Raw genomic sequence first — 72,089 nt, forward strand, 5'->3', positions numbered from 1 at the left:
CAAATTCAATCCATGTAATTGCTAATATTATTTGTTTGTGAACGGATAGCCCTGTTCCTAGTTAGTAATTTTTAATTCGTTCCCTTTAAAGAACGTAAAATTTTCCGACGTGACTTCTCCATTTCCTTCTCATCTAACTTCCTGATATCCCACTAGGTCCATCCTCTATTTCTAAACTCATTCCTTACAAATTTTAACGCCGGTGCCCTACAGAGACTTTTTATATTCCATGTTCCAAATCTCATGCCGATTTTACTTTACTGAGTTCGAGCCAAATAATCAGTTCTAATCCGAGGATTCTGCGAATATACAGTATCTAAACAAGTATTTTTTTTTTTTTTTTTTTTTGCTGGATGAGGCCCCACACCAAATCCCCAAGCTGGAGGATCACCCATGTCGTATGTTCGCGACTGCTTATTCAGTATATTCGCAGCTAACCTCTATATATAGAGGCCTTCTCCTCGATCCACAACCTGAGGACGCGCATGCTGTGGTGACAGGAAGACCACATTTCACTGAAATTAATATAGCTATATCTTAGAAATACAATAGGTACTGATTATCCGAACACTGTTTTAAAACACACAGGAACAATCAATATGCTCGGATATATGGATGTATATTAAGACTGTGCAAGCTTAAATGCCGTAAAAATCGTAAATTAGAGACTAGTGTCAGTGTAGTATTTCATGAATGCATCGTACGTTTGACTATCCGAACTATTCTTGATGTATCACATTGTTTCGCTTTGTAACTACATAACTTTATAATATTTTGTAAGTGATCATATTCTTTATCTGTGCTCTGCCAATAGCAACTGTATGAATTTATAATACAAAACTGAATTATAGAAAAATATATTTAAAAAATAATAATAATAATAATGTGATATTTCGCAGGGCATCTTATGTAATGGGCGCCTTATATCCTTCATAGGTTCTTTATTAACAGTCACTATTTGAATTTATTAAAAAAAACTGGTATATAGGATAGGCTAACTAAAACCACTTATCTATAATGTGATGTTTCGTAGGGCGCCTTATGTAAAAGGAGCACTGTATCTTTCACGGGTTCTTTACCAATAGTAACTGTATGTGTGTATTGTACAGGACTGTAGTATACAGAAGAGTGAATAAAATCGTCCATCTTTGATGTGGTCTTGCAACGGCGTCTAATGTAAAGGGCGCACTGCGCCGTTCACGGGTTCTTTACCAATAAAACTGTAAGAATTTCTGTGTATTGTAGACTACAGGATTGTGGTATACAAAGGAGTGAATAAAATCGTCCATCTTTGATGCAGTCTGGCAAGGGCGTCTAATGTAAAGGGCGCACTGCGCCTTTCATGAGTTCTTTACCAATAAAACTAAAAACTTGTACCTTTATTTATTCTGAGATGTTTCGGAGGGCGCACCTGGACACGTCCCGGTGTCCCGGTGGGCCAGCACGGGCCTGGGCGTACAAGAAAATGTTTGATTGAATTAAATATATTGGATTTTTTAGATCAGGGGCCACAACATTTTTGAACGGCCCCTAAATCGAGTTTTCGTTGTTTTTTTTAATACTGAGTTTAGTGCAGGGATGCAAATAATCAACCGTTCACTTGCCAGGGGCGAGTAGTTTATCGGTGCGGGTGAGTATTTAATATCATTCCGAAGGTAAGTAAATAATTTCTATTGTGGGATGTGGGCTAGTAGCTTCTTTCTTGAGCTAGTAAAATTCTGTTGCTTATTTCCATCCCTGGTTTAGTGATAGTTTTGGTTTGGCTATCTCCAGATATAAGGCCTACAAGAAAATTTTTGCCTGAATCATATTGGATCTTTTGATCTAAAAATAAGAAGTATTTAGAACCCTAATTTAACCTAAGGTTTCTTTCATTTTTTTCATGATTTTATCGGAAATGTTAATTACTTTTATCTACTGACAAACACAATGTTATATTAGCACAGGTGGGTTTTAAATATTTGCAAACACCTTGCTCCTGTTTCCAATGATTCAGATTACAAATCCTATCCTTCTGATTTAAAAATAACGTCATGCGTGTACAAAATTTAAGATATTACAAAGGTCTTAGTTCAGTTTCAATCAAAGAATTCACTTTATGATTTTCATGAATATAATTAATGATGATTTTTTTCTCATTCATAGTTCGTAATTTCATTAACGATCCAATTAACACTATAAGAACTTAATAAACGGAAGAGCATTAATGATTTTAATAGAAAAAATATCCATACATTTTTGTTATGAAAATAAGTAAAGCTTAAAATTATTTATTAAAAATTGAGCTCTTAAATTTACTTTTGTTTTTTCTTTCTTATAGCTTTAGACTTCTGTATTCATACGATAATTTCATCCTCATATGCAATTCAAAAGAAAGAAAGAAAGAAAATACTGTCTGTATATCTAGTATAAAGGTAACCAAGTTTTGTATTTTTTGTAGAAGTCTGTGTTCAATTAGCCCTCACACCGTGAGTTGAATGGGAATGGAGAAAAGGCGAAGGTGAATTGTTGGTGTGAGTATATCCAACATAGTATCTGATTGTGGCAGTTCAGTTACACCGTGTACTTGCACCGTTACACCGCCGTGTTCAAGATAAACTCAAAACTCTGAAGCCAGCACTTCTGAATCGCAAAGGGGTACTCCTGTGACTAGACAACGCTAATCCGAAGTGGGTAGGATGACCCGGGACACCATTCTACGCCTTGGATGGAAAACACTATTGCATACACCATACTCCCCTGACATTGCTCCGACCGATTATCACCGTTGCCACTCCTTAGACAATCACCTTAGAGGACGCCAGTTCAAATTCTAAGTAGAGGTACAAAATGCACTTAATACCTTCTTTGCTTCACGGCCCACCAAGTTCTACCGCGAGAGGATCCATGGCCTTCTGGAACGTTGGCAGAAGATCGTCGATGCTGATGGGGAATATTTTTTATCTTCCAGGTACGTCTTAGATGACATATAGATGTTCGAAGGTGGTGGGTGAAAGAGCAACAGAACTTTCTTAGTTACCATTATATTAAAGACGTAACAATCGTAACAGCTGAACGTCAAATTATTTTATTTTTTTAAAATATGTCATGCGACCCTCTAATAAATCATTTTCAAATTCACCTTTAGTTCCCTGTAGTATTTTCGAACGACGTTAGTATTTTCGAACGAAGTATGATCGTCGTCTAAAATTGGAATAAGATGTTTCAACGGATTTATAGCTCTTACATGTCGCTCCGTCTTGTAAATATTTTCATTTGTCTAGACACCATACCGTTCAACGTATCGTGGACAAATTTTAAACTTGAGGTTTTTATAAGATTTTATAAAGGTATTTTTCGAATCTTCATCCTACCTTAGAGTTGCCAACCGTTCGGTATTTTACCGGACAGTTCGGTTTCTGATCTCCTTGTCCCGTACGACTTCAAAACCGTACGTTAAATGTCCGGTAATTTTTCCTCTTATTAATCACCTCTAAGTAAGTGCTATGCCGAACACGTATTCAGTGTTATGAAAAATCTTTGAGGTGATGAGAAGAATCGTTTGTCGATTAGGTTAAAGCAGGGCTTATAATTCGCTTTGATATCGACCTGATGTGCGTGGAATTTGCTGAAGAGTTGAAGGTAGGAAAATTTATTGAGCTTTTTAAAACTGCTAAAAGTCAAGAAAAGAACATTTTCAAGAGCGCAGCTAGCATTGCTTCATCCTCAGCTACGTCTTCCAATTAAATAATGCATCCAGATTCAGTAAAAGTATAGGTTATGAGACATTACCAGCCCCAGTAAAGCTGGTAAGACTTACTTTTCAAGTTTGTGCATGCTATAATTATATTGTCAATTACTTATGTTTTTCTGTTTGAAATACGATGCACTATTGATGGTAAATTACATAAAAAAAAGTGCTGACTTAACTTGTAAAGCTGGAATATGTAAGTTTAATGAATGCTTCAAAAGTAACTAAAATTATTAAATTCGAATTATTAATAGGTCAATTTTACGTATGTGAAGTAACCACTTTCAGGTTATTCACTTTGTTTGTCAAGAGATCGTGTCACAGTCTTCAGAGTATATGTAATCCAGAAAGGTGTCCGGTAGGCCTATTTCTATTTCCAAAAGTTGGCAACAGTATCCTACCCTAAAAAATAAAGTTAGTTTATTTAAGGCTAAAAATCAAAATTTACTATTTTCTCGTAAACGCAACCCTATACTATGATACATCATTTTTCAAAGAAAGCAACGTAGGGTATTTTAGTCTTAAAGATTTGTTATTTCTGGACGATCTTCACGAAAATGATATAGGATTTTGTATATCAGATAATCTAAAAAGTAGTGAGTCTTCTGCGCACGAGATGGTGCTAGTATTTCACATCTCAGAATATGTGACTTGTAGTGGGTGAAGCACACTTGCCAACCATACGATAATGTATCGTGATATGTGATAATTTAAGCCTTAGTGCCATATAAGATAATATTCTTGCGATAATATGTGAATATACGACAATTTTAGAACTTACTTTTTTTGCATTTTTCGAATGTGTAAATAAATTGTAGATATGCATTAACTAATTATTTTTAAAAAATACTGATATTTTTAACAGTGATTTCCGCTAAAATAAGTTAATAACGATTTGAGAATTGGCAAATGGCTATTCTGCATCCAATTCTTTAAATTAAATTACGTTTAAAGAGAAGGTGGAAATATTGTTGTTTAGAGTAGTTTTACCATTTTAAAAAAATGATGAGAATAGTAACGCCGATTTGGAGTTCGAAATTGAAAAATTGAAATGAAATTTTTCAGTTTACCGTCCCACGATTGTGATAAATCAAATGAAAAATAGGCAACAAGGATCGTTGTTTGTTATTATATTTGATGACAGTTGTACTCTCATGCGCAAAAAAAAATTGCGCGTATACTGTAACTCAAGATTTTTCGCATTTATTCCATTTTCCTTACGTTTATGGGTAAAATTCAGTTATTAGTATGTGGAGATAATAGAAAGCAATCCATCTAAGGAGATATTTCCAAAAAAATATAATAAAATAATAAAAATATAAGCAAAAAACAAAATTATGCTCGGTTTTGTGTATACTGGCAACGATTATTTCTAGGGATTTTTTCAGTAGCAAATCACAATTGCGGAGGGAATTCAGTAGGGGAGTCGAGGAGTTGGATCAAGGAACTGGATAGTGGACTAAAATGTTGTATTTATTGGTTAAAACCTAGTGTGTAGATTGCCTGCCAAATATAAATTAGCTTCTGTAACTAAGATGTCGTACGAAAATATAGAATTAAACAGAAAAACTCGTATCTTAAGGTTCGAAGCGATACGGACCATGGTTATGAAGATTATTTCTTTAAAAAAAGGAGCTAACACCATGTAGCCTCCGTGGTTTGGTGGGTAGTGTGGCAGAGTTGTGGTTATTTTATTATTTTGACACCACATCGAATCCCATCCCATCCCATCTCATTTCTTTTCCTTTTCTTTCTTTTTTTCTTTTTCTTTTTACAAAACATCATAATTTTCATGTTAATAAGAACCGAAGCAATATAATAAGGACAACTTACTGATATTTTGCTGTAATGACGTATTTATCCAGGATTAGAGAACTATTGTTAATAGCTATTGTTTTCTGTTCATGCTGTTGTATAGTTTCTCTCATTCTGTTTTCTTGGGGGAAAAAACAATTTTGTCTCCAACGAAGTGTGAAGGATATATACGGACAGAAAAAGACATCTTAGTACCAAACGTGATTTATCGTGATGTAGTGGACTAGTTTGCCATTATTTAAAAAAATATGAAGCTGGCTTTTCTTTAGGTTTTAGCTAAAAAAAATATTTTTTTCTTTATAGGACTATACTTTATGAGGCAAGGTGTGTGATCATACCCACAAATTTAGCTAGGGAGTGAAAGATAATTGTTTATACAAACATTTTACAGGTTTAGGTGCGTGAAACACCAATACACCATGGTCTCGCTTATCCGACCATCCTTTGTTCCACATACCATATGATCCGATATATCATTGCAAATAGCACCAATCGGCAAGAAGATCTGCAAGTTGTGGTCTTAATCTATTTTTCATGCTGTGGAGTCTATCGCCTAGCGCGCCCGTCTACACCTTGACTCATACGTCTATATCATTCAGTGCAGACACGTATCTAGGTTTTCTATTCGGAGAGGGCCCAACACGAATCCTCGTAAGCACGTAATTCTAATGTTTTTAAATATCTATAATAATAATAATAATAATAATAATAATAATAATAATAATAATAATAATAATAATAATAATAATAATAATAATGCAACAGTTCTGTACCTCTCTTAAACTTTTTCCTACTTTTCATTTATAAACCGGTTTATTCTGGAAACTGCATTATAGCACAAACAAAATGAAACATATTTTCGAGAGAAATGTAACTAAAGAAAACTGTCTGCTACGTATATCACATAACAAAAATAGCAAGAAGGCATGGAGTGTATCGTTCTAATATATTAAAGTTAGAAACAGAACGGAAACGAAATGTTAATCCTATTTAAAACTGTTCTTTAATTCCACCCGGTCAGTGGCGTATTTACGATTTTGTTTCGGGAGGGGCTTTGCTAACTTTCGGGGGGGGCTTTGCCTGGAAATGTGAAAATTCTGCAAGATATTTCATTTACTTTACTATACAAAGATTTCGTGGGGGCTTAAGCCCGGAAGCCAGCCCCCTAAATACGCCACTGCACCTGGTATAATGGCATTATGGTATGCTCTTAGAATTATAACAAGACAACAGCACATTGCCCAAAGTTTGGACACTGACTACTAGTAAACTGATATAAAAGAACCTCAAAAGGGTAAAGGCAAGTTTATTAAAAAGTGCTTGAGTTTCGGAGAGAGACAGCTCTCAGGCCCTCACGCTGGATACGTCCCTGATTCAGTGCAGTGCAGTTATTTGTTATAAAACATTATTATTAGATGCGTAATATGTAAAATTATATCATAAGTTTTACTTTTAATAGGTCTTTTCTTAACACATCCATATTATCCAGCGTTCTACCTGCCTGTTTATGTCGGATAAGCGAAACTCTACTGTATTTCCAAAGCTAGCATATACATGAACTAGAATTGTATCGTCCTAGAACAGACAATAGACTGAAATGCTTATACTAAAAGGCTGGAATAAAAAAGCATAAGTACTGTTTTGGAAGCGTGAGAACAAATTAAAAACAATTCAATATATTTCCTAGGTATCAGATTATCATCTTATTATGTCGATGTGTATTCTTTTTTACACATAGTTTTAAAAGTTATACCATTTGAATATTCCTAAGGAAATCGAAAGAAAAACTCCTTGTGCCTCTTATGGCAAAGCGGCTTAAGTGCATGGTCCGAAACCGATTCCCACGTTAAGGTATAGATAAAGTTCCCGTACTTCAAAAATGCAAATCCGGGACGCTACTAAATTACGAGAATCTTTGAAATGCTTAAAACTGAAAGAAGTGTTGAATACTAATTTGCTTTCCTCCATTAGATAGAGTTGTTCAAGTATTACGTTATCACATTTTTATTCATTTCACTAGATCTTCCAAGGACGCCAATTTCTCTGTAAATTTGGGGGGGAGGCATTCAAATGCAGAAGATATATATATGAGGATTTTAAGACAAATTACATTCAAATAATGCCAAATATTGTATATTCATAAATACAAAGGAGGCCTACATTAGCTTTGAGCGGGCCGGGCCCCCCAGGATCGGCGCCCTTGCCTTCTTCCTAGTTAAGCAAACGTAAGCAGATGATTTACTCCCTCTCCCTGGTAAGCAAAATTGTTTTTTTTTCTTTCCCTCAAGATCTGTTGTGTTTCGTGAAATAACAGCAGGAATTTCCTGATTACTTAACCATCTAAATGAATGTTTTCTCTTAGAGCCATCCCGTCGATTCGCGTTGCCTAGAACTAAAATAAACTAAGGGTCAATAATGAAGATGAGACTTCCATATCAAACATGAAGAGACATGTGGATCGGAGATCTTTCTTTGTTCCAACTTTGATTTTTTCAAATCCATGATGGGAAATTATATTATGAGTACAATTTTCGAAATTAATAGTATACAATCGTAAAAATATCTTACAAAACGATGGTTTATTGCAAAATACTTTGACTCAAAGAATAAATTACAAGAAATAAACTTGTTACTTTTCCTGAAGAGTCTAAGTCTTGAATGAGACGGAAGCTGTCGAGCGTAGTGCTTGGAACGATTGCCTCATTTGTTCTACCTTCCCGTGGTGCAGCCTTGATTCGACTTGATCCTAAACGGATTATTCAGAAGTCGAAGTCGGAAGATGTTTCCCATTTTTCCAAAATACTCTTGGTCGATTACAATCTGCCTCACTCGTGAGGGGACAATCCCATGCCGTAAGCGTCGATGGACCACCGATAGGCAACTAGTGACATGTCCCCAAAAATTGGCGGTCCCGCAGCCAAAAATTGGTCCCACTTCCGTTTTGAAAATTATAAAACCACCGGCAGAGAAGCGACGGAACGCCAACGAACCACAAAATTATTCCCCTAAAATACGTTAAATCGCCTATATGCGTAATTTCTTTGCATCAAGATGAGTCTAAAAACATTTAAAAAAAATAAAACGAAAGTGCCCTGAGCTGGGCGTGAACCATCAACCTTAAGGTTACTAATTGCGTGTTCTTCCGAATTCGTCATGGAGGCGATTATGAAGACACAGCTTGTAGAGTGATAAATCGTTGAAGTCTTTTTAATATTTCTAATCAGAGTGCTTCTTTAACCGTGTATATTTGAAGACAACTGTTCGGAATCAAATCAAATGCACTCGTCATGTAATTTTATAACAAAATGGCAAGCGTCTATTTACTTTTTTCACAGTTCTCCCATATTCACTTGCTAGTGATCGGCGACAGTTGCCAACTAAATTCATACAATTATACGCACCCACCTCAAGATTTTTCACTTCATGATGTAAAGGCAGGAGTTACTCTTGAGCCCCGGAGCTCAAGTATTGTCCTTATAATAACAATTCGTCAGGGAAAAATAATATATAATAATAACCGCATGCACATGACTGGCGATAGTTCATGTTGGTCCCTTTACGATTCTCAGTGGCAAATCAAACGAGCGCGGACCAAAATGAAGTTCTCGTTCTTACGTTGTGGTAACTTCAATACCCCCGATTCTAGATATCTGCTTCGACTCGACGAATCCCTGCCACTAGTGGCACGCTAGCGGCAATCCTTCGACGCGTCGCTATATCGACGATCGCCATTTACCGGCAAGTGAGCCACTAGGAGTTGGCGACGTTTACGGCATGGAGAAGCTAATAAACAAACAAACAAATAATAATAATAATAATAATAATAATAAATCTAAAGCCTTATAAAAAAGTTTTCCGAAAAGTTACATCTAGCAAAATCATTTGTTGGTATTCCAGAACTGTGAATTCACCTTTATTCATAATTTACTTCTATCGTAGTTTTGATATGAGAATGATATGTCTGAAACTGTAACACAGGTCATTAATTTTTTTTCTGGCTTTACTCAGATTTAGCAGTTTTACTTAACAGTCAGTCAATTTGGATCTGTGATATCAGAGTTTTAGAGATTTCCTTAATTTTTTCATTTCTAAAAAAGTTTGCAACTAACACCATTAACGTATCTCTTTCGATATTTCCATATGTAATGGCTTGGTCACTCCCAGTATATTTCAAACAATAAAATATTTACTCCATTAATCTGAACTACATTTTATATCCAACAATTCTGTGCATTTTCCCTTAAATCTGCAAACTTTCTACTAGGTTAAAGCTCAGTATTTTCTATTTTCTTCCTTTCTTGCTAAAACGAAAGTGTTCTTTAGACAACCTGGAATGATGACTCTATACTACATTATGTTGCATAGGGCATTTTATGTAGCATATCATTTGACAGTTGGACACTTTCTTTTTATATTGAAAGCAACAGGGATTAAGTCCTTCTACACTTATATGATAAGTAAACACATTCTTTTTAATTCGTGGAATTGTGCCAATGCACTAGGTCCAGAGAGTTTTTAATTTAAGATAATAATAATAATAATAATAGTTTATTATTATTATTATTATTATTTTATTATTGACTTAGGTTTTCCTGAATATTAAGCAATATTTCACAAAAAGCTGGTATTTTTAAACAAATGTGTTCGATATCAAGTTTTCATAAAAGTAGTCACTCTTTCCTATAAATAATTTCAGAGGGGCCGCGGTGGCTCAGTGATAAAGCGTTTACCTTTGGTGAATGGGATCCTTGGTTCGACCCCAGCTCGCACCAAGTGAATTTTGTGGTGGAGAAACACCATGTGCATGAGTTTTCTCGGGGTTCTCCCGTTTTCTCCCACTTTTTTCATTCCACCATTGCATTCATTTCTCATCATCACCGTGTCCTTTAGCCTAGCCGGTATAACCGTGGGTCGTAAAACTTAAAGATTTGATTTCAAATAATTCCAACCCAAACAGTTGCAGGAAGTATGTCATTTCGAATAAAACAAACTACTCTATAAAATTCTGAGTATTATTATTTTTTATATATACAATTCTAGCGGACCTTATTTCTAAATCGAAGGGTAAGAAGACTAAATTCACTCTCTTATTATTATAAATTCATTTCAATTGAAGCAGTTAAAATAGTTGGGAAAAATTAGAAAGCCATACCCTATATTCCAGTGTACCACAACCGGATAACGTGGCACACTGGCGTGCCCAGCAAAATGAACAGTGTGACGCAAACTTTTACCTATTATTTACAAGAATATTTGTCGAGTTTATTTTATTTATTATTATGAACGATTCTTCCACGGATCAGCTCTCTGTATACAATTAAACAAACAAGTATCACATTGAGGGAATGAGTGTAATTATTTACTTTAATGGTAATAGAAATGTATATATTTTTTTGTTTTTTCTAACCGGGAATAACTGCATCCGGTCTAGAAAGCTGGGACTAACAACAAAGGAACCCGATGTGCTAAACACACACCACCTACGCACTTCAATACACCAACGAAAATGCAGACTATTCATGAATTAAAGTCTCTCACCCAATGTGTTCTCCTAGCATGTCTCCCAGCGATTACAACATTTTTTTGGTATCTCAATCACTTCCTAGTAGGATAGCTTTACCTAGAGACCACTGATTAACCTGGTATTGGATGTTTCACTTTCTTACCTTTGGAGTTAGTCATCGGTTGGACAATCTCACACGCAAATATCTAATATTAACAACGTTTCTTCTATAATTTCGTAATATGTTATTATTTCTTTGTATTATTTATTAGGTTGATTAGGCTTGTTTCAACACTTTTCTCTTTGCACCTACTTATTACCTATACCTTAACGTTGGATAAAAATACACTAGCTCTCACCGGGAATCAAATCCAGAACCAATGGACTTGAACCATTTGGCAACAACAAGGCATATTTAAATAGAAGTTTCGATTTTGTTAGGAAAATTGTGATTAGGTGTAACATTTAAAAATATATTTAAGAATGGGTACGGATGAAACGCACTGAATTTTCTCGCTCGAATTTCTTAAACTGACTCGTGTTAGGCCGCAGCTATTACTGAAACATTTATTTGGGAAATGCGAATAAAATAATGTGTTTTTGGAAAACTTTGTTCGAAGCAACTTATGTCCAAAAGTAAAGTACCCATTGGTCATATTTCTGTTAGAAATAACTTATGCCATATATTAGAATTATTAAGGAAATAATTGTATGTGAACTATGAGCAAAAGCGTCTGAGTACTTTCTGAGAAATCGTTAAAAAAGTCATCCCCAAGAATAAAATATCCCTTGTGTATCTTTTCAGGACAAACGAGTTAGGCTATTTATGAAATACGAACAAAATTGCCAGAGTCATTCTCGACAAAATGGTAGGGTAAAAATTGCCCCGAAAAGTAATATACCACTTCTGGCTTTTTAGGATGATGGAATTATACCAGGGCGCCACGGTGGCTCAGTGGTAGAGCGTTCACCTCTGGCGCTAGGGGTCTCGGGTTCAAACCCTGCTCCCGCCAAGTGAACTTTGTGGTGGACAAACACCGTGTGAGTGGGTTTTCTCGAGGTTCTCCCGTTTCCTCCCACTTTCTTCGTTCCACCATTTCATTCATTATTCATCATCACCGTCTCCTTTAGCCTAACCGGCATAACCGTGGGACATAAAACTTAAAGATTTCATTTTATTTCATGGAATTATACCATATCGTTAGGTTATTTATGTGACATTCATTTATGAAATATGGACAAAATTGCGTCAGGCGTTAATGGGAAAATCGTCGGAGAAGAGTAAGCTTAGAGTAAACTACCTCTTCTGAATGTTTACAGAACGAACGAGTTGTGTCATATTGTTAGGTTATTAATGATACAATTATTTATGAAATGCGATTGAGAAAATTGCTCGAAAAAACGCATCCCATACAGTAAATTACACCTTACGTATTTTTTCAGAGCAATGATTCAAACTATATTTGTAAAAAAATAAGCAAAATCTTTACAGCTATTTTTGAAACAATTTAATTATTTTAAATTTTCATCCTTCAGTAAACTACCCGTATTTTTATGTCGGAGAATATAGAATTCGAAACGATAAAGTGTTATAAAAACTTCATGTCTAGACTTAGGTCCAGATACGTCGAACAGTATGGCTTCTATTTGAATGCATGTAAAAGCGTGACGAACCAACAAACGAACAGATGGACAGACATCAAAATCACTTTTTCGATATGTGGGGGCGTGAAACTTGAATTCATTGAAATCTCGAATTCGATTTTTATCACTATTACTACAATTTCTTCTTTCGTCGCTTGAACGTGAAAAAGAATAGGAATACAACGACACGTAAGGTGATAATTTGTAATTCCCAAAATTTAATGAGTTACGTTTAATGTGTTGCCATGCTAGAAAAAAAGCTTATGTCTGTTTGTTATATCATTTTAATATAAGTTTTTCATGCTACTATATAATGTAGAAATATGGTATGATTATCGTTCATATTCATTCTATATTTGGAAATATTCGTGTTCCGTATACATAGATCTGTATAATTTAGTTACGATCAACGAAAGCATTCTTGCACTTGTGTATATGAAAAGAAAAGAGAGAGAAAGTCAATACTCTAAAAAGCAAAAAACAAGCATACACACACACACATAAACGATTATTTAACATCAGGTCGATGTAACAAGGGGTAAGACTGGACAGACTGTCAAGGTCGCGTATGTTCTTCCTGACACACAAATCCGAAGTGAGTTGTCTGCTGTTCAAGAACGGGAAGTAACATACAAAACTATAAACTGAAAACAATAACTGTTTCCAATAGTACACGTATTCTAATACTGAATAAATACATCGATTAAAGGATACTACCAATAAATTATTTCCTTATTATATTGTTTCGGTTCTTATTAACATCAAAATTATACACTTCCAATAATGTTTTGTAAAAAAAAATGGGATGGGATGGGATAGGATTCGATGTGGTGTCAAAATAACAAAATAACTACGACTCCGCCACTCTATCCACCTAACCACGGAAGCTACGTTGTGTTGATTCTTTTTTTTAAAGAAATAATCTTCATAACCATGGTGCGTATCGCTTCGAACCTTAAGATACGAGTTTTTCTGTTTAATTCTATATTTTCGTACGACATCTTAGTTACAGAAGCTAATTTATATTTGGCAGGCAATCTACACACTAGGTTTTAACCAATAAATACAACATTTTAGTCCACTATCCAGTTCCTTGATCCAACTCCTCGATTACCCAACTGAATTCCCTCCGCAATTGTGATCTGCTACTGAAAAATCCCTAAAAATCACCGTTGCCAGTATACACAAAACCGAGCATAATTTTGTTTTTTGCATATATTTTTATTATTTTATTATATTTTTTGGAAATATCTCCTTAGATGGATTGCTTTCTATTATCTCCACATACTAATAACTGAATTTTACCCATAAACGTAAGGAAAATGGAATAAATGCGAAAAATCTTGAGTTACAGTATACGCGCAATTTTTTTGCGCATGGGAGTACAAGCTCCAAAGGTATCCTTCCATCGGTTGGTGTGTAGTAACTCGTAATGTGTGAGCTTCATTATCTGAAACTATCTACGAGCACAACTGACAATATGTTTGTATATCTTGTAAATGTTATCAAGAGTAACTCCATTCCAGTCTAAAATGTTAATTTCATAAGCAACCTGTACTCACTCACTGAATTTCGAAAACACTGGGCCTAGGATGTTGGAATTGTGCATAAATGTTCTGCTTGAGACGAAGGCCATAAGTAAAATAGGTCTTCGCAAAAAACAAACCCAAAAAGAGAAAAGAGATACTTTAACTATTTTCCATGGTTCATCAAATATTCGAAATTTCAATTGTAGTTGTTCTGTGTAAACCCTTGGAGGATGGTGAAATGTGAAAGCCAATAGAAGAAAAGGGGGAAATACAAATTTTTTTCGACGCTCACCAATCTCCGAAAACGTTAGACCAATGATCGCCAAATCGTCGATCGTGAGCTACTAGTGGCTCACGGGGACATTTTTGATAGATCGCGTTAACGCTTCGGTTGGCTAACCTTGATTCCTCCATTGAGTTGACGCTAACGACAGGGGGCGATGACGACAACAACTGCTCGTTTCTCCCTCGCAACTACCATTGTCAACGTCATCTCATAGTTGATTGTATACGCGTGGGGTCGTGCACTTTGTGTTTTTCGTGTGTATATTAGACATCCGCTAACATGGATAGCTTGATTTCAAATTTATTAGAAATGTAAGTTGGCGATGTAATGGCCAACTTACGTTAGAAATGGCCAACTTATGTAATTAGAAATGTAATGGCAAAAAACAAGTGTAGGATTTTGTTTTAAATGGTAGTTCTTTTGGTTGGTACCTCATAGTAGGATATAGAAACGGTAGGGTAGCTCAGAAGCTCCATAAGTTTGGCGACTACTGCTTTAGACGAAGAAATTCGAAATTTTGTTTACATTTTCTCTTTGAACCCTAGAGAATAAGTCATCCATTGAGAAATGAAAATGCTACTTGAGAAAAGGAAAAGCTTGAGCGTTTCTTTTGAACATTCAGCAAATCTCCGAAACGTTTGGACATACCAATTTGACATTTTATTAAAATCTTCTCATTGAACTGTAGACGGAGGATATTTCCTCTGCCTGTCCGGGAGAGACAAACTCGCAATAAATACTTCATGGGCCACCAAAAATATTTTCCAGGATGTAGAAGGTTAATAGTTAGGAATCGAGTTCGTTAGTGGAGGTAATAGTGAAGTCGGAAGTGGTAGAAATTAACTATTTCCGGTTTGATCACTATAGAGCATGAATAGTAAGAGACAGAGAGAAATATTTTTATGAATTTATTTAGCACTCTCACAAGGTACATTTACCAAGTGTCTCCTCGTGATTCCTGCAGAATTTATTTAAATGCAAAGTTCTCTGCGGGCCAATGTTTATTGTAATAATTTTAGTATCCCATACTGGTAATTTGCATATTTATGGGCCTTCATAAATCCGGAATTCAATCATACAGTACTATAACGCTCGGACACAAAATTGCTTTTAGTTTCTTGAGATATCACTGGACATGAATGTAGGCATATGCGTAACAAATTGGTTCAAGTACTGCTTTTCTGAAACATGTTATCTACCCCAGTGTGGAGTGCCTATGCTAGTGGGCCACTTCGATGTAAAGGCACTATGATGGACACCCACTTCCTTGTGTACGTCCCGCTGATGGGAGTCACATATATTGTGAAAGGTGGTGGAGTGACGAGGGAGTTTGCATACTAATTAAAATATAAATAAAAATTAATTATTAATGCTCTTTATCTTATGCACATCCCTATTTGGAGTTAAAGTTGACCTCCTGTTGGGGCCGCCACTACCAAACTTATGACCTTCATGAGCATGAGAAAACTAAAATAAAACAAATTTACATCTCATGGTTTTAAATTTCATGAATATCTCAGGGTTTTTTAATTTTACCTACAGCTATGGTCTCGGCAGCTACTTGTAAAGGGTATGAAAATTCAATAAGGTTAAAAAAATCACATTCAAATGAACAGGTAGCAGCCTGTTTGTTTACCCTTTACACTCATAGCTGGGTAGTTTGGTTCCATGGGGCGAAGCCTCCCTGAGCCCCAACCAGGGAGGTGGTCAGAGATACTAGAGTAAAAGGAGTTATTGTTTCTTTAACTCTCCATCCTGAAAAGAAAACATCAGAGTTAGCAATTTGGTACTCACCAAGCAGGAAAACAAAAACCCTCTCGCTACTGGTAGGTGATAACATTTATTATCCAGGTTAAAATGCAGGTTTATTCACCGTAACACACACTGAATGCATGTTAACCACAACGCACTTTCTTTCACGATATTTGATAGAGATTACTTTGATATTGGTGCCCCACTGAAGACTCTAGATAAAATAACACACACACACACACACACACACATATATATATATATATATATATATATATATATATATATATATATATATATATATATATATATATCACACGTGGTTTAATTATTTAACACTTGTGATAAATAACAAGTATTGGTAAATTTGGATATTTAAACCGGTAAACACCGGGAACTTCAATGAGCCAACTATTTACAACAATAACACGAAAATAATATTTCTCCTCATTTTTATAGAGTTTATCATCTCTAACAGTTTATAGTGAGGTGAGGAGCTGAGTAAGTGTTAATAAAAAATTTTAAAAATATCTATCAAATCAGGTTTTGACGCACAGTTCCATTCTTCTGACGTGAAGACGAAATATCCACTTCTTTTGAGAGTCTCAGCACACACTCGAAAGGACGTTGAATCGTTGCTTTGATAATATAACCACAATTTCGGGATGCTAATAGTTCATGTTGTCGTCTAATTACGAAACACGAAACAGTTCTGGTAGTAGAAGTAATAGACTCTGGGATGACGTCATAGAGGTCAAACCCTCTACAGAAATGCTGAACAGCCCAACTTAAACATGATCTCCCTTTTTGGTCTCCCTTTTTTAAAGGTTCTGGAGAGCCTTGTCCATTAACTGGGAGAGGCAAATGGCTCTGGTGAGATCTGTTCGTAAAAATGTACGTCATTACAAGACGAGATGAAGCAGTATGTGCGATGCACTATTTGAAAGTTACTTTAACTTTGTGGTACTTCTAATTTCAACTGTTGCATGGCCATTATAGACAAAGTACTTACACATGATGAAAATGACACTATATGTCAAATAATTAATTATGTGAGAACGAATTCAGCGTCGCACAGTTTGTCGTTTTAACTTCTATATATCTCTCACATGATAACTAGATTAGAGTATACCAGCACTTCGTGAATATATATTTCACACACCGAAACCCGGTATATAATATCTTATATACATACGTCACAGGACTCCAGGGAGCCGAACGTGCTTCACCGTCCTGGGTTCTAACAACAACTAACTTGAGCACTGTCACATTTTCCCTCCATAGTTTGGTCGCTTCCTGGAAATCCAGCGACTCGCTCTTCTAAGAACAGTTACAGGAAATGTTTGTAGCCGGAGGCTAAAACTTGGGTGGTCTGTGCAGCCACAAAGACAAGGAACGGAAGAACTGCACAGCCAGTCACCAAACACATGTGACAGGTGCTGCCACCACTGCACTAAGCGGCAGTTTCAAAAGTTCTTGGACAAAACAGTTGTCCAGAGCAGCAACCATGTAAACGACACTTATTTTCGTTGATTATAACTATATACCGCATAGAAAACCATGATTAGATCTACATAAAGATATTATAAGATACACAGAACATGATTCTACATAGATATACAGATGACATACAGTATTTTCAGCGTAGGGGATCTTTTTCCCATGGCGTCCCTATAAGCTTCTGCTAAATTCGGCTGCCATCTTTCCAAGCAAGACAGAGAAGGAACATCTGTTGATGTCAACTAATTTTGAAAATACACACAAGATCTAAATGTCTTGGACGTAGGGAAACACGATAACAAATCAAATTATGAATATTAGCGGACTTTCCAAGAACTTGTGAGCGTAATATGATAGTATTAGTAAATTACACATGAAAATAGTCAAAATAAAATACAAATTTTCAAACAAGCGGTGCATCTCGGGAAAAGTAGAAAAAGGCCCGTCGGGTGACGGTAACCGTCACTGCGTAGAGACGCTACGAGCTCAAGACGTGCGACATTCTTTCAAAAGATGTGAAAAGCACATGTATAGAAATTGAAAAACCATCCTATCGATGCTAAAAATTTTATGACATTTTACACAAAGCATAGAGTACGTCGCTCGCTCACTGTTTCCAGCTAGGGAGTTTTTACAGAGGAAGTTTCCTGCATACTTCCTATGTCATTATTCCATTCCTTCCCTGTTCACTCTAGGCATTTCTTCTTCTTCACAGTAGACAACAATTGTCAACAGACTTTCAGCGCAGAACGCTGTCGCCAGAAAAAAATCTCTGTTCAAGCACTCTCGGCATCGTGAAATCCAAAACTTCATTATACGAAGTAACTAAATATAATACATTTTCCTCTTATATTCTCATATGTAGAATATTTAAATACGATGATTCATGTAGTTTGTTTACATCCTACTTCCCTTAATGAGATGCACGCGAATATCTAGTGACATTAATAAACCTACGAAAAATGTACATACATGAATAAAATTAAATATCAAAAGAATATTAATACCACCGTATTTCGCTCAGTGTTTACCCAATAGTATCATGATTATTATACAATATGCAAATGCAAACTAATTAAAAAGCAATTAATTTATTCATAAAATTAGAATTTTAATAGTGAAATGTGCACTCATCTGCATTTCGATATGCAGATGAAGCAGAGGGCACTCGGCTTCACACACCAGCCACCATCTTCGATTCGCCATATTTGATTCGACTTTCGGTTTTTCAAATGGGAATAGGTGCAAATGATATATCAAATTTATGTACAATTTTCTCGGAAATTCACTTGTGTAGTGAATTTTTATCGTAGCTGGAGGTTGAAAGAAAATGCGTATTGAGAGGAAAATGGAGGCAGAACACTGAAGATTTTGTGTGGGGGATGGAGGTTGAAGAGGATGTACTGTTGAGAGGAGGATGATCCCCGGTCTAGTACCTTGTGATGGACAACATCGTGTCCCTGGATTTTCTCGAGGTATACCCGTTTCCTCCCACAATATCATTCCAACAATTCCTCCATCGTCATTCAATTGTCTTAATCATCAATCTCCCTTAGGCTAATCATCAATCATCAATCTCCAGTTCCTTGTCCAGTACATCTTAGCTTTTGCGTAGTGAATGATAGATAGGGAGAAATGCGGAGAATTATTCAGGGGCAGACAGCGACAGGGAAACTTCCAATGCTGAGCCGTTAAAAGAATTTGAAATTCAATTTTTACGTTGTACATACTGTCACAAACCAAACTTGTTCACGTAGCGTAATTACTGACACTACTGTTTCAAAACAGTTAACACTTGAGTACATCTTGATTTTACAATCGGAATTTCATTTAAAATTCTATCCTAGGAGGGCGGTGGAGGTGTTCAAGATATGACAATAGTAAAGTATCTAAAACATCTCTCAACTTAATGAGATGAAATTCACAGTCAGTATATAAACTACTCGTTAAAAATAATTGGATATGCATGCCAATAATTTCAACAATTCCACTTGTAAAGAAATGTACTGAAAGTTCGCGCTTAACCACCATGCAATATTTTGCTTCATAGAGCCTAATAGCAAAAGACTCGGAACCCTTCACCGTTTTTATTATAAAAATAGTCTCTTTTAAAATTTACAAAGTTCTTGTAAATAATACAAAGTTTATAAGATGGTTTCCATTGTGGAGACAAAACTTCAGCACATGAAAAGTGGCTTCAGATTAAAAAGGTAAAATTTCCTATCCCCCAGAGGCGTCGGACGATGACTCAAAGGATATCTTCCTTACTCATTGCAGTTTTAGGAGATAGTGTAGTTAAGGATCGCCCCTTTGCTTATTGTAGTCTCCATGGTAGATAGTTATAATATTATACATTATATTATGTATAATAAGTGAATTATTACTTAATAGTGCATAAAGTTTTTTTTATTAACATGGAACAGAATGGACAATTAAAATAATATTTTTCAGTGGGAATATTTGGTATGTGGAAGGTGAAAGAATAGTTAAAGCATTTGAAAATAAGAATAACATAAGGCCAAGGTTGTGTAAACTGGAAAATAAACTTTCCCGCAACAAACTATAACATTACACCAAGCTGATCTTGATATGTACATTTATAATCTAATGTATTGTTTAAAAAAAAGTTAAAAACAAAATATTTGGTGATGTTTTGGTGGACAAATACACAGATTTTCCAAACGTGAATAAAAGAATAACCTTTATATTTATATACATAACAACAATATTTACCAAAAAACTTTGGACTTTTCAAGATTCAAAAATATGAAATAGGGTTATTTCCTCAACTGTCTATTTCCCCAACTTTCCAGAAAGGTGTCATTTCCTCAAGTGCTTATCTTTCTTCTTAATCTGATGATCATTTACCAAAAGAAGAAGCACAACTGCTGAAATTCTTAACTAATACAAGGAAGAAGAGGGGTGATATTTCGCTGCTGGATATTTGAGCTGTTGCTGATAACTAGGGTTGCAGGGTGTCAAATAAAATCATACTTTATCGAACAAAATTGCATATAATGATACATGATTTATAATAAATCCAACTAAAAAAGAACGTAAGGTATATCTGTAGAGTGTGAAATGTCTGTTTTACAATGAATTCGTTGAACTGTTTTTTAGAAACAAATCTCAAGGTAGAATCACTACAAGGATTTATTCTTTAAATCCCTTAAATCTAAAAGTGCTTTGTAAGGTATTGTGATATGGAACAATCACACGGACAATGAGAAGTTACATTAATCAATTGCCGAGTTTCTATTGACACTGTTAGAATCATGTTCCTCCAATATTTGTGGAATAAATTATATATTATTATCACTTGTGAAGGAAATGATCTATTTTAATTCAAACTTTAGTTCACTGGTCAAACTTGCTATTGACAGGTAAGCTTACTAGTAGTTATGTATAAGACCAAGTTAAAAGAGTGTAAGGTAAACAGTTTGCGCTGCTCTTTTCAATCGTGAGATCTTGGATTCAAATTTCAAGTCTTTGTATCCTGACTAAGCGGGCTAATTTCCTCATTCTTAACACGATGATACCTTCCTGGCCGGCTTTTCCCCAAATTTTCTTTTACTTGTTAATCTTTCAAACTGAAAAGACATTCCGGATGTATCTGAAACTGAAAGTAAATAAGTTTCCTTGAGCGCTTAAAACCTTGCACTCAGAAGAAACATTATTTCTATTATTAAAATCGCTTATATCTTCGGTGATTTGAAGCTGCAACTGTCGGGAACTTACAGTTGTGTCGTACTCCAAAAGTTCCATAATATCTATTTATTTGTTTAAATTTATTTTTATCATTTGAAAACACGACAAATTCTAATGAGATTAACAGTTTTCTTTTAAAAGCCATTCGACGTAGAATTGATGTTATTCTACATTTTTGAATAAATCTAAAGTACGCAAAAGGCATTATTATGCTTTATAGAACATAGTGATCCAAAACAGTGCTATTCAACCTTTTTTCTCGGGTACCCCTAGACACAATTCGCCATTCAATTGTGCACTCCTGAAGCTGTTTAAAAGAAATTAAATCGAAATGAACTTATTAAACTTAATGCACCTTTTGTTGATTAAAAAGGGGACAAAGAGAGACCCAACAAAATGACAATCAGTGTGCCAATCAAAAGACTATTTACAGGGGGATAAGGTGCACATCCGAAAAAATTAACATGATAAATTTCAAAACATATGGGGGACATCCAGTTCTACTGAGGAGGGTTTTCGCCTCATCCTCTCTGATAATTCGTACACTGAAGACGATGTTAAAAATTCAAAAACTAAAAGTAACTTTAGACCTTGCACTCAGAGATAACTGAGCTTGTTTCCAGAACGCCAACTACTCTATTCTTGGTCGAATCTTCAAGAGTGCGAGTATCAGAGCTGATTTTGGATTCAAGGAATTTCTGTGTTTCGTTTTCATTGATGTTAATGCAGGGAAACACTGTTCACACAAATATGTTGATGGAATGGAAGAAGTGAATTAGCACTGTCACTAATTTCATATTTCTCTTTTCGAGCATAAATACAAAAGTCACAAATTGACAAGTTATCGAATTTCGTTTGCAGTGAACTGTCATCGGACATTTCCACCAGACCAACAGAAGCATCATCACGTACCCCCAGAAATATCTTCGCGTATCCCCGTTAAATAGCACTGATCTAGAACATGAGAAGCACTAACACCCTTGTAAGAAATAGAATAGTAAGAGTTTTGATATGGTATATTTAGGTGCTAAGCATAACACGATAAATTTATGAGGTCATAACATTATTATTAAACATATAATAATAAATAATTTATGGGTAGCAATCCTACAGTTTTATTTACAGAAAATCTATCCTGTATCTCATTCTGTCAACTAGACGAAAAGATCTTGTGATGCATGTACATTATTTGGTCAAAACAATGATAAATGTTTTTAAAAATAATAGTGTGACTCATGTATTACCAGTGTTCGAAATGAAAAAAAGCAGAGGCGGTATGTTTTATTATGATTTTGACTCAACATATCTGTTATTTAAATATTGTCTTGATCACTGAAAAAACAGAGATGGTATGTCCTCATTACTGAAAAAACAGAGACGGTATGACATACCACTGTATACTGTCTCACTTCGACTACTATGCATTACCATATTATTTTGTTTTCAATACTGGAGAATTTACTATAGTTTTCTTCAATACAGCTATTTCGAATTATATTATACACAATCCAAGAAACTAATATAATTTACTGAGGCGATCGTGCGTATAGGACAATTTATTTTAAACAATATCGCCTGTAATTAATATTTATTGAGTGTTTAAAGAAACCTTTTATTTTGAATAGTTCAAATGCAAAGTTTTGCCTTCGTAATTCAAAAATGGGATACTGAAAACGTGGAAATTGCTATGATTGAAAAATGAAAATGAAATCTTTAAGTTTTACGTCCCACGGTTATGCCGGTTAGGCCAAAGGAAACGGCGATGATGAGAGATTAGTGGAATGGTGGAATGAAGAAAGTGGGAGGAAACGGTAGAACCCCGAGGAAACCCACGAGCACGGTGTTTGTCCACCACAAAGTCCACACGGCGCGAGCTGGGATCGAACCAGGGACTCCAAGGACCGGAGGTGAACGCTCTACTACTGAGCCACCGCACCCCCTGCTATGAATGAATTCTAAATTGAACGCTTGTGTAGTCTATATAGTTGAGGAATATTCAGATGTCCTTTGATATAAAAGACCTTCATTCTTAAAATGTAATAGTAAAATTTTATCTAACCAGTGGCAATATTGTATTTATTTTATCACGTATAGAAATCATATCACCCCATTCTGGCTTTTGCCAAGATTTGTATCTCTGTTTTCGATTTCTAGTTCATGATCAATATCGAGATAAGGCACTTGAGGAAATGTCCCACATTTTCTGGGCTTGAGGAAAACGAACTTGAGGAAATAACCCGATACCCAAAAATATAGTGCCAACTAGTTGTAACAAACAAAACATTTACGAGTATAAAATGAGATTTTATAAACCAAGGAAATCATTTGGGATCATTCAACAATTATTTTAACGATCATTTATTCGGCCTCCACTGTTTTGGATTCACTTTGTTTTATTCAGAGCTTCAACATGAAGTCTCTGAGTAACTGTCGTCAAAACATTAAGTATAAACTCATAAAAAAGTATAACTAATGTATGGTATAGTATTACAAGTTAAAATTATCTATTAGCAATTTACATATTTGTATAGTTATTGTATGTTTCTTTCTTTTAGTAATATATTTATATATTGAACTTATACGTAATTGTTTTTTTTAATTTTAAATAATAATTAATAACATTACGCATTCTTCTTATTATTTTTATTCAATCTCCTTTATTCTGCTGTCTGTCACATCTGAATGAAATGTCATGGATCATTTGGATAATGGTCTCCTGCCTGCAGGCAATACACTATAACTATAATCCCACTATACTACCCATTCCATTATTGTGACATATTAATACACTTTATCAATTCAAGCAATCCACTATAACTCTAATCCCACTATACTACCCGTTCCATTATTATGATATACTAATACACTTTACCTATTACACTATTATAAATCAATTTTTTTTTATACGTTAATAGGGATACTCCTTTACTCATGTCCGCTTCAGGAGTTGGAATTTAAAGAAATCTCCGTAACCCAAGGCGGTCTCGGAGATAGTTTAGGAAAGTTTGCGATCAGCACTGAAACTGATGCCTCTGTCCACTTTAATACCCCTCTTATGGGTGTTCTCTGAAGGGGTGGTCCAAGAAGAGATGGTCGGCTATCCTCGGCTTTCTTCCGAATCAACTTCGTGTCTTCCTTGCATCCTCTTTCCATCGTTTGCTGGTGATTAAGTTTTGGAAGCGGTGACACGTATTCGTGATTGCAGCGTGTGTTTATAGTAGTAACTTACACGTGAGGGTGTGGGATTTCTGTAATAGATATTTCAATTTCCCGTTTTAGTATATTTTTTTAAAGGGAAAAGGTCAGAAGACGATTGAACTATTTATAAAAAAATTTTTGAACACAAGATTGAACACTTGGGTTGCAGAGGGATTTTATCGTTACCCTTTCATAGAATTGTGTATCCTAAGAGGAAAGAAGGTTTACATTTTTCTTAAAGAATAACGACTTCACCGTTCTTAACCAATTTTTGGATATATTAGTCCAGCTGTGAATTTATATTTTTATTTCGATTCAAATATTCATCTTAGAACGAGAAACAGGGTTTCAAGTATACCTTTTTTTATTTGCTTTCTATATGCCTATTCTCTTTGTGTGAAGGAGGAACGGAACTCAGTGGTAGAGCACTTACCTTTGGTGCATGGAGTCCTTGGTTCGATCTCCAGCCAAGTGAGTTTCTGTTGGACAACATCGTGCCCGTGGGTTTTTCTCGAGGTACTCTCGTTTTCTTCCACTATCTCATTCCACCAATTCTTCCGTTATCATTCACTTGCTTTAGTCATCGTCTACCTTAGCTTAAAGGACATAATCGTGGGACGTTACACTCAAAGATTTTCTTTCTGTATGAGTAGTAAAACACGTTATTAAATAGTTCTTAGATCAAGAGAAATAAAGGGAAACAAATAAAAGGACAATTGTACATTGGCCTGACTTTCTTCTTCATTTTGTCTATATATAAGTTGTTAAATTTTTCCATGGCACAATAGCTTCACGAAAGGTATGTCATAAAAATATTTAAGCCATATTTTATATGGAAATATATTATGCAAAAAAAAATGAAATCTTTAAATTTTACGTCCCAGGGTTATGCAAGTTAAGCTGAAGGAGACGGTGATTATGAGAGATGAGTGAAATGAAGATAGTGGGAGGAAACGGGAAAACCCCGAGAAAACCCACGAGCATGATGTTTGTCCGCCACAAAGTCCACGCGGCGCGAGCTGGGATCGAACTAGGGACCCCAAGCATCACTGAGCCACCGCGCACCCTCAAATATCTTATGCAATTTGGGATGCGCACGAGTCGAGACATCCCTCGAATCTCGCGTCGACTCAACTCAAAAACAAGGCAATATTCGAGTCGAGACACGTTTTTTTTGGGGGGGGGATTCGAGACGAGTCGAGACAAGACTCCTCGTAAAAATTTCCACTCGTGTCTCGAAAACCTTTGCATTATTTTAGAAATTGTTTCCAACAAGCTATTCACTCATAAATAGCTATCTACCTTCAAACCAACAATTATTACTTTAAAAAGGTACAGAATGTGTAAGCTTAATAGTTAGGTTTTCTACAACAAGCTCTAATTTTCATATCTTTTTCAGGTAATTAAAACTAATATTTGATAATACTTCAAATATAATAATAATACTTAATCATTTATCCAGATACATAGTTTCTATGAAACTATGGTGATAAAGTAAACTTCATAAATTCTCTGAGTGAACAATTGGCAGTCTATAGTAATTTCACATAGTGATAGTTATCGTATTTTGCGTTTCCATGAACCCCGTATTCCTATACAGTGGTTGGACAAAAAAATCTAAAACGTTTCCAAAAATGTGAAAATCATACCTATTATGGTGTGGGGCCTCCTTTTGCGTTCAAAACAGCTTGGATCCGACGTAGAATTGACGTATACAGCTCCTGAATCGTGGTGTCTGGAATTTTGTACCGTTGTTCCTCCAAAACATGCTCGAGATCCTTAAGGGATGCTGGTGGAGGGTAATGAGACCGAACACGCCTTTCAAACTCAAACCACAGTGGCTCAATGATGTTCAGATCTGGTGATTGTGGGACTCAGGGCAGGTGTGATAGCTCTTTGTCATCATTTCATGATTTCACCGTTTTTGTAGCATGAGAGGTTGCCAAATCATCCTGGTTGGTGAGAACACCATCAGGGAACAATATTTGGGCCATGGGTAGAACCTGGTCCCCCAAAATGGCCTCATATGCCTTAGCATTCATCATTCCATGAAGGGCTATGATGGGACCTGCAGAAAAGCATGATATCACTGCCCATACTGTAACAGAACCAACCCCATGCTTTAAAGTTGGGAACAGACAGTCCGTATCATAGGCCTGCGACGGTGCTCTCCATACGTAAACACGACCGGTTGTTGGAAACAAGGTAAAGGTCGATTCATCGGACCACATTACGTGTTTCCACTGCTCATGAGTCCACGCCTTGCGGTCCTTGAACCACGGATACGCCTCTTCGCATTTACTGCTGTGACCAGAGGTTTGGCGATAGCGGCCCTTCTATGAATTTTCATTTTATGAAGATCCCGTCGCACTATTTTCAATGAAACCAGGTTTTGTAGGCCGGAATTGAGTTCAAACGTAATTTACAATGCAGTGGTCTTCTTTTTAGCTGCTATAATCCGTTTTAATGTCCTCCGGTCCCTGTCTGACAGGATTGTCTTTGGACAACTGTTGTGCCTTGCAGACGTCGTTTGCTCATGAATTGTGTATGCCCTCGTGACATTGGACACAGTGCCTTTCGATACCTCCAGAATGTTTACCACTGTTGCCACTGAAGCTCCAACCAGACAGGCATCAACAATCATGTCTCTTTGGAAATCTGTCAGGTCGCTCATTTTACCGCACCACTTTCACATGACGACACTCACAGGTGAACTGGTTACTGATGACGGAAGAGGAAGGTTCACATGACACATTGAAAAAAAAAAAAAGATCGCCAACCGTAACACGTGTTGTACAGTGGAGGGCCAAACTTACGTACGTATCCTGTATGAAGTGTTTTTAGATTTTTTTGTTTATACCCTGTATATCATAACCTCTGGACTATTCGTTTCCCCAACAATTGAAGACTGGGGCAAAAACAGGTTAAATCTAAAAAGTGAAAGTGTAAAGGAGATAGCTTCACAACGGTTCCCAGCCATCCGCTTTTCTTCAAACTTGGCACATATATAGTAAACCGAAAATAAATCGACACGTATTTTTTGTTTCTTCCGGAAAATAGGTTAAGGGGGGCAAAGGTCCCTTTTTCCAAAAATGGGACCTCTTGATTAAAACGGCCACATTAAAGAAACGAAATTCTTCCGATGCAAAGATGATTTAAAAGTAGGAAATACGGGTTTTGACGTTTTTGCGAGAAAATAGTTTAAGTGTTCAATGTCTCCTTTCGAAATGACAAAGAGCCCGCGCAATCTTTACGGAAATTAGATTTCGGTGGAATTGCTTGAAATCGTGATATGTTGTAGATATTGTGTACCTGAAAAAAGTCTCAATGGGCACAACCAAAAATCACTGACCGTTTGGCCACTACAGGGCCACTTTTTTTGAAAACAGTCGAAAATTACGATATACTGGATTTCAGTAAAAATGACCGAAACCGTGATATGTTGTAGATATATTGATCCTGAGAAAAATTCGTAACAGACACAACCACCAATCACTGACCGTTTGGCCACTATAGGGACAATTTTTTGAAAGCAGCCGAAGATAGTGATATTCTGGATTTCGATGAAAATTACTTAAACTGTGATATGTTGTAGATATTGTGATAGTGAAAAAAATTCTCAATAGGCACAGCCACCAATCAGTGACCGTTTAGCTACTTCAGGCCCACATTTTTGTAAACAGCGGAGGTAATGGTATTCTTGATTTCGGTAGAAATGAATGAAACCGTGATGTGTTGTAGATGTTGTGATCCTGAGAAAACGTCTCAATTTGTACAGCCATCCATCACTGACCGTTTTGCCATTATAGGGCCACTTATTTACAGGACGGATAGGGATTTCAAGAAAATTGTAGACCTTTACGTTGACGACTTTTGTACCCTTCTAATTGTCACAGGGATATGAACTATACCTCGTTTTAAATGTTATGGAACCAGATCCTAACATGCTACCTTTTGTGATCCTCATGACAAACTTGTAGAAGAAGAAGACGAAAGTTTTGAAGGAAATGAGATATTTTGTTTTAGGAAATTTGTCAAATCTGGCAACACTGTTACTTATCGTACGCAGGAGAAATATTTTCACGTTAACGCTGGTTATTGGGTAAAATCGTGCGAAACGTGAAGGACGAAAGTTCAATACCAAGTGAGAAAAAAATCCTAATATATTTTCTACGAGAATCACCCTGTACATATTTTTCGAAATATTTTGGTCCACCCTGATGTCCCTGATTATCATAGAGATATAAGCCATACCTCATTTGAAAACTTGTGAGAGACAGATTTCAACGAGGCAGCCTCTGTGTCCCTCGCGCCCAACCCGTAAAAAAAGTTGAAAAAAATTTTAAAAATTGAAATAAAAAAAATACATTTTCCCGAAGTTGGCAACATTATTTTGTAGTTCGAAAGAATGGCCATGCACAGGGTATCATTAGTTAGGATGTTCATTTATCTTTATTGATACCACCTTTATGCTTGTATCTCCTTTGGAGGGAGAGTCTCCCTCCCCCAAATGCTGAGGGAGAGGGGAACTTGTACATCCAACTTCTCCCCCTACCCTTCCGCTGCTGGACTCCCGATGTAGACGAAATGCACACCGTTGGAAAGTTTGATTCTTTCTAAAGAGATTGGCACCTAAATCGTCTCTTTAGGTTAATTAGGAGCGAAGTGATGTAGGTTTAAACTGCTGGCTCAACTCTCGAGTCGTTCGTCCTGTAAAGGTTAAATGAGCAGAAAGTAACGGCATTTTGGATTTTGGTGTAATTGCTTGAAACTGTTATATGTTGCTGACCGTTTCGCCACTACGAGGCCACTTTTTTTTTTAAACAATAGAAGGTAACTGTATTCTGAATTTCTGTAGAATTGCTTCAAGAAATAATATGTTGTTAATATTGGATACTGAGAAAAGTTTCGATGGGCACAACCACCCATCACTGACCGTTTGACCACTTAAGGACCACGTTTTTTAACAACAGCAGAAGGTAGGTCTGGATTTCGGTGGAATTGGTTGAAACCGTGATATAGTGTAGATATTGAGATCCTGAGGAAACGTCTCAATGGACACAACCACAAATCACTGACCATTTGGCAACTACAGGACCACATTTCTTAAAACACCAGAAGGTAAAGATATTCTGGAAGTTTGGTGGAATTGTATGAAGCCACGAAAAGTCCTATCCAACAACCCGGAAAAGGGATGGGGAGAGTAGCGTGTAACATCATTTAAGCATAGACAACATTCCGATGTTCATCTTGAGGGACAAAGGAAAAGCTTGGAAAGCACTAGATATTGTTTCTCAGGATCATGACATCTACAACGTATGACAGTTTCATTCATTTTCACCGTAATCAAAAATATCGTTACACCCGGCTGTTTTTAAAAATCTGGACCTGTAGTGACCATACGGTCAACAATTGATGGTTGTGTCCAATACGACTTTTTCTCATGATGAGAAGATCTACAACATATCACAAATTTACTCATTCTTACAGAAATTCAGAACATTATTATACTTGGCTGTTTTCAAGAAAGTAACCCTATGATGACCAAACGATTAGTGACTTCTGGTTGTGTCCATTAAGACTTTTTCTCAAAATGTCAATATCTACAACATATCACTGTTTCTGTCATTTTGACCGAAATCCAGCATATCACTATCTTTGGCTCGGCTCGGCTCCAGCATATCACTTTCAGTCACTTTCATCGAAATCCAGAATATCGTTATCCTCGGTGTTTATGCTTATGTTCTTAAATGTTCGCGATTTACTTAACTGGTAATGGACTGTCTTCCAACAATGGAAACTTCCAATACTTGTTTTTAGTTTTTATTGTACCTTACTAATCGCTGGTTTTTAACTAACACTTAAAATAAACCACAAAGTACATATAATAACTGCACTGTGTTCATTGCACTTAAATAACAAACTTAACTTTAAAATTATGGAAGAAATGTTCGTGCCTCGTGCCTTATGCACCGTCTCTCTTCAACACTTTCCATCTTGAATAACAAATGAAATCTAAATTTCGTAGAAACAGTGTTTCCAGTTCTTAGAAAATATTACTACATAATATAAGACTTAACATGCCGCCCGCCAAAAAAGGGCTAGTGGCCTTTTTAAAAAAAACAAAGAAAAGAAAACAAACTTTACATAACAACAAATAAAATAGACTAAAACAGGAAATAAATATACTTTAACATGAATGACATTACGATTCATCATTGATCCTCTAATTGAGCGTTTATATAAACCATTGGAAGTTTTAACAGTAGCCACTCGAACCAAACCGTCAGGTCCAGAATGCATTTCAGTGATGACTCCCAATTTCCACGATAGAGGAGGTAGCTTATCTTCTTTGAGAACCACTAATTGACCTGGCTGTATGTTGGCACAGCTTCTCTTCCACTTATTTCTTCCTTGTAGTTGTGACAAATATTCCATATATCATCTTCTCCAAAACTGTTGAAATTGTTGTTGGATCCTTTGCCATCTTTGAATTGAACTAATCCTCTCTTGATGTAAGTCACGTTCTGGTAGTGCTGTCAATGGTTGACCAATAAGAAAATGACCAGGAGTTAATGCTACTGGATCATTAGGATCATTGGATAATGCTACAAGAGGTCTCGAATTTAAGCAAGCTTCTATTTGTGTGATTAATGTTGTTAATTCTTCAAACGTGAGATATGACATTCCCATGACTCTCCTTAAGTGGTATTTAAAGGACTTAACTGCAGCCTCCCAAAGACCACCGAAGTTGGGCGAATATGGCGGAATAAAATGCCATTGGATTCCTTCAGTAGTTGCAAAATTCTTAATTCTTCCTTGATGGTCAGCTGTATGCAACAACTTTGCGACTTCTTGAAGTTCCTTGTTGGCACCAATGAACGTTGTTCCATTGTCGCTATAGATATGCTTGCATTTACCTCGACGAGATATGAATCTTCTCAAAGCAGCTAAAAATGCCTGACAAGTAAGATCACTTACAACTTCGAGATGGATAGCATTTGTTGCTAAACACACAAACCCTGCAATGTAGCATTTCACCTTTGTTTTCAACTTTCTGGTACCAGTTTTGATGTAAATAGGACCGGCAAAGTCACTTCCAGAATTTGTGAAAGGTCTTGTTAGTTCTACTCTATGTTTTGGTAGTTGTCCCATTAATTGTTCTGGTCCAGACGCCTTTAATCTTTGACATGTAATACACCTTCTAATAACTTTCTTGATGGCATTTTTACCATTAGGTATCCAATACCTTTGCTTTAGTGATGCTAGCATTAACTGACATCCAGAATGTAGCAATCACCTGTGTTCATGTTCTATAATAATTAGTCTTGTTAGATGATGATCTGGTGGTAGAATAATTTGATGTTTAGTATCAAATTCAAGTTCAGACATCTTTAATCTTCCACCAACTCTTAGTAATTGTTGATCACATATGAAAGGGTTGAGAGACAAGAGTTTGCTCTTATTGTTAACTCTTCCACTTTCTTTAAGATCAGACATTTCCTTAGCATAAACTGAGTTTTGAACTTCTCGTATTAGTCTGATTAAAGCTTCTTCAATTTCTTCCAAAGTAAGAGCGTCTACATTTCTTCTTGATGCTTCTACTTTAGCATTCTTGGAAAACCGCATGCAATAAGCCAAGACTCTCTGAAGTTTGTTCAAAGTAGAGAATCTTTCGATCATACTATTATCTTGAGTTGTTACTAAGTAACTTGCTTTTAATTTCTTCTGTTCAGGAATCTCTCTGAGTTTGGCAAGCTCCGTCTTAGGCCAATCAAGTGAAGAACACTGTAACCATTGAGGACCGTTCCACCACAAATTATTATGTATTAACTTGTCAGGACTTGTTCCCCTTGATATAATATCTGCAGGATTTTCACTTGAAGCGACGTGTCTCCATTCTCCTCCCACTTCTTGTACCTCAGCAACTCGATTGCCAATAAATGTTTTCCATCTATTTGAACTTGCTGTTAACCATGATAAGACCACCATAGAATCTGTCCACATATATACCTGGGATATTCGTTGTTTTAATGCCTTAGTTATCTTCTTGACAAGTTTTGATGACAACACTGCTGCACATAACTCTAGGCGAGGCAGGGAAATCATCTTTATGGGCGCCACTTTGGACTTAGCACATAATAGCTTCGAAGTAACTTGACCATCCTTGTTGACGGATCTTAAATACACACATGTCCCATAAGCCTTTTCTGAAGCGTCTGAGAAAGTGTGAACTTGAATGTCAATCAAGGTACCTGACTGAAGAACCATTCTGTCTACACTGATATCTGATAATGAAGGAATGAATTCAAGTACTGTCTTGCATCTTTGCTGTAGTTCTTTAGGAAGTGTTTCATCCCACTCCAATCCTGCTTGCCACAGATCTTGAAGAATTATCTTACATACGATTGTTATTGAACTAACAATTCCCAACGGATCAAAGATTGAAGCAATAATACCCAACATCTTGTGTTTTGTTAAATTATTATTCGACCTTTGATTTAGAGTGAATCCATTCATCACTTGAAGTTGATCAGTTGCTGGATGACAAAGTAATCCTAATGTTTTGACTTGACCCTTATCGTCTAAGCGTAATGGAAGTTGTGTTTCTCTCAATTCTTCAGAGATGGATTCCAATAATTCAGTACTGTTGGAACACCACTTTCTTACCAAAAAACCACCCTTTTGTAGCATTTGTACTAATTCGTCCTTTATCTTTAAAGCTTCCTCCAAACTTTCAACCCCTGAAATACAATCGTCAATATAGAAGTCATTCTTGAGAATTTGTGCTGCCTTCGGATATTCACAAGCTTCTTCTGCGCTTAATTGCTGGAGACAGCGAGTAGCAAGGAAAGGCGCTGAGGCTGTTCCGTATGTGACAGTCTTTAATTCATATACCTTAATGGGTTCTTCTTCTGATCTTCTCCACAAGATCTTCTGGAATTTACAGTCACGCTCATCAATCAAAATATTTCGATACATCTTCTCTATATCTGCAGTAAAAGCTATAGGGTAGGTGCGAAATCTTAATATAATTGACTGCAAATCGTCTTGCACAGTTGGACCAACTTTGAGAACATCGTTCAATGAAATGCCACTAGTTGAGCATGCGGATGCATCAAATACTACTCTAGTCTTCGTCGTAGTACTAGCTTCCTTAATAACTGGATGATGAGGCAAGTAATATCCTTGAGTAATATTAGAGCTGCCTTCCACTTCCTTCATCTGTTCCAAAGCCTCATACTCTTCAAGGAATGCCACATAATCTGTGCGTAACTTGGGGCATCTATTTAACCTTTTTTCTAGTTGTTGTAAACGCTGAACAGCTGTCTTATAAGAATCATCTAACTGGATCACTTCTTGTTTGAATGGCGGTCTCACTATAAAGCGTCCTGTTGAATGTCTTCTAGTGTTTGCGATAAAATGTTCTTCGTGCTCCCTTTCTTCTTTGGATAGAAGAGTTTCTTGAATATCTTCTATTTTCCAAAACTTCTGCAGCTGATGGCTTAAATCATCGTTGTTGTGCAAAAAGAATGTTCGATGTTCTTGCGTGAAGTTGTTGTGCTTTGGCATCTGATATTGTCCTGAAACTATCCATCCTAACTCTATATTTTGGAGAACTGGAAATGCTCCTGGACGCGCCTGTTGTCCTGCTTTGAGTAGACTAAAGAAAATTCCAGCACCTAACAACAAATCAATCTTACCAGACTTGTTGAAATTAGGATCCGCTAACTGTAAATTCGGTGGAAAGTTCCATTCTTTAATGTCAATATCAGCACCAGGTAAATTTCCCGCTATTTTGGGCAATACAAAACACTCAACATCTACACTAAAATCACTTACAGCAGAGAATACTTGTAACTTACTTCCGTATTTAACGTTGCAACTTACATTATTAATACCTTGTACAGGAACATTGATAGAAAATTTCTTTAATTTTAACCTTTGAATGAGAGATTCTGTTGCAAAATGAGATTGGGAACAACTATCAAGCAAAGCCCTAACCATATGTAATTTACCATTGCAATCTTTAACTTGAACAACTGCAGTTGAAAGTAAAACACGCACATTACTTTTAGGCTTCACAGAGCAATAAGTACTAGTATTAACAACTTCCTGCCCTTGAGACATTGACTTTTCCCCTACAGGTTCCGTAACAGAATCATTTTCAACACTTGCAACATGATTAGGCTGTGATTTCTTAAAATCACTATGCAATAACGTGTGATGCTTGAGATTACATATTTTGCATGCACTTAGCGAACAATCTTTCGCTACATGGTTGACAACTTTCAAACAATTAAAACAAAGTTTGTTCTGTTTCGCGAAACTTAATCTTTTAGATACACTTAATTTCTGAAACTCATTACTTTTGTGTAACGCATGACTTTGTTGACAAAACGAACACAAAACATTAGTACTCACATAAGATTGTCTAGCATTTTTTACATCCTTAACAACATTAGATTTACTGACATGCAACTTCGATTGCGTAGACTTTACCAATTCTAAGGCCTGGCATTTATTTTCTAAAAAGACATGAAGTTCTTCTAAACTAGCAAACTGTTCCCTATTTGTTTGATTTTCAAAGTCTTTACGTGTTTGTTCATCTAGCTTTTCCAAAACTAGGTGCGATAACAATATATCCTCCAGAGGAGTATCTAACTGTAACGCCTTAAGTGCATTTACGTTACTTATAGTTTGATTTAATAATGTCCTTAAGTTCGCCACTGAATCTTTACTGACAGTCGGTAATGAAAACAATGCCTTTACATGAGCAGTTGCTATTAGTTTTGGATTATTATACCTTTTGCATATCATTTCCCAAGCAAGTTTGAAATTTTCACCTGTCACTGGTATATTCTCAACTAATTTGCTTGCTTCACCTGATAATGAGGACAAGAAATAATGAAATCTTTGAATATCATCTAAACTTTGTTTACAACCAAACTACAGAAAGTATCATGAAAATGTCTGAAATCTATAAGTTGACCTTTAAATGTTGGTAGCTTTATGACTGGTAATTTTAGACACCCTGTATTCGCGGCTGAATCACCTGACGAACTTCTATTGCTACTACTAGCCTTCTCAGCTGTTTCAACAATTGACGTCATTTTTGCAAGAGTATCGTAGTAAGTAGCTTCAAACAACTCTCTATCCTGTGTGTATTCATTGTTTTCGTCCTTTAATTCAAGCTGTTTTTGCACTTCATCATATTCTTTGAATATATTGGGTAAACGTGCGCACCTAACTTTAATTTGCATTACATCACCGTCTGCTCCAAATTGTTCAACAAATGTTTTCATTCTTGTAAGGGACGCTTTAGCTAGGCCCCTTGCCTTTATAAGAGAATTTGTATTTGAATCCATTGCTTGTGATATTTCTACCTGAAGTCCTTATAACAACAGACCTTTACACAAGTAAAAAGAAACAAAAAAATATACTTAGCTACGTGACTGCTATATGTCCCCTTTGTTTTTCTTCAGATTGCAATGCACAGCTGAATGCGTAGGCGCTTACGTGATAAGTCCACTATTATGCTGCCAAAATGTCTTGAGCCGTGGCAAAAATGCGAACTAACGCTCACACCCTCACACACCCACGCGTTGAGCCAATAAGAGTTCAGCTGTTGCTAAGCGAAAGAAAGCGAGTGGAATTCCCTCAGCCGATAGCAGCGCTTGCAACGGAAGTCTAGGGATCAAGTCAATGTGGCATATTTATAGGTCAATTTTGCTTCTGTTTCGTAACACTCACTGTCTTTACACACACATAGTCAATATGAATGTTTGAATGATTCACTTATTCTTTTTCTTGGCACAACACTTCCTCCATTCGGCACTGGAGGACCAAAAAAAAAAAAAACTGTTTATGCTTATGTTCTTAAATGTTCGCGATTTACTTAACTGGTAATGGACTGTCTTCCAACAATGGAAACTTCCAATACTTGTTTTTAGTTTTTATTGTACCTTACTAATCGCTGGTTTTTAACTAACACTTAAAATAAACCACAAAGTACATATAATAACTGCACTGTGTTCATTGCACTTAAATAACAAACTTAACTTTAAAATTATGGAAGAAATGTTCGTGCCTCGTGCCTTATGCACCGTCTCTCTTCAACACTTTCCATCTTGAATAACAAATGAAATCTAAATTTCGTAGAAACAGTGTTTCCAGTTCTTAAAAAATATTACTACATAACATAAGATTTAACACTCGGCTGTTTTAAAAAAAAGTGGCCCTGTAGTGGCCAAACGGTCAGTGATTAGTGGTTGTGCCCATTGAGACTTTTTTTCAGGTACACAATATCTACAACATATCACGATTTTAAGCAATTCCACCGAAATCTAATTTCCGTAATAATTGTGCGCGGGGTCCTTTGTCATTTCGAAGGGAGCTATTACCCTCCTAAACTCTTTTCTCGCAAGAACGACAAAACCCGTATTTCCTACTTTGAAATCATCTTTGCATCGGCAGAGTTTCGTTTCTTTAATGTGGTTGTTTTAATCAAGAGGGCCCACTTTTGAAAAGGGGGCCTTTGCCCCCTTAACCAATTTTCCGAAAGAAATAAAAATACGTTCCGATTTATTTTCGGTCTACTATATATATGCCAAGTTTGAAGAAAATCGGATGAGTGGAAAGCGTTGTGGAGCTACCTCCTTTACATTTTCAGTTTTTGGACTTAACCTGTTTTTGTCCCAACATCTTCAATTTTGAGGCTTTAATGTGTAATGTGCAAATCATGAGTTATGGAAAATGTATAATGTAACATTTATTGTATATTACATATAATATGAATATAGGAGTATTTTACATAGTATGTTACAATAAATGGACAACACCGATGTCAAGTGTCCTAAGTCCACAAAATAAAAAAATAAAATAAAAATGTATTAATGTTCAGATTTACTTCTATTGATAAATACGACTATCTTTTTAAAAAGACTTTTATAAACAGCAAATTCTAAAACTATAAACCAGATGGTTATGGTTTTGCTTGACAACATTAAGGAAATATGGATTGTAAGAATACTGAACTCGAACTTTTGCTCCTGTAAGATTTGAATTTTCGAGTTGGCTTCCAAGCAATGCTATATGGCTTTCTATTTTAGTTTACTATCATAGTTTTTTTCTTTTTTCTTTTTTCTTTTTTTTTTTCAGGAGCCTGGAGATGTTACATCCTCTCAAATGAAAACTGAACGATTAATGCGGTTAAATCCGTGACAGCAAACGATATACAAGTAAACTGCAGGGAGGACCACTTTACTTACGATAGAATAGGAGACTTTGAATAATTCCTTATTTAACCTAACCCTCTATGCTAGAACCCATGAATAAGAATCATTGTGGATGTCCGTGAACCTGGTCCCACCCACGCCGGTACTAATTTTAAAATATATGCCAAAAATTGGTGCCTAATTAATTAGCGCTGACGACCTGCAGTGTTTTAAAAATTTGTGCTGTTACGCAAAAGTAAAACAAAAAAAAGATTGTGAGTGGGGTTAGGTTCACGCTAGCCCCACCCACTCAACCGATTGAGATGAAACCTATGCACCAAGTTAGTGTTAAAATTAGTGTTAATGATACCGCATAAAGAGAAAATTTGTGCTATATATATTTTGATAAAAATGATAGATTTATTGTTTTCTTAGATGATGCCGCCATTAAACACTTTCGAATATATTTTGGTCTTCTGATAATTAGCACTACTTTAATACCAAGTTTGTGCATGATTTTCTCAAACTCTTTTTTAAATTTATTTATTGACGTTCGTGTAACAACACAAATTTTTAAACATTATGGGTCGTCAGCACTAATTAGGCACTAATTTTTGGCATATATTTTTAAATTAGTGCCGGTGTGGGTGGGCTCAAACTCACGGACATTCAATGTGGCTACCCGTCCCCCATAATTAGACATGTTAAATCATAGAGGTTTAATATTTACGAAACCTTAATGAAATGAAATATTGCTACTTCTACTTATCCAGTTAAATAATAAATTATGTTAAAAAATCTGTTTGTTTACCATGTCTAATTATGTATTATCTACTCGATGGTAGGGGTTTCACGCTTGCCAAAGGCGCTCTTTGTTGCGGGCTTTGGGAAGCGATTATGCAGTGGTGATTTCAGAAGATTTTCAACGGAGGGACTTCCAATACAAGGGAAATGATCGTAGTAATGCAAAAATACTGGTAACGCACGTTGAACACTATTAGAAATAGGTCCTGGAAAGAAATCTTTTTCTCCCCTGAGAAGCTTACTTTTGTCTTTAAATTTTGCACTTTAATGTATTTGGTGTCATTACCTTTAATCAAAGTTTATTCTCAGTGAGATTTTGAAATGTTTAATTTATCGATTTTTTTAGTGATCCTGGGAGGCATTACCACACAAAAGTTTATATTCCTCATTCCTTTGGAACTTTATTCACGAGATACTTTATTCTAAAGATTCAGCTATCTTCTCTATGTACAAACTATTATTGTTGGTCCTACAGAGACCTTAATTGTAAAAATATTCTACCCGCTCTATTCCGCTGGGCCCTGAAATCAGAATTTGTCTCTACCCATGTTACACACAGAGAGAGACATACTGAGAAGAATATAAGAGTTTTGTGATCATGTTTGAGTGGCATCATCGCTAGATACAATGTTTGTCATAAAAAATAGCATCAAGAAGAGATGACAGTGACAAATACCGTCTTTTGACCCATCCCTGCGGGAAAAAGAGGATCCTCCCAATACCAAATCAGCGCCTTGCACTAGTCATTGGATCCGATAGTGTACCGTAGCATCTAAGATTGTAGAACCCCAGGCTTCCAAAGACTTCAAGAAATGTGCTGGATTGCTTGGTATACCGGTGTTCGATACCTTGCGGGTACGAAAAGTCTCATTGTACATAAAAATAGGTATGAGCTTTGTTTCAGCGCAGCCGCTCGCTGAAAGTGCCGGTAGACTCAAATCATTTGCTAGAAAAAATTCAACTTCACCAGTACGTATAATTGGGAGATGGATCTTGGTCCATCGCAAATAGTATCCAATTTCCTTTCTTTGAAAAGGGTTCTACTATTGCATGGATAATCTTCAACAAAGCACATCACATAATCCCTTTCAATCAAGGCCCAGACCAATGCAGTTAAGAAGATGGTCAATAAGGTTGGGTACATAACAGGAACACATTGTTCTCTCGGTTCGTGGTAGACGCGGCCATTTGAGTCCTGAACGTTCATATATTTTGTCTTCCTTTAGGTATAGATTCTATTTTATCATCTCCGCTGTTGCGTACTGTTCAACATGTGCTCTAATATCACGGAAAAATAATAAACAGTTAGAATTCTTTCGCGATCCAAGGTGAAAATTTGGTAGAGTTGCTGCTTTATTCGACAATCATACTTTGTTAGATCATCTATATAGTCTAGGCCTCTCTACCGTTCATGTTTCCAGAGAGAGTGGAGGATTCACGTGGTAAGTCATGGAGCAGCACTGGTAGTCATTCTACTGATTTTTCATCCTCTACATATTCTGCAAATGTGGAGTCAATCCGATGTCTTCTTTCTAGTTTTGCAGTTCTTGTTACATCCAGCGGTTTACGTTTATCATAAAATAAATACTGTAGATCAGTGTTTTTTGAAAATGTGGGTCGCGAGAAAGTTTTCTTTTTAATTCTGAAAACTTTATTTTGATGCAGAAACATATATTGTGAAGTATACAGAAAATGAAAATTGGAAGCGTTTGTTAATGAATACGTAATGGTGAAGAGTAAGTTGTTACTCAGAGCCATGTCCTGTTGTACAGTCAGTACCGTAAAACGGGGCTACTTTGACATTTAGGGTTACTTTGACATAGAGCGGGGCTACTTTGACAGATGAGCAATTCGTGCTTCCTGTGAGAATTGTTGCATATACTTTCATAGATAAAGGCTGATATGGTGTCCACGGTGCGAATTGCCGGAGGGGATGAGGGATTTCTCCCATTATATTTTAACTCCCTTTCAATATCCTTCCTGTCCCTCAATATATAATATAAGGACTTCTAGATCCGCCACTGTTTATTCCCCCCCAAAATTTGTGCCATTTGTATGTGTGACTATCGAAAGTACAAGGGTAGAAGAGAGTGGATTCAATGTGTCCTGTGCAAAAAATGGGTGTGTGGGTTTTGTAATGGTGGATCAAATATCCTCAGTATGCTTGTTACGACTGTGATGTTGACGACTAAGGTTTTTCTTTCCATTGTTACATGTAAAGATAACATACCGGTACATATGTAATTATGTTAAAAGTAAAGTAAAGTAAAAAAAAATAAAGTAGAGTAAAAAATAAAGTAACAATGTAAGGTAAAGCACCGTGTATGTTCAAAGTAAAAGATGTTAAAAGTAAAGCTTTAGAAAAACTTGTATAGTGGTGTATAATGATGTACCACTACAAAATAAAGATTTCGTGCTTATCAAGTATACAGCATACCGTACCTTACACATGACCAAAACAGTGTTTTATACACTTTACATAAATTCCATGTCCAAATAACTCATTACGTTGAGTAACTTTGACCTTATGCAGCAAATACATAAGATGTCAAAGTAGCCCCACCCCCGGGGCTACTTTGACCGGTATTTCTTAATTTCTTCCCGCCAAAACTTACTTGTAGAGACTTATGTTTAGTAGTGGATGTGATAGCCTAGATACCTATTGTTATGATGAGAATAGTATCATTCATTGGTTGCAGAAAGTGTCCCGTGTACATATGTAAACTAGTCCAAAACCTGTCAAAGTAGCCCCGTTTTATGGTAGAGATGCTGGCATAGGATGGAAAGAGAATGGGTGAATCAAAATCTGTCGCGGGGTAGGGCATTGCGTTGGGAACAATGTTAGTTTTGTATTACCTTCTATGGAAACACCCTCTGTGAGCATGCATACAATTTCATATAATACAGTTACTGAGAAATAAATTTACATTATACTTGCTCGATTTGATATTTTCGCATCGATAGGGTTACTATCAGTGGCGTATTTAGGAAGGGGGGATCCGGGCTTAAGCCCCCCCGAAATCTTACTTACTATAGTAAAGTATATTAAATATCTTGCAGAATTTTCACATTTTCAGACAAAGCCCCCACCGAAAGTTAGCAAAGCCCCTCCCGAAACAAAATCGTAAATACGCCACTGGCTACTATATTCATAAATTTACATTACAATTTAATTTGAAAGTGAGATATTTACGATAGATATAAAAGAAACTAATTAAATTTTGATTTATTAAAATTTAAGCGTCGAACACTACTTCGTAACATTCGTGGTCGCTCGGGGTGTTCACAACATCCCGAAATAAATGTCAATTACTCATACGGACTGAACGAACTGGAATTAGAGATATGATTTACAAAATTTAATTGGTTTGAAATACACCACCATTACTTAGAATGTCAATGTGCATTTGAATAAAAGTAGGTGGGCCACCAAATACTTTTTACTATTTAATGTGGGTCGCAGCAACAATAACTTTGAGAACCACTGCTGTAGATATAAAACATTGAATCGAAGTTCTTTTCAATCAAAGCTACTAGATGGCAACTCAAGTTTATAAATATGTTGATAACGATTTCCATTCAATGTGTAACTTAAGTTAAGGCAATTTGAGCTATTTATACATTCATTGTTATGCTGACTTAAATTAAAGCTATAAAAGTTAAAATAAAAATATAAATGACCATAGAACACATATATTAATAAGAAGCACATTTTAGAAAAGTAAAATATTTAATAAATTATTCAAGAGAGGTTCTCTTGTTGATCTTCATATTGTTTTACTTTTTATAAAATAAAATTTCTTTTTGGACGGCACTCAGGGTGATTTATGCCCTGCCCGCATAGTACATAATAAAACTGTATTTTATGCGGTGACTAAATAATCACAATGATACTACATATGCCGTATTTGTATACCTAAGAGTTGACATTTAAAAGCCACCGCGTATTATTCCTCTTGTTCATTCGTTCTTCCACATTGGGTCACAAATGAAAATCCTATTAGAATACTTTCTCTTTCAACACAAATGAAGCAAACATATCGGTGCATTAATCTCATAAACTTAAAAGAAACTTGTGTTTAGATAGGTTTACCTGTGACCAGAACGTAGCTAGAGATTTCGAGCGCCCGGGGCGAAGTAGAATTCGGCGCCCCCTACTCATCTTCCAAGCTTTTCTCTTTTTTTAACATATAAGATTTTGTTGTTACTCTCCGCTGAATTTTTGTCAAACTGCTTGGATAAACCATTTCAACAGCCAAAAGCGATCGTTATGAATTCTTTCACAAATAGATCTAAGAGCTGTTATTTTATACTTTTGGTTAAACTTCACTAAACTACCTTTGGTTGTATACAAATCCACTTAGAGAACAGTTATGGAAATTTACAACTATTTACAGCATTTAAAATGTTTGAAATGAGTGACAGCATAAATTTCCAGTAATGATTTTAAACTGTTGTAGTTTATTCTGTATGTAACCACACAAATAACATTTTCATTTCGATTCTCTTACGGTAAAAATATTTTGTAAAATGTAACGGAAATTCAGAAGGAACCTTCTTTGCGAATTTCTCAATATTGATCGATGGAGGTGAAGAATAGTTTAATATTTGTACAGAGTGAATCAAAAAGGACTTTACAACTTATGAACATCGGCGCAAATCTGTCTTCAACATTGGGAGGGGACAGGTAAGACCGTTCCCATATATATATATATATATATATATAAGCCATGTTCAAAATACTTGTGAAGTTGAAAACAATGCTATGGAGGATCAGGGAGCAGAATTGTCTTCAGTGGCGTATTTAGGGGGCTATCGGGCTCAAGTTCCCCCAAAATAAATTTGTTAGTTTTTGCATTCCACGTACAACAATAATCCTTACCATTTCTAAGAATGCCATTGACTTTCCATTTTCTTATGCTCTTTGTTCAGAAATAATACTGAATAATAGAGTGTTTGTGTCTGATGAAGAGGACGTTAGGTCCTTGAAACTGTAACACATTGTAAGTATAGTTTTTAATATATTTCATTCTGCTCTGGTCAGAACTGTGTTTTATTTGAGAAATAATACTGTTTTGTCAAATTTCATTCCATGTAAGAACTGTGTCCTTCTGGTCTTTCTTTCATCCTTTCTACTTTTCTGTTTCTTTTTCTTGATGTTACTTTCCTTCACTCCGCCTATCATACTTTATCGACGGTTACCAGTTGTGATTCAAGTCGACCGTCATCAGTAACACCAAAACTAAGAGGAGTTGATAAGCGAAACTGGTGTTCCACACCAACTTGCGCGGATATCAATATGACAGGACATTAGTTATTATAACAAAGGAAAAATTATATCGTTTAGTTATCTTTAAAAGAAGAAAATGTTTGAATTAAAGAAAATCAAAACAGGGGAATAATTAGCCCGGAAAATTAGGAATGGCAAGAGGATGCTTCCTTTTTCTTGTATGAATAGAATAAAGGGTTAGATTCACTCCTAAATTTTTGTATATCATATAGGATTTATCGGTCTGCAATTCTTGCCATTATAACTTCAATATATGCATAAATTAAAATATGTTTAATTGTCAAAGTCAAGTGGCAATTGCCAACTTCCTTCCTTGTGTTGGGCATAACCCCTCGAAGCAAAATCCTAAAGACGCCATTGGGCGTATTCAGTGGCGTCTTCATCACTGGGAGGTGGGCAGATTTGAGGCTTATTCTAGAGAAGGGAGATGAAACTCATATTACGGTAGATGAATCTAATTTCTGAGGTGAACCTCTTGTATATTATATATCAGACGATGTGATGAAGTAGTAATACATATCAGTGAACAAATCACTGCCGTGAACACATTCTGAAATCTGAATATATGCATATTTATAATTGGTATGTTTCTAATTAGACATCCACAAAGATCCACGTTAAAATTGTTTTAAAATAATATAATAATATAAATAATGACTTCCCCAAAACTGTGAAGAAAGAATATCAATTATGTATGACGCAACAATACTCTTATTTGAGCAAAATGATGATAATCTCAATAACATTACAGGAATCGTTACAGAAATCTGATGCATGTCATATACTATTTAATTAACAGATGTAACCCTAAGATTATGGAGAAAAATATTCCAGCAATTGAATTCTTCTCTTTGCTTACGAAGCACTCTCTCTCTCTCTTTCAAAAAAAAAAAAAAAAAAAAAAGGACACGCGGTAATACGTAGGAACAAACCATCGTTCGAACTAGCAGAGAAGAGAAAACAGGCAAAATTACGTTAGCTACAAAATCCGAATGAAATAACTTCACAAAATTTCGTAGACATCAGGCGGGAATCTTCCAAAACTTTTACAACAAAGAAACGCGATTTTGTGAAAGCTAAAATTAAGGAACTTGAAGATAACAGTAAAAATAAAAACATTCGGGAGATGTATAAAGGGATCAACGAATTTAAGAAAGGTTATCAACCTCGTGCTTATATTAAAGAAAGTTCATAGAACAGTTCTCACTGATACAGATAGCATTTTAAATAGATGGAAAGATTTCTTTGACGGTTTGCTTAACACGCACCCAAAAACTAATGTGAGTGGAGAAAGGGAGATACACACCGCAGAACTGTATATTCCAGAACCCAACCGAATAGAAGGAGAAATCGCTATAAAGAAATTAAAGAAACACAAATCTCCGCGTGTAGAGAAATTCCGGCTGAGTTCATTTTAGCTGGAGGCGAAAAATTGTGGAACAAGATACACAAACTCATCCTCCTTACCTACAACAAGGAGAATTGCCACAAGAGTGGAAAGAATCAATCATTGCTCCAATCCACAAGAAAGGCGATAAAACTGATTGTAATAATTATCGAGGCATCTCTCTTCTGTCAACATCCCTATAAAATCCTTTCAAACATTCTATTAGCAAGAGTGACACCATACGCAGATGAAATTATTGGAGATTAGCAGTGTGGATTTAGACGAAATCGATCAACTATCGACCAAATATTTAATATTCGCCCAATACTTGAAAAGAAGTGAGAATACAGTAGCCCGGTATATAAACTATTTATTGATTTTAGAAAGGCTTACGACTTGGTTAGGAGAGAAATATTGTACAACGTTCTTACAGAATTTGGAATACCGAAAAAACTAATTAGATTAATTAAGGCATGTTTAAATGAATCCCAAAGTAAAGTCCGGGCAGGGAAATTTTTGGCCACGAGCTTTCACGTCGATAATGGACTGAAACAAGGAGATGCGTTATCGCCATTATTATTTAACTTTGTGCTGCAATACACTATAAGGAAAATCAAAGATAGTAACCAGAGCCTAGAGTTGAACGGTGTTCACCAGGTTATGGCGTACGCCAATGATGTAAAGTTAATAGGGGATAATAGGAGAACAATAGAAAGAAATGCAGAGATTTTATTAAATGCTTGCAGGGACAAGGGTATAGAAGTAAATAGAAAGAGAAAAATAAATACATGGAAGTGCGTCGGAACCGTAATACGGCAAATTATGAATGCGTTAAAATATTAAATAATACTTTTGATTAAGTGGATACTTTCAAATATCTAGGATCAATATTAACAGGCGAAAATCATATTCACGAAGAAATTAAAGGTTGACTAAAAACAGGGAATTCGTGTTATTATTCAGTTCACGTCGACGCGAATTCTGTCGAGGAATTTGAAGATTAAAATATATAAAACGATAATCATATCTGTTGTTCTGTATGGTTTCGAAACATGGTCCCTTACTCTGAGGGAAGAGCATAGACTGAAAGTATTTGAGAACAAGATCCTCAGACGAATATTCGGACCCAAGAGGAACGGGAATGGAGAATGGCGGAAACGTCATAACGAGGAACTACATAACTAATACGGCTTACAAACATTGTTAGGGTCATCAAGTCTAGGAGGCTTAAGTGGGTAGGACATATAGCGAGGATGGAAGAAAGTAGGAACGCTTTCAAAGTGTTAGCGGTAAGACCAATCGGAAAACGACCATTGGCAGACCTAGGCGCAGATGGGAAAACAATATAAAGATGGATTTCGCAAAAAGAGGAATACAAAGCAGAAACTAGATCCAGTAGGCTAAGGATAGAAATCAGTGGAGAGCTTTCGTGAATGCGGTATTGAACCTCCGGGTTCCATAGGCTATAGAGTTAGCTTATGAAGCATGAGTAGATGCCTAGGCTGATACTACAAAACAGATTAAGTGCGCATTTAATGAAAAAATGGGTTCTACTGACATTGGGTAGTCTATATACTCTTCGTGTGATACGACCTAGGGGACAGGAGGAGAAAAGATTTCACACCAGGTTACCTCACGTACAGTCGCACGCCTTCATTTTCATTAAAAATTTAAAAGCCAAGAAAAACCAATTTTATCTCACTTTCCTTTGTGGCAGTCGGACACAAATCATCACACTTATCTGCAAAAAGCACTTTTCAAATCGGATTATTGGGAGAGCCTCCGTTCCAATGTTGGGGGGACATGTCTCCCCATTTCCCCGGAATTTGTGCCCGTACCTACAGCTGAGACAACTTTGCAGCATGAGGAGAGCGGCATATCCTTTTTTGGTATTTATTGCAATTTGTGCCCAAGTAGCGGAAGTGGAATTAATACATGTTGATGAGACTACTAAACGCACTACAGCACGAAGTTGAGTTTGAAATACTACAGAATACGTTTCTTTTTTTAAAAAAAATGGAAAAGCCAAGAGAAATCAATTGCATCTTACATTCCTGGTGGCTGTCGAATACAAATCATCACACTTATACCAAAAAGCACTTTTTAAATCAGAATATTGAGGGGGACAGTCCCCCCCAGGGCCAACATTGGGGGGGACATGTTCCCCTCGTCCCTCCGGGATTTGCGCCAGTGCTTATGAAAGCGTATAGAAATTTTTGAGACTACATACAGGAACAAGAGACGTATAAATTTGTAGCAAAACACTTCGAGTTTAACATCAAAGTCTCATTTTGGTTCGATGAACTGCCGCTGCTGATGCACCCACCGGAACTCAATTTCTTCCCACATTCGTTCCAGTTGATCGGGTGTAACTTCTGTAACGGCAGCGTAGATGCTATTTCTCAGATCTGCAAGATTGTCTAATAGGGGTGGAGCATACACTCGATCTTCAATAAAACTGCACAGGAAGAAATCCATAAGTCTGGGGAGCGAGGTTGCCTCAAAATTGGACATGCACAGCCAATCCACCAAATATCAAGAAAATCTCGAACTTCCTTGAGGAAACGAGGTGGTGTGCCGTCTTGCCGGCAATAATAGGTCACGTCCTGTTGCTGTTCGTCTTCATCTATCTCAGGAATTAAACAATTTTCGAAGATATCAAGACACACGATACCGATGACAGTGTTCTCCATGAAGAAATTAGGACTGTACACTTTAAATTTGCTAATGACACAAAACATATTTGCCTTTGTACTGTCACAGACATGTTCAATGGTTTGAAGTTGGTTTTCACCACCCCAGATTCTAAAGTTGTGGGTGTTCACCATCCCACTGATGTGAAATGTACTCTCATCCTTGAAGATAATTGTGTTAAAGAATGTCTCGTCTTCCTCTATCCGATTCAACATTTCCACACAGAATTCTCTATGAGCAAGCTGATGTACGTCAGTAATTTGCTGTACCAATGTAAATATGTATGGTTTCAATTGTTCACGTTTACGTAGCACTCACCCCAAACTGTCTTTTATGGAATGCTTGTCTAGCGAGACTTAGCCAGCGTTGATTTTTGGAACTAGGGGCAAAACTTTTCCTAACTTGTTCGACAACAGTAACAGCAACGGGCGGAAGACCTGGTGATTTCACATGACGAACAGAACAGAACAACCAGTCTCAAAAAAGTTCTTGTGCCAACTGTAGGTCTGTTTTGAGGTTCCTTACCCTGTTCCGTATGAAATATACGCCAAACAGCTACTATGGAGTTCGTTTCATGAAATAACCTCGCAAACCGAGCCCGCTCCGCACCAGTGAAAGTCGCCATTTTAATGACGAACAGAACAACCAGTCTCAAAAAAATTCTTGTGCCAACTGTAGGTCTGTTTTGAGGTTCCTTACCCTGTTCCGTATGAAATATACGCCAAACAGCTACTATGGAGTTCGTTTCATGAAATAACCTCGCAAACCGAGCCCGCTCCGCACCAGTGAAAGTCACCATTTTAATGACGAACAGAACAATCAGTCTCAAAAAAAGTTCTTGTGCCAACTGTAGATCTGTTTTGAGGTTCCTTACCCTGTTCCGTATGAAATATACGCCAAACAGCTACTATGGAGTTCGTTTCATGAAATAACCTCGCAAACCGAGCCCGCTCCGCACCAGTGAAAGTCACCATTTTAATGACGAACAGAACAATCAGTCTCAAAAAAAGTTCTTGTGCCAACTGTAGATCTGTTTTGAGGTTCCTTACCCCGTTCCGTATGAAATATACGCCAAACAGCTACTATGGAGTTCGTTTCATGAAATAACCTCGCAAACCGAGCCCGCTCCGCACCAGTGAAAGTCGCCATTTTAATGACGAACAGAACAACCAGTCTCAAAAAAGTTCTTGTGCCAACTGTAGATCTGTTTTGAGGTTCCTTACCCTGTTCCGTATGAAATATACGCCAAACAGCTACTATGGAGTTCGTTTCATGAAATAACCTCGCAAACCGAGCCCGCTCCGCACCAGTGAAAGTCGCCATTTTAATGACGAACAGAACAACCAGTCTCAAAAAAGTTCTTGTGCCAACTGTAGATCTGTTTTGAGATTCCTTACCCTGTTCCGTATAAAATATACGCCAAACAGCTACTATGGAGTTCGTTTCATGAAATAACCTCGCAAACCGAGCCCGCTCCGCACCAGTGAAAGTCGCCATTTTAAGAATGCACTACTGTAGCACTCGCGGTGACTTAATGTTTTACTACAGCACTATGCGAGTCAAACTTGAAGTGTTTTGCTGCAAATTGACACCTATCCATTCTCTAAGTTACATCAATACAATTTGATATGGCTTCAAAGTTGTGAAGTCCTTTTTTCACTCACCGTGTTTTAAAATCCAAAATATAGTTTGGCTACTACATATGTTTGAAATTATAGAAATTACTTAATTTCTTACAAAATGAAAGTTCTGAGTGTGAATATGTTTTGTATGTAAAAATATCACACAACTAGATATGTACGCACAATATATACAGGGTATTTCAAAACAACACCGATAACGTTTGCTAGGTGATTCCTGACAGCAAGATAAGACAACAAGTATAAACCAACCTGGGTGCACAAATGCTTCCTTTCGGACTTATAGGCTGCCGAAAACATGAAAAACTGAATTTTGAAGGTCTAAGGCTCCAAAACTATAGGACTTACCGTAGTCGGGTTAAGACTCCACTTAGGAATTAATACATGACTTATCCAAAAATCCATGTTTCGGAATCCTAAGGTACTCACGCAATAATTTTTATGAAGAAGGTTTGGTTACGAGCATTTAATTGAAAGTACTCACCAATTACCTCTAGTAGTAATCATTCTTTGAAAAACACGAAATTCGTTGGATTAACTTATGACTTCTTAAGCCTCTATTCTACAACTGCTTCAAGTTCGAAAATATTCTTATTCCCCTTATTAACTTCATCTTTAATATTCCTAAGCAACTTTCAATGTCACCGTCGTGATTAATCCGATTGGTTAGAAAAACGTGATTAACTAAACAAATTCATCACCATCAAAACGCCGAACATGTATTTCAGACTTTGACCATTTCTGACTTTGAAAACACCTCTGCGTACACCATTGCTCGGTACCTTGTATATTACATCGTCACTAACAAATCATATATAATAATTTTCTTTAAGTAAAGTAAAAAACTTATTGTGACCCTTATTGAAACGTTTCGGTTGCGAGCGGAACGAGCAAGAACATTTTTAGCAAATGTATTTCTTTGCAAACTAACAAATATAGATTTAATAGGGCACCAATACTTTTCGGGGGCGACGCGTCGTTTACTCACTTCAAACACTTTTCCTTTCTTCTTGCTCATTCGGCGCTCCCTTGCTATCAGCAAACGGAGCAACTGCCCCGCTCCTCCCTCATTAGCTACGGCTCTGCCTGTGACTGTACAACGAACCACTTTGCTGAATGTTTTGTTTGGGACTTGTTTGTTTTTAAGTAGTGTGAAAATAATTGAAAATGACAGATATTAGTGTTGAATTTAGTTTTTGAGGTGCCTAAGTTGATTGCTGACAGTTTTAGCTTTTGGTACCCTTTACGTCTAGAATGAAACGTATTCTCTCCGTGCGAAGAACGGGCATTTTACTAGATTAGATTGATACATCTCTCTTATAGAAAATACATGTGAGGTGTATTGAATTCATGATAGCAACTATTCGGAAACATAACAATGGAACAACCAAAACGATAATAATGTAATATAGAGAAGACTCTGTAGAGAAGTAGTCACAACAATTGGATTGCACAGCATAGAATAAAATTTTGAACTTATGTTTCAACAGCAGTTAAAATTTGGAGTTTTATATCATAGTATGAGTTAGGGAAACATGCTCCTCCCCTTCTCCCCTTTTTGATATGCCAATGACACATAGACAATATAGAGCTAAGGTTCCATTATTCTTGACTTTCTCAAAGTAATGTAGTATATACCATGCTCCCATGTATTTACCCATAAGCTTCCCCATATGCCCTTCCAACGAGGAATAGGCAATGTTCTGAGTCACTGGAACGCAGAAAAACGACAACTAAAGATGCCTCAAGGGGGTTGTACCCAGGTCGTCCAACAGTAGACACCTTACCGACCACGCGACCATGGATCTTTAAAATTACTCACTAAATGAAAACACTGATCGAAAATTAAATCCATTTCTCCCATTCTATACAGGCAGAAAATAAATCATTCCTTCATGCCTTCCAAACATGAAAGGTTGAGAGCCAAAGTTACCCATCTTCTCTTTCATAACCTGGAAAAAATGCGACGACTGAAACATCTACAGACGAATATTCAGTGTAACACTTCTAGAAATAATAAGCATGCTAGAACGCAATAGCAAAATAGAATTACCTTAGTTGCCATGGCGAGTAGAGATGATCATTCATATAGAGCAGCTCAACCTTTCACATAATATAGCACATTCTTGTGCTAATATTTTCATGCAGTACAGACAAATGGCACTCAGGATTATCCTTAAATTAAGCAATAAAAAATAAATATTATTATTACAAATTACTTGGTAAAACTATGTTGATGAAGAATAAAGTAAAAGCACTCAGAGTATACGTATCTTAAAACTAAATCCTGTAGTATGAAGCCAGAGAGGACTTGGGCCCTTTATTCGGCGATTTGAAGCTCTGAACTTAGTACTGGCAACATCATCTGCTTCTTCCAATAGTCTCCGTTCTTAAGTAGTAGACAGACACCAGAATGTTGGGCTACGACATCTGATTGGATCCTGTTATTCAGTGGTGACAGCGTTGGAAAATGTATCTCTTCAATCTAGCATTAAAAAAAAGAAAGCGCGTAATATTACTAAAGTGCATATGCTTTATTTTAAACATTTAACTATCGAAACGTTTAAGACTTCTTTCTACGGAAAAGTTTTCGCAAAATGTAGCTAAGAATTTCGCAGAGCTTTTAGTTGAATAAGTATTTTTTAAGAACTATATAAGGATATATATTTCTATATGTCAACAAACGTTTAGTAAAAGATTACCTACAATAGGTGCAAAAAATAAATGTGCCTCTTATTTGAACAGTTTAATCTTTTACCAAAGTGTTTAATTTATTAAACGTTTCTAAACTGTAATTCAAAATTTAATGCTGAATGCATAACGAGAAAACTGTTTCAAATCTGAAACGTTTACACTTAGTAGATGGAACAATTATCTAATGTATTTCAGACGCGTTAACTTATTTGAGACTGTGCATTTATTTCTTAATCATTATGTCGTTAGTCCATGCTTTTTACAAATTATTTCCTGTTCTCAGTTTCCAAAATACGACGCTGCCAAATCCGGCACGTTATCAAGATATTCTGAATTTTCTGTCACGCTGTCCCGTACCATATTTGTTGTCGGAGTGCATGCTTGAACCCAACTTGTTCTGACTCTGGCGTAAGTATGTCTGGAGAACACTGTTTCGTGGATTTTAGTGACGTTTTCTCGTTTTCCAACATTTTCTTAAATCCTTCATTTCATTCATTAAAATCCAGAGGTGTCCAAACTCACGCTGAACCGCCTCAACTGCCGATGCACTAGGAAGAAAAAAGGTCTGTTACCCCCACACAAAGTAATGACAGCTATCTATTATAGTACAATTATCATGTAAAATGTGTTTTGTTGTTAATATAATGTTTAATTTTTCTTAATACATGTTAAATAAGCAGGGGTGAGTGTAGATAGGTTAAATTCTGTATCGTGTTTACACCCCTCGCTAGCCATTGTTTGTTTATAGATCGCACTACCTATCAAGTGTGTGCTCGATGGAATGGGAGAATGTGTATTTTCTTTAATATGTTTTATTTTCTATATGTTTTTGATGTCTTCCAGTGCATGGCATGTCTTGTGTTATATATCAAACTATTCGTAAAAGACCAAAGTATACGGAGAGCTAATTAGAACTCACTCAAGTATTCGTATAAACATTATATAAGTGTAAAAAGTGGTGCCCTACTTAGGCAAAACCGAAATTACTGTCAGTCAGGGAACCGTTGGCCCATAAAGCAGACCACTGACTAAAAGTGAATCTACCTTTTTGTAGTTCCTGCGGGACTAATATCTAAAACAGACAGAGAAGCCAAGAGGCACTTCGCGTCGTCAACTGGAGCCCGTCGCGTCGTTCCATGTTTTAGTGGATCAGACTTCTGCAGTGTAAGTGCGTTTCACTGTTTATACTCACAGTGTTTGAATTGGAACTTCTCGGCTAGTGAAAACTGTAAATAAAATGTATATATCTATTTAGTTAGAAAGAGAGGGGGACTATCATTTATATATGACCCCATCGGGAGTGTGATTCTATTTATTTATCAACTTATTGTTTTTTTTTTTATTTGATATTACCGCGAGAGTTAGGGGTGTTGATAGGCCCTACGTTCAACTATCAATGCGAAGATGTACTCGGACTATTAAGATAACTACTGTCGTGTGCGAATGGACGAACTTTTCTGTTCTGTGTGATACAGATATACAATGGACACACATTCTTCGAGTTTTCACCACTCCCTGGAGCATTATCAGGAGCATCGCAGAGATGTTGTACCCTATTTTGTCTGAAGATTTGTTTTTTTAAACCGGTAATACGGAATTACACACCACAGACTTTTTTTTTGTTAAGACCGGTACATCTTGAGTTGTGGGACTTTCGAACCACTTAACATAAGTGTCAGTAATGTGTGACGCGCCCATGTCACCTTTACTGTAAAAACTGCTCCAACGACTCTCTGCATATTGAGAGATACCGTAATGTGGAGAACTGCTGGACTGGCGTGATCTTCAAGTTTGAGCATCCAGAAAACGTCCTGATTGGTAAAAAGGGCGTCACGCACGTAAAAGAAGTGTGCATGCGGACAGGAGACGACATTCAACTATGAAGACCTCGCATCACCTAGGACATTACAGAAGAGAATCACTTCACTAATACACGCGTGGACTTAAACTGTCTATTAATTACGCAGTAGCTATTGCGCAAGAAAGAAAATATTTTTTTTTCTTTCCCAAAGTGTACAGTGTTTTTTGTGATAAGTGTATAAAGTTTTTTCTTTTTTTATAAAAGTTATATTAAAAAGCCAAAATTCACACACGTCGGATTTTTCTCGTTATGCAATCCTTTGCTAGTAACCTTGATGGTCACAAGTCGAGTGGTGAGTACCAAAAGTGTAATAAATGACTTGTTGTAATCTCTGTTTTTCAGGTGGACGTCGTTCGGCGGTTTCAGGACAACTTACTGCTAATAGTATTCCTTTTGATAAGTATTCTGTTGGTGCAGATAGACTCAGTCTCATTTTAACATGAGCCCGCTACTAACTTTGTAGTTCATGAGTCATTTCGAGAACATATGATCAAGGTAGGCCACATGAACTATGAGACCTATGTAGATCCCAAAATCGGAACTTTCTTTAGACTCATAAATATAGCCTAGATCTACATAATAATAGTTTGAATTTTCTATCAATCGAAATTGTGATAAATTAAAGAGTCTCAATGTTTTTCAGTCTCTACCGCAAATAATTCATGTTCATAGTTCATGGGACCCACGATGACAGATAGTCTTTCCCGGTGTGAAGTAAGACTGTTGTCAAATGGAGGGAGAGAACAAGACGTTACGGTTTATGCAAATTAAGGTGGGGGAACATCTCTCTATTGAGTTTTTTTATACTGTAGCTGCAGCTGTTTTGCATGCCAGCACCCTCTCTCTCTTCACCCCACCATCACAGGTACGCCTCCTTCTTCTCTCTCCGGGGCCTACGTACCTTTCACAATTTGGCGCCTTGCATCGCGAGGCCCACACCTTATACAAGTTGGCGCCCATGCTTTAGGGGCTAAGCATACGCTTATAGCGTAAGCCGAAAGGGTACCTTCCTTGATACACCAGCAGAAGTACAAGGGTAGAGCAGTAACTTTTCATTTTTTTCTTTTCCTCTTATGCTGCGTGAAAGTTTTTAAAATTCAGTCCCATTAGTATCCAAGAACCTTGTTGAAGTGTCTAATTTTTTTGAAAGTGTGTTTGTTTATTATGATTATGAATTGTTTCTTGTGTAGTTGCATTGAATTAGGGGGGAGGAGATTTTGTGCTTTTGTAACATTAGGCAATTAGAGTTTGTGTTTTTAGTGATTTTGATTAAATGCCGATAACGAGAGCTCAGACACGCAAGATGGAAGAAGAATTTAGGTTAGACGAGTAACCTCAGCGTATTGGGCTGGAAGCGGATGTAATTAGTGAAAATGTTACCGTCAATATGACAGAGAATGACAGAGAACGTAAATGAATTAGATAATTTGCATAGCGTAACAGGCGTTGACAGGGAAACAGAGAATGTAGCAGGTTTAGGAACCGGTGACAGTCACCTACGTTCCGGTGACGTCACTGAGAAGGATAAAATGACCCAGCTGATGGACAGTGTGGCCAACCTGTCCAGGAAAACACAGCTGATGAAACTGGCAGAGAAAGCGTAGCGGTACATACCGGAAGTCGAGTCGCTGAGACCGGAAGTGGGCAGTCCGGAGCTCAATTCGTCACGGCTGTGGACTTATCCAGGCTTTTAAACGGTTTTCTGAAATCTATTTCGGCGAAATAGGAGTCAGCTAATGATAAACTCGAGAAATCGTTTACTGCGAAAATAGATTCGTTCGTAGAAGAAAATAACAAGAAATTAAAACAATTGAACGATTCGTTGCTTCAGTGAATCGAAGACTTGACACTTCCAACATGGAGCTGCAGACACAGCTAGTGTGTACAAGTCAGCGGATACATTAGAGCAGGTTAGTGATAGAGTTCAGCCTAATAAAGTCTCTATTGCCTCCTGAAGCAGCGAGATACGCAGAGTTGAGCAGTCAGTGAAAGATGCTCAAAGTTCACTGGCAGTTCAGATCAATGACGTGGAGAATCGATCTAGGTGATAGGTTAGGCGAACTCTCCACCAAACAAACCGAAGTTGACCATGCAGTAGAGCGCATAAACGTGAGAATGGAGAGAGTAGACATATGTGTAGAAAACATTGTAGACAGTCAGGCCGAAATCAGAGCTGAACTTCAGACAGTGCAAAGCAAATTTGCACTGAGATCTGAAAGCACAGCACAGTTGGGAGACAAAATTGAGAATCTCCGAGACGAAATGACCCGTAAGATTCAAAAAGTGAAGCAGAGTACACGACTCAAGATGGAGACGCTACTAACTGCACGAGACGGGTTGTCGTCTTGTTCAAGCGAGAACGAGACACAAACTGAGGAGAGAGTAGTAGTCGAAAGTGGTCCCAGCACGAGCTATTTGTTAGCCCCGCCTGTACTGTTGTCGAGCAACAGTAGGGAACCTGTACCCTCAACATCACGTGTGGGGGACACGCAAACGTCCCCACAGTTCAAAGTAGTGGCGAAGCAGCCCAACTCGCCACTGCTATGAGCTCATTCATGCACAGAGACCTAAAGTTGCCAACATACAACGGTAACGAAGACGAGACAGCTACCCATAATTATTTAATTGACCTAGATAATTATTTTGAATTGCCCGACTAGCACCTGAGCTCAGAGTTAGCTTCCTAACTCGCTCATTAAGAGGCATCAGCCCTCAGTGGTATAAGGTGATGCAACATAAGATAACCGATTACGCTAGTTTCATTGAGGAATTTAAGAATACTTACTTAAGCTCCGATCGTCTAGCATCCCTGCGTGCGACGCTGTTAATGAGTCATTATGATCCCAGAATTTACAGACAACCGAGTGAGTACTTTCTCACCCAGTTGCAACGAAATGCTGTTCTGGACCCTCCCTTGTCCGAAAAAAATTGTTGAAATTACTACCGAGACAGCTCCCTCAGTGGATCTGTAGATGTTTAATTAGTACGAAGCCACAAAGCATCTCGGAGCTGCTCGCATTAGTAAACGATGTTCAATTGACGCACAGGGAGAACGATAACCACCAGCAGCGACGCCACATAAATATGATTGAAATAGCAGAAAACAATCAATCAGCAGGGGGGAACTTCAAACGTATTTCGAGACGTAACAGAGCACAGCAGGGGCCGTATACTAGAAATAGTACGGGTAGACTAGAACGGTCAAACGAGAACAGCGAGCCTAGTAATAATCTCCGTAATGAATCCCGACAGAATCGGTTCAGGGGCAGTGGAACTAGTTCGAATAGAGGTGCTCAGGGTAGCCACAGAAGCAATAGGAATAGGTCTAACCACCAGACGAGACACTGCATCGATGAACAAATACAGGTTCTCGAAGTGTACGATTCACGAGACGAGACTCGACTTCGAGACAAGGACAGTCTGATAACAGTGGGCGTGTCCCGAATGCATCTCGTAACTGAGGACATTCGGCACATATTTGGAATCCCATTAGCGTGGAGTCTCAGAATAGTGGTTATACTACAATGAGGTCGGATTATATTACTGAATGTGTGCTGAAAATTTCGAGTAATGAAACAGATGAAAAAGAGACATTCGTCAAAGAAGTAGAAGAAAATGTTAGTGACAGTTGTAATCAGTGCCAGGAAATTATTAAGAAACAACACTTTAAGGAAAATTTAGTCAATTTTGGTGCAAGTAATGAGAAATTAGAATTAAGATTAAAGAATGGTAATGTAATACAGTTGAATCGAACTGAGTATGATCAAGCGAATGCCATTTTTGATCATTTGCTGGATACTAGTGATGACCTAGTAGTTAGAAATAACGTGATAACTTTGGCGGAAATTGAAGTTATCGTGTTCGCTCAACTGGTACTTGGTCTTTTGGACTCTGGATCGAGTATCAATGCTATCAGTAGTGAATTGTGGCAAACGGTACAGGATTGTAACCCTAGACCTGCATTCCTTCAAACGAACAACATGAAGGTAACATCAGCATTCGGAAGTAATGTTGCTAAGATTCTTGGTCAGATTTTATTGCAAGTAGTGATAGCCGGAAAACAGTTTGAAACTGGCAATAGTGCAAGGGTTGAATAGAAAGTTGATTCTTGGTTCTCAGTTCTTTGCTGAGACTGATGCTGTGTTACACTATGGAGAGGGGTGTTCAGTTTGAAGAAGACAGTAGATGTAGATGTGAGTTTCAAAGTCGTCGAAATATCAAATGAAGATCTAGTGCTCAGACATATAGAGGAGATTTTTAGTTTTGACGATCTCGAAGGCAGAGACCAGCATAACTGTTATTCGCTTGTAAGAGGTAGACAAGTTGGCACTCTTGAGATGGGTACAGTGTTAGGGAAGAATATACTAGTCGAGAGGAACACACCTGTAATGTCGAAGGTTAGAGGATACCCGTCACCCGCGGAGTTGGCCAGAATCGTGTTTTCCCCAGAAGAGTGGAAAAGTATTCAAACACGCGCGACTGAGCGTGATATTAAAGAGCACGTAGAGGGCTATACTGATCTCACTGATTTTCTGAGAGCAGAACTCACCTCCCTACTCATAAGACATAAACAATTGTTTGATGAGAAACCAGGATGCATTAAAGGTTATGAACATCAGATACATTTAACCGACACAAAACCAGTTGATGCGAAAATGTTCCCGTTTGCTCATTGTTACCAGAATCAGGTCAGGAATGAAATCCATCGTTGGCTTGCATGGGGAATCGTGAAAAAGGCTGCCACGCCATATAGCAATTAACTGGTAGTTATACCAAAGAAGAATGGGAAGATAGGCCTATGTATCGATGGCCGTTCCCTTTCCCGGATCTCTTGTGGAGAAACGGACCAACCAATCCCTGCTATTGATGTTCTAAGAGTTGAGCGACAAAAATATTTTCTCAGTTTTCGATGCTGTAGATTTTTTAACCAAGTACGTGTAAAAGAGGAATTTGAGAAGTATCTTGGATTTGTGCACGAAGGCATTTCGTATTGCTTCGTCAGGTTACCATTTGGTACGAAGACGTCTCTGTCTTCATGTATAAGGGCACTTGATTTGGTACTTGGAGATTATGTAAAGAGCTTTTGTCAAACGTACGTCAATGATCTGGCGGTAGCCTCGTACAATTTTCAATAACATTTTGACCATCTAGACCAAGTTTTCAGTAGGCTGGAAACTGGCGGGATAACGCTAAGATTGAAGAAATGTGTTTTTGCACGCACACATGTCAAACTTTTAGGTTTTGAATTGTCTGCTGAAGGAATCAGAAAAGACAGGGGAAAGATAGAGAAAGTAGTAAACTTTAGACCTCCGAAGACGGTGAAAGAAGTTAGACAGTTGATAGGTTTCCTCTAACATTATTGCCCCTTCAGTAATCATTATTCTGAGGTACTTATTCCACTGTTTGATCTTCTAAGGAAGAACAATAAGTTTAAATGGGAAACAGTGCATGATGATACCTTAGAGAAAATAAAGGAGATTTTCCAAGAAGAAATCGTTCTGAAGAAGCCACTTCCAGATAAGGAGTTCATTTTAGAAGTGGATGCAAGTGATAGGAGCTGTAATAGTATCCTATATCAGATAGACGACAATGGCGAAGACAGGATCATTGGGATGTCTTCAAAAGTTTTTAATAGTGCCTAGAGGGCGTATTCTATAACAGAGAAAGAACTTTTGAGTTTAGTAGAGGGGGTTGCTAAATTGAAAAACTAGTTAATAGGAAGGAAATTTAAAGTACGCAGTGATCATCAATCGCTGAAATTCATTTTGTATTGTCGACTGACAAATCAGCGTATTACACGTTGGGCCTTATGGCTCGCGAATTTGGATTTTTCATTTGGATTTGTTCGCTCACGTGATGATAAAGCGGATTTTCATTCACGCTACCCAGCTCAGACTAGTAACGTGACAGATTTTGATAGTAAGCCTGTTTTACGCGAGACATTAATGTCATTGCTAGAAGAAGTTCCGTGTGAACTCCGGAAGTTAATTGCAGTGTTGCCAGAACTGCAATCATCAGATCCCTTTTACTGTCCTCTGAAGAAGGCGACACAGAGTACCGAAACTTCAAAAAAGATCAAAAGTCAACACCATGAGTATATTTTGTTTATTGGCAAGTTATGTAAGAAAGATAAGAATGGTGTAAAGATTTGTATCCCAGAAGTTTTGGTTCGACCATTTCTGCAGTACCACCATGATGAAAGTGGGCACCTATCCGCTTCAAAGCTGATACCACAGCTTACCGAAACATACACTTGGCCCAAAATGAGAGAACAGATAAGAAAATACTGCGGGTCCTGTGTCATCTGTCTGAAAGCCACTGCCCCACACACCTCCATGTGTGGGCCACTAAACTCAATTATTCCCGAGAAGCCTGGTGTGTTCATAGCAGCTGATTTTTGTGGACCACTAGTGAGAGGTATTGGTGGTGTCCAATACATCCTTGTGTTTGTTGACATTTTCTCCAAATTAGTTGGTCTTTTTGCATGTCGTCGCGCAACCACTCACACGGCCTTACAGAAGTTGAAACAATTTCTCAAACTGTGTCCGCAGGCTGAAGTTATATTGACGGACCATGGTTCTCAGTTATGTTGTAATCACTGGAAGAGAGATCCAGGCCTTAGGACTAAAGTGTCTTGGCCAATAGTGTTGATTGTTATGGCAACATTTTCTTAACATCCTGGTTGTACTCTTCACTACTGTCTCTGCAGGTTCTGCTTCAGGGTAATATGCAGTAGACATGTAGTGCTTAAGCAAAGTGGAGGGATGCTTAAATAGTACTAAGCATCTGAGTACCGGGTTTTCAGCTTATGAGCTGCATCTGGGAGTTTCTTCCACCGCTGACGTTGCCAGGATATTTGAGATACCCGAAGTTGAACGGCCAGTTGATAAGGATTACTTCATAGAAGTTGCACACAAGAATCCAAAGAAGAACGCAGAAGCACGGAAGAAATACTTTGATTCTCATCATACTTTGGTGAAATATGATGTAGGACAATTAGTGCTAGCACGTATGTTCCCGAAATCTGATGCTCTGGCCGGAATTTCAAAGAAGATACTATTAATGTATTCTGGGCCCTGCTTGATTCTCTCTAAAACTGATAAAAATGTGTATGTTATAGCGACCCACAAACTAAAGTGGCAGTGATGAAAAGAAACGCTTACTTGCTTAAGCGTTACCGAGAAAGAGAACCTGAAAATCAAAAAAAAATTCCATCAACTGAAGAAGACACTGAAACAACGAAGAAGAACAGCTCTTCGTTTTAAATACGTGTAGATAATTATATACGTGTATATGGTTATATTAAGAAAGTACTAATAGTATATCGCGTAACATTAATAGTGATATTAGTGATAGTGATACAATACATTTGAGTAGGTATTATTCTATGATATTATTATTGGAACAATTTTCTATCATGTATTGTTTTTATCATGTATTGTTTAGTATTGGTTTGTTAGAAATATTTTCACTTACATCCCCACTTATTGTAATATACTGTTATGTAATGATGTATTTCGATAAGTTTTGATAGCTAAGTATCTCTTACTCTCAAAACATATCAAAAGGGGGGAATTTGTATAGACCTAGTGCGTACTTTATTTAAATTTTGATATGCAAATGAGATATCAGAATTTTTGCATATCAAAATGGAAATTTTATGTAAATCTTTAATCAATTATATATTATGTTAAGTAATTTGAATATCTCTGTCATGTTAATTTAAAGATAAAACCAACATTATTCATATTATCTGTATAGAATATATATTTATTTCATGGGGAAATGGCTGGAAGAGTTTCAAACACTACGTTTTTTTTTTCTGGAGACGTTTTAAAATTTTCAAATGACAGTTCAGTGAACTCGTAGCCTCCCGCGAAACACACAAGTACTGCAGCAGAGTGAATACAACTGTTTCCAGCTAACTACAATATTCGAGCCCAGAGATTGGACTATTTAGATATAGCTTGTGTAGTGAACTATTATTGTATGTCCATGCCTAGTTGATGAGAGACGGGTTTGCTACTCTCATACCTAGCGCCGTGCAGACGTGAACATTTCTTTTATACTCAAGTTGTACGTTGGTGCTGTTTTTTTGGAAACAATACTGTGTCAAAAACCGAGTGGATGACGTTTTCTAGCCCCTACCTCGTCTCACCTCGCCATCCCTAAGGACGGACCTAGGGCCAGCCACTGGCGTAGGAATATGATTTTTAAAATGTGAGTTGGCTTTATGAAAATTTGAATATATTCAAAATTTAAAGGTTCTTGGATGCAACCGAATACAAATTATGTTAATTTATTACGGTATGTCCCATCTCCGAAAGTATAACGTACTTTAATAGTACGCTTGATAAGTACTATTTACAGGCAGTTTCTTGAACCCGTTGAGCAGCTTCCGTCTGCAAAAATGGATGACAGGCCTCAACTGCCGATGCACTAGGAAGAAAAAAGGTCTGTTACCCCCACACAAAGTAATGACAGCTATCTATTATAGTACAATTATCATATAGTACAATTATCATGTAAAATGTGTTTTGTTGTTAATATAATGTTTAATTTTTCTTAATACATGTTAAATAAGCAGGGGTGAGTGTAGATAGGTTAAATTCTGTATCGTGTTTACACCCCTCGCTAGCCACTGTTTGTTTATAGATGGCACTACCTATCAAGTGTGTGCTCGATGGAATGGGAGAATGTGTATTTTCTTTAATATGTTTTATTTTCTTTATGTTTTTGATGTCTTCCAGTGCATGGCATGTCTTGTGTTATATATCAAACTATTCGTAAAAGACCAAAGTATACGGAGAGCTAATTAGAACTCACTCAAGTATTCGTATAAACATTATATAAGTGTAAAAAGTGGTGCCCTACTTAGGCAAAACCGAAATTACTGTCAGTCAGGGAACCTTTGGCCCATAAAGCAGACCACTGACTAAAAGTGAATCTACCTTTTTGTAGTTCCTGCGGGACTAATATCTAAAACAGACAGAGAAGCCAAGAGGCACTTCGCGTCATCAACTGGAGCCCGTCGCGTCGTTCCATGTTTTAGTGGATCAGACTTCTGCAGTGTAAGTGCGTTTCACTGTTTATACTCACAGTGTTTGAATTGGAACTTCTCGGCTAGTGAAAACTGTAAATAAAATGTATATATCTATTTAGTTAGAAAGAGAGGGGGACTATCATTTATATATGACCCCATCGGGAGTGTGATTCTATTTATTTATCAACTTATTGTTTTTTTTTATTTGATATTACCGAGAGATAGTTAGGGGTGTTGATAGGCCCCACGTTCAACTATCAATGCGAAGACGTACTCGGACTACTAAGATAACTACTGTCGTGTGTGAATGGACGAACTTTTCTGTTCTGTGTGGTACAGATATATAATGGACACACTTTCTTCGAGCTTTCACCACTCCCTGGAGCATTATCAGGAACATCGCAGAGATGTTGTACCCTATTTTGTCTGAAGATTTGTTTTTTTAAACCGGTAATACGGAGTGACACACCACAGACTGTTTTTTTTTGTTTTTGTTAAGACCGGTACATCTTGAGTTGTGGGACTTTCGAACCACTTAACATAAGTGTCAGTAATGTGTGACGCGCCCATGTCACCTTTACTGTAAAAACTGCTCCAACGACTCTCTGCATATTGAGAGATACCGTAATGTGGAGAACTGCTGGACTGGCGTGATCTTCAAGTTTGAGCATACAGAAAACGTCCTGATTGGTAAAAAGGGCGTCACGCACGTAAAAGAAGTGTGCATGCGGACAGGAGACGACATTCAACTATGAAGACCTCGCATCACCTAGGACATTACAGAAGAGAATCACTTCACTAATACACGCGTGGACTTAAACTGTCTATTAATTACGCAGTAGCTATTGCGCAAGAAAGAAAATATTTTTTTTCTTTCTCAAAGTGTACAGTGTTTTTGTGATAAGTGTATAAAGTTTTTTTTTTATAAAAGTTATATTAAAAAGCCAAAATTCACACACGTCGGATTTTTCTCGTTATGCAATCCTTTGCTGGTAACCTTGATGGTCACAAGTCGAGTGGTGAGTACCAAAAGTGTAATAAATGACTTGTTGTAATCTCTGTTTTTCAGGTGGACGTCGTTCGGCGGTTTCAGGACAACTTACTGCTAATAGTATTCCTTTTGATAAGTATTCTGTTGGTGCAGATAGACTCAGTCTCATTTTAACATGAGCCCGCTACTAACTTCGTAGTTCATGAGTCATTTCGAGAACATATGATCAAGGTAGGCCACATGAACTATGAGACCTATGTAGATCCCAAAATCGGAACTTTCTTTAGACTCATAAATATAGCCTAGATCTACATAATAATAGTTTGAATTTTCTATCAATCGAAATTGTGATAAATTAAAGAGTCTCAATTTTTTTCAGTCTCTACCGCAAATAATTCATGTTCATAGTTCATGGGACCCACGATGACAGATAGCCTTTCCCGGTGTGAAGTAAGACTGCTGTAAAATGGAGGGAGGGAACAAGACCTTACGGTTTATGCAAATTGTTTTTTTATACTGTAGCTGCAGCTGTTTTGCATGCCAGCACCCTCTCTCTCTTCACCCCACCATCACAGGTACGCCTCCTTCTTCTCTCTCCGGGGCCTACGTACCTTTCACAATTTGGCGCCTTGCATCGCGAAGCCCACACCTTGTACACCTGAAAGCTGTGTGACACAACTGGCAGTAACGTAACATGAGGTATCGCAATGGGTAGGGTGAAATACTTTTCTGAAATTGATGATTTATGCAATATGTTATTTTGCATTTCATTGTGCAATAAGGTATATAACAATGCCTCTGTTTCACATAAAGTTTTGCTGTTTCGATTAAACAAGTAAAAAAATGTCTTGTATTAGATTTTTACAATTGAAACGTAAACTTAAGTTATCCAATATACTGACAATAGCAAATATCAGCGTGCTAATAGAAAACTTGCAGAATAACATACAATAAATTATACTATAACTAACAGAAGTGCTTGTTATCTTATGGGAATAATACGATTTAATGAACTCAAAACTGGAGTGTTGAACATTGTACGTATTCATTTCTTATTCTATTCAGAAATGGAATTTACGAAAGCGCTAAAATACTTGTTCCTTTATTTATAATGGGCGAAGAAATTTAAATAGTTACTTGCTTCGAATTCAAGAAATGAATACTATAGGAAAATACAGGAATAGGCGAAAATATAAACATAGAATTAGTTGTGGTTGAACAAAATGGAGAGAAGTGAGATAAGCATTGTATGACCGTAAAAGGGAGCGGAATGTTAGACGATGAATAAGAAAGAGGAACAGAAGTTGCATATTGGGGAGATAAAGATACTGAGATGGTTGTGCGGAGTGAGGATAAAACTAAGAATGAAGTGATCCAAAGAATAACGAAGGTAAGAACAGTAGTAGAAAGGCTACAAGAAAGTAGACCTCATTTATTTCAACATATAAGAAGACCTTCTGAATACATAGCTTACGGAGAAGGTGCATAAAACTTAATGGGAAACGGGGAAGAGGGCCGACCAAACAAGAAGTGTCAAGATTGTGTGAACAAAGATGTGGTGCGATGTCATGATACAGTGCATATAACACAAGATATAAACAGTTGGAGAACACCAATCTGAAAGGCTGACGTCAGCTAAATGAGAAAAAGGTTTAGAAGAAGAAGAAAAGGTTAAACAGCGACAAAAAATAAAGAAAAAATAATGGTAAATGAAATAAAATCTTTAAGTTTTACGTCCCATGGTTATGCCAGCTAGGGTAAAGGAGACGGTGATGGTGAGAAATGAATGAAATTGTGGAACCTACGCACATGGTATTTGTCCACCACAAAGCTCACTTGACGCGAGCTAGGATCGAACCAAGGATCCCATGCACCAGAGGTGGAAAAAGAAATAAAGAAAGAAAGGAAATTTTGATATAAAAATTGCACCATGTTCCCCTTTAGAAACTGAAACTAATTACTACCTTTTGTTTTATTAAGAATTGTTATACCAAATTCACATCTGGAACTCCTTTACACTGTGACTTTTTGCATTGAGCGTTTTCCGAGTAAAAAGAATCATTAAAGTAAGTAAGTACTTTATCACTGAGTCATCGTACTCACTTCTGAATAAATAAACATATAGAAATTGCATCATTTCATTACAACATATAGAAATTACAAGTGAAATTTTAGAAAACGTTGAAATACGCATTTCCCTACTTTTAGTTAACACTTTATATATAGAATTTTACATCTCCATCTTAAATGAATTCTCACATCGGTCATTTTATGGAAAAACGAGTCGGAATTTCGATTATTGCAGAAATTGTCTCCTCCACCGAGACTGAATTTTTGAAAAACATTGAAATATAAGGAGTGATAAGAAAGTAATGTTACAAAGCCTGCAGTGTGACGTTTATATATTATTTCCTACAACCATTAAGCCAATAAATAGTACATACATTAAGTTATTTTTGAACATAATCTTCATATCGGTTCAGACACGTGTCGCTTTGTTGGGTGAGTTTGAAGATTCCCTCCTGATAAAAAAAAAAACATATCTTTGCATGTTCAGCCACGTTGTCACGAAGCGTATCTCCTTTGTTTTCGTAGAGAAGGAGTGTTGCACTCTTTTGATGGCCGTTTACTGCTAGGAGTGTTGTGGTGGATTCATGATTCATCGCCCGTGACAATGCCGGGAAGAAAACAGTTATCTTCCATGAAGAACCGTTCCAAAAGTTGCAGACTTGTCTCCATGCTGTTCTTCTTGTGTTGATTGGACAGATTGCGTAGAACTCATCGGGGACAAACTTTTCAGTACATGTGATGAACGCTTCCGAATATATTTCCAATTCTGCCATCAGATGGCATAATATGATCCTCCTGTTGTCCTGAATCAGCTCTTCCACGCGTGATGTGTTCAAATCTGTTCATACCTTGCTGGGTCTGCCACTGCGTTCCTCGTCGGTGACGTTTTCTCTACAAGCCGTAAACTTTCGACATCACTCTGCGACATGCTCACGAGACATTACACTCTCTCCGTAAACCTCTACCAGATGCTGGTAAATTTCAGCCGAAGTTACATGTTTCGCACACAGAAACAGAAATAACTGTGTGGATTTCTTGGCGAGACCAGTTTTCCAAACGAACCGCTATTTATATTTACCTACAACTAAGCGCCGTAGGTGTTGAATGGCGGAAACTTTGCATAGTTACCAACTCTATGTATTAAAATTATCGAACACTCCTCATTCCTCTATGACAAAAGAAACTCCAGAAATATCCGCCTTGTAACCTTAGTTTCTGATTGTCCCTCGCACGTTTTTGTTCTATTGTTGAGTTTATATTCCAAGTTTTATCATCGTAACTTCAGGGATTATGAGATCCTCTATTCTTACCCCTTAGAAGCGTATTGTAATAAATCAATTCTTATCAAATGCTTTCATGACAGATGTTATCTCTTCAAGTTTGATGTTTCTATCTGTAGTAGCACAGCATGGGCGTTGATAAGTGACTCAGTCTCTTTTGTATAATAATGTAGATGTGGCTTGACAGAAATAATAATTTTGACATTGACTATTAAAGAAAGAAATTTTGTGTATTAGTATTTTCCTTTTTATTGTTTCCTTTTTGGCAGTTTTTAAATGTTGCTGAATACGAATGATAAATATTTCATATGTTTTTACTCAAACCCGTTCGTACTTTGTCAAATATCTTCTTTATGCAGATACTTGTATTTTCTAGTGGAGAGCTCACTCCGTGAAGCTAGCGTTTCTCTGTGACAAACCACGGAAATAGTGCATAACCCCACATTCTTTGAACTTTTAAACGCTGCGCTTCAGTGTCGCTCAAGACTGCCGAAAGTATTCGAAGATTCGCTTTAGTCTTCGACTGTTATCGTCGCTTCTCCTTCTTTTAAGAAATTTAACTGTTTCTTTAAATAGTTTCTTTTGATTATGAAGTGATCATATCTTCGGCCAATCTCGTATGCTATTAATAATGCTTTGACGGACTAGCTTCTATGGTATTGTTAGAGGGCTTAAATTCGAAAAGCTACAAGTGCTTCCCTTCAATTTATCAAAAATAAATAGTGTATTAATAAAATCCCTGTTCTAACCGAGATAATAATAATACGGATAATAATAAAAATATTAGGTAATTATGGAAATGCTTACTCTAAATTAGCCTAGAAATGCGTTTGGTAGTATCACCCTTAAATCTAAAAGCTTTGAAACCGTGCTGGGTTTGAGTTTAGTCCAGAAGTTGTACTGATACATTTATTATGAACGTAGACAATACCATTCCCAATGTCACGTGTACTATTGAGTACAAAACCTGTTTCTGGGGCCACGTAAAACCACATGTTACCCTTCTAAGCCGCTACCCTTTGGAAAATTATTTTATACATTTTGAGTGGAATGCAACCAGTTATGAAAAATTACTTACAAAATATTGTATGTATATACCATTCAATAAGAAGTTGAAAAATGATATTAACCTGTAGGTATAGGTAGTATACTCCAAAATTCATCCAAATTAAGACAGTGGTTGCATAACAACGGAAGTATTTTAAATCTCAAACAATATATTAAAAAGGAAATAAATAATAGAATTTTATTTGTATTGTTAAACTCGTTTAATATTTTTTTATTCTGTACTTTGTAGAGAATCCCAATAATTTAGCGCCCATAAGTAACAACGTTTAGTTTAAGTAACATGGTTTGAGCAATACCTCTCTTGTCAGAAAAGCTGTTGCTACAGACAGTTTTGAGAATGAAAAGGAAGAAAAAGAAAATATGGAAAGATCTGGAAAGATGGATATGGAAAGAAGGATCAAAACTGTTTTTATGTGTGTGACGAAAATTTGTTCACAAGAATGTCTAACCGATTTGTCTCCATCGTAGTTTCTACCGTTTCGTATTTATCGGGAGAAAGAAAAAACTTCGTAAGATCTTTATATTCTTTGGTTTTCTCGATTATGTGTAGAGCAAATTTGACATTGTTACTTAATTTATAAAGTATTTAAATACGAGGTGCTCTCGGAAAGTAACCTCCGATTGGTCACTGTGCATGAGGAGAGTGAAGTAGTGGGGCCCGCGCTACCATCTTTGCACAGACGTGCGCGGTAGATCAGTCTACATCCAGCCGTGGTAGCGTGAAGGTTGTCTGATCACTAGTTCCATTTTTGTAGCGTCTCAAAACGTGTGCTGCAATAGAAAACCCCAACAAGTGCGAGTTGTTACACGTTTTCTTAAGGCAAAGCAATATTCATCGAAGCAATATTCATATAAGGCGAAGCAGCTATTCATCGGGAACTAAGTACCGTGTGTGGACCAAGTGTGATGAGTGAAGGAGTTGTTTGTGAATGGGTTCGTTCATTTAAAAGTGGACGAACAAACATTCGTGACGAAGAGAGGAGGGGCCACTGATGAAGTCGATCACAAAACTAATGGAAAAGTTCGTGAAAATCTACGTTTCACAATTCCGGAGCTTTCCGATGAATTTCCACAAATTTCCAGGACTGTGTTTATATGATGTAGTCACACAGGCTGGAGGATGCGGTCACAGAAGGGTGATTTTTATGCTTATGGAATTTCTAAGCTAGTGCAAGGATATGATAAGTGCTTGAATGCTTATGAAAACCATGTTGAAAATAGAGCAAAAAAAAAAAAAGTAGTTTTCAGATGTACATAATAAATTCTTCTTTCTTACTTGGTGTTTCTTTTTCAACCTATCGGAATTTACTTTCTGAACGGCCCTCGTATATAGAAAGCAGGAAATAAGGAATCGAAGTATTAGTGTGCATAGTGTAACTGGCAGTGGCTGTTTTAGCTTGTCTATTTTTTGTTGTAATAAATTGTAGTATCTTTCGTATTTCCTCTTGTGTTCCCCTGTATCATGACGCTCAGAGCAATGTCTGTTTACAGGCAAAGTTTCAATTAATTTGTATTCTTCCTTTCCTCCACTGTTGCCAATCTCGGAAAACAAAATTATCTATTTTTGTCTAAAATTATCGTATATTACAGAAAATTATCGTATATTCGTTATGTACGTGATAATTTTAGAACCAAATATAATATTATGAATAATAGCAATAAAATATAATAAAATATAATAAATATAGTAATCTTCAGTTTCGAACTCCAGATCGGTGTCACTATCCTTATAATCTTTTTATCCTTATTTGTACCGCCATATACAGTATGTTTGATTATTTCATTGACCCGATCCTTAGCTCATTAGATTGAAATTGGACACAGTTTTGTACACACTAGGCAGCGAGCATTATATCACTTACTGTACTTGACTGCAATTTGTTTTTTAACGGTGTTTTTATTAAGTTCATTTTTGAAAATACACGCTCACAATTAGCACTAATATGTGGCAAAGCTAACGTATCTAATACAACCCTTCCCAATCCTAAAAATTCGTGATTTCGATGGGAGTCTTTAGCATTTTTGATAAAAGTTACAAATTCGTCCACTTCCTTAGATTACAGATCTTTTAGAAGCACCGCATAAATTAGTGCTCTCCACTAATCGTCTACATAAGTGCTATTCAACCTTTTTTCTCGCGTACCCCTAGACACAGTTTGCCATCCAATTAGGTACACATGAAGCTGTTTAAAAGAAATTAAATCCAAAATGGATTTCTTAAACTTAATACACATTGTTCTGTTGATTAAAAGGGATCACAAATAGGAACCTAACAAAAACACAATCAGTATGCCAATCAAAACACTGTTTACAAGGGGATAAATTGCACATCTGAAAAAAAAATATATGGGAACTTTCAAAACGTATGGGAGACATCCAGTTCTACTGAGGAGGATTCCCCCCTCATCCTCCCTGATAATTCGTATACTGAGGACAATGTTAAAAATTCAAAAACTAAAAGTAACTTTAGAACTAACCTGTTAATGAGATGACTGGCTTGTTTCCGGGTCGCCAACTCCTCGATTCTTGGTCAAATCTTCGAGAGTGCGAGAATCAGAGCTGATCCTGGATTCAGGCAATTTCTGTGCTTCGTTTTTATTGATTTAATGCAGAGAAACCCTGTTCACACAAATACGTTGATGGAAATGGAAGAAATTGTGAAATAGTACTGTCACTAATTTCGTTGTACTCTTTTCGAGCATAAATACAGAAGTCACAAATTGACAACTTATCGAATTTCATTTGGAGTGACCTATCAACAGATATTTTCACCTAGACTCTCAGAAGCAGCCTTACGTACCCCAGGGGTACGTGTATCCTTGGTTGAATAGTACTATCATGAGTGTTTTTCGGGGTAGCTCTCTGTACATCTCTCATTTGTGGAAAAATGTTGGTGATCTTGCAGCACTTTCTCATAATGCTACTTCAGGTGTTAGCCAATGTAAACTTTGCAAATCAGTATTACCAAAATTATATCGTTTTTTTTTTCACAGCAACAACCTTTAAGGAACTGCTGCACCTTGCAATAGAAATATGTTATTTTTGATTTTTCTGAAATATACTCATCTTATTCGTATTGATTTATTTTAGCGATTTAAAAACCTCAGTCTGTGTGTTTTATACTTCTTTAATACAAACTTTGAATTTATTTGCACATTCAAAAACTGTAAAAAAAAAAAAAATGCGTTCTAAAATTATCGTATATTCACCTATTATCGCAAGGTTATTATCGTATATCGTATTAAGGCTTAAATTATTGTATATCACGATAAATTATCATATAGTTGGCAACCGTGCTTCCCTCCCTATTATTTCTAATACATTATCATTCGATTTCGTAGGACCCATTTAAACTTTATTTTCTTCATTATTTTCCACAAGATCA

The 72,089-nt window shown here is 36.8% G+C and overlaps 2 protein-coding genes across 2 annotated transcripts; both read right to left on the reverse strand.

Moving 5' to 3' along the window:
- Positions 1 to 31,106: 31,106 nt before the first annotated feature.
- LOC145667586 (uncharacterized) lies at positions 31,107 to 31,937 on the reverse strand. Its single transcript, XM_081735053.1, has one exon. It carries the CDS (start codon positions 31,935 to 31,937, stop codon positions 31,107 to 31,109), a length of 831 nt encoding a protein of 276 aa, XP_081591179.1.
- Positions 31,938 to 31,961: 24 nt separating this feature from the next.
- Positions 31,962 to 35,486, reverse strand: LOC145667587 (uncharacterized). The gene has a single exon (XM_081735054.1). The coding sequence runs from the start codon at positions 35,484 to 35,486 to the stop codon at positions 31,962 to 31,964; it is 3,525 nt and encodes a 1,174-aa protein (XP_081591180.1).
- Between the last annotated feature and the right edge of the window lie 36,603 nt (positions 35,487 to 72,089).

The sequence above is a fragment of the Thermobia domestica genome, chromosome 13, assembly GCF_964235325.1.
Source record: "Thermobia domestica chromosome 13, izTheDome1.hap1.1, whole genome shotgun sequence".
In the NCBI taxonomy this organism is placed as follows: domain Eukaryota; kingdom Metazoa; phylum Arthropoda; class Insecta; order Zygentoma; family Lepismatidae; genus Thermobia; species Thermobia domestica.

Excerpts from the sequence above, each read along its gene's own strand:
- LOC145667586 (XM_081735053.1), bottom strand. The coding sequence starts at position 31,937 with ATGCTAGCATCACTAAAGCAAAGGTATTGGATACCTAATGGTAAAAAT.
- LOC145667587 (XM_081735054.1), bottom strand. The coding sequence starts at position 35,486 with ATGATATGCAAAAGGTATAATAATCCAAAACTAATAGCAACTGCTCAT.